Raw genomic sequence first — 68,979 nt, 5'->3', positions numbered from 1 at the left:
TGAAAACCTTAAAAATCATGTAATTAACACTTTCAGTACTTAGACAAATACTCTATAACATTTTGTGTTTCAGCTCTAACTATCACATGTGGAATCAACAACCAAACAGCTGCTTGCCAGAGACCAGCACCTCTTCCTGGCCTGTCTCCCTCCCTGATCACAGCTCACTGTGACCAGGGTCTCTCTGCACCAAGAGTGTCTCAGACACCAAGGTCATATTCCCTGCTCTTCCTTCCTGGACCCATCCACTCCGATCACACAGGCTTGAGGCTGCTTGCAGGGATCACCACCTGCTTCTGGCCCCTTTCCCCGAATTTCTCATCCCACTCCCACCAGGGACCCCCCCCCCGGGCCATCACATATGACCCAGAGTCCCAGAGCCCAGAGCCCTGTAAGCTGCCTGGCTGGGACCCTTCAGTTGTCCTATTGACCTTTAGACCAGCCCCACTCCTGGGAAAACTTGTTTCAAGCTGCTGAAGGCACCAGACTATAGCAGACAAGTTATAAAAGCTGTAAAGGATTGTCTGGGGATAGAGACTAGAGCCCCAAATAGAAGGGGAACTGACTGTGGGGAGGATGGTAGTGATGGAAGAGGGTAGTTATAATGATCAGGACAGAGAAGACACTGACTTTTCTAAAAGTATAGTGGCATACATGCAGGAAAATCTCATCATGAAGTTCATTAGCTTTGGAGTTTAAAATTAAGTAAAAAAGAAATCAGCAAATGAAAAAAAAAAAAGCACAATTGCATAATGTCCATGGTATTGATACAATAACATTCAACTATTTCTATTTCAATTTTCATTCAAGTTATCTATAGCCTATTGACACAAAATAAATTTCCATCATGTGGAGAAATGGTGAGAAAGAAACAGAGGGCTTTGGTTACAATGGGGATCAGTTGGGTAGAAAGTTGGGGGGAATAAAGTCTATTAAGACGTTGGGCTCGACCTAGGGAGACAGAGCACCATATCTCAATGGAACCCCAAGATGGCTGAAGGGCTGGTCACCAAATAAACCCTGAACTCTTTTGTCCCACATGGGGAATGTGAGTCAAAGAGTAACAGGAAAGGGTCCCATTTCAGTTATTCGTCCCCCACTTTCCTCCCACCAACTTCCTGATATCTGCTGAGCACCCATCACTTCTTCCCCCACTGGCACTAGCCTTTTCTGCAAGACTTAGTCTTCCTTCCCTCAGTCCTCAGTTTACTTTGTTCCCTTACAGAATTTTCTGCAACGTGGTGGGCACATCAGGTTTAGTACCGTGACAACCAGCTCCTACACAGGCTGTTTTGCATAGATTTAAACTACTTACTCCCCTGCTCCAGACTCACTCCTTAGTGGTCCTAGATGAAACCAGACAGTGGAGAGCAGGTGGAGAGTGGCACCAGTGTTCTCTTCCCCTCTTCGTAAGAACCTTGTGAGCATTTGACCATAGGATGCCCTGATATGATTCTGCTTCTTTCCCTGGACTGTGAGTTCCCAAGGGCAGTTGCTGATGAGGTCTGGGGGCCTTTAACTTAGGGAACAGGAGTATGGACTGAGTACGATTCAATTTTATAAAGGGACTGCTCTATGTCCCAGGCACACATCTCACATGCCCTCTCCGTAGGACCTTCTTCAGCTCAAGTAAGTGAGCAATTGCCTCTTGTATCCTGGGACTGTTGGGCCCTTCTCTTAGCCCATTCTGCTACTTACAGGATAAGAAGCACTATGAGGTCTGGGGTTGGCCATAGCCCTGCCACCAACTGGCCGGAAAGAAAAGAGGAACAGGATCCTGATAACCGCTATGGACAATCTGACCCAACAGCATAAGAAGCACACAGTTGTTTCTGTTCAGCCGGTGCCTATTGCAGTTATCCATCTCTGTTTCCTCATTCCCAGGACATTCCAGCACTCTCTCTAACTAGTCCAGAACTGGGCTTTAATATCTGCTCACAGTCTTATTCACTGGGAGCCTACACAATATTTCATGAAGAGCTTACAAAAAGGTGTCTTGTCCCTGGTAGAGGATGGTCAGTGAGCAGACGAACAAGAACATTATTCTGCTTCTGCAACTCTAACCTTGACTTTGAAGCTGAAAGAGATGGTTTTGATGCTCCCTAAAGAAGGGTCTACCAAATACTGGGTGTGGCTTGGTGCACTGTCATAAGGCTCAATCTTTTTTTTTTTTTGTATGTTAACCCCCCCTCCAGTTCTACCTGCTTCTGTATCCTGTTCATGGTCCCCCACTGCTAGACTTTGCAGGTAGGGTTTGGGATGAGAAGAGGGGCAGCAATGGAGAAGAAAAGGGGAGAAGGGACAAATAAATAAGGCTAATGATGTCTGCAGAGGCAATCAGCGCTTTCTGCCCTGCCTTAGTCTTCCTTCCCTCAGCCCTCAGACACCTAGCCATGTGAGAAGGGGAGGGAAACAGGGTCCTTATCTTTGTTCCCCTACAGACTTTTGAAAGCAAATATGAGCAGCGCTAAAGCTGAAAAGTCCATGACGGGAAGAATCAGCCCGGTTCATGAATACAGGGATAATGATGCCATGATCAACAAGCCAGGTGTGAAGTAAATGCTGCAAAGCTTCCTCAGCTTCCTCAATGGTGTGAATGAAGGTCTGACATTTCAGTATCAGTTGGGCTCTACACTGGCCTTCAGAGAAGTCTAGTGTAAGCCTGTGCTGAAAAGGCCAAAGATGTCATTCTAGGCGACAGAGCTCTCAGCTGTGATGGGCAGGGCTGGATTTCCAGGGCAAAGCCATAGAGAATCATATTCTTTCCTAAAAAATACATGCATATAATACTGTGTGTGTGTGTGTGTGTGTGTGTGTGTGTGTGTGTGTGTGTGTGTTTAAATGAAGGTATGCTATATGCCACTTTGGGGTGACAATGCCCCCCAAAAAGCAGGCATGAGAGAGCTCCTTATTAGTTGTTGGTCAGAGGAGTCCAAGAGACTCCCACAGCAATATAGGCTACTGCCACTCTTCCTGGTTGCCCACCAGAGTTAGAGGTAGGATTTTCCTCAGTTGTTTTTAACATGGACATCCAATAATTTAGTTTGTTCCCATTTTTCATTTTTTTCTCCATCTTCTCTTTTCTTGTACTTTCTATTTTATATTGAATTTTGAACATTTGTAGAGAAGTTTCACAGGATACAGACAAGTACACAAAGAGGGGGACAAAGAGAAATAGCAGAATATTGGAATGTGGGAGGTGAGCCCTAAGGATGACAAGGTGTGGATTATGGTCTGGAAAGATGGGGTTCCTGACACGGAGAGGGAGGTATGGCTTCTGAATAAAGAGCTAAAAGAACAGTATGAGTAAAGAGTGGATGTCCCCATGGACAAAGAATTCATTTTCATAATTTTTGAGGCAGTCTTTCTGTGCAAACCTTGCTGTCCTGAAACTCACTATGTAGACGAGAGTGGCCTTGAACTCACAGAGATCCACCTGCCTCTGTCTCATGCATGCTAAGACTGAAGGTGTGCACCACCTCATCCAGCTCACTTTTTATATTTCTTGAAGGGGAAATGTAAAGGGATTTAGTGAGCCTGTTTCCTAATTTTTCCAGGGAAAATGTTGACCTGATGTGTGCAGATCAATGTTTCACCACTGTGATAAAATACCCCCCCCCAAAAAAAAACAAACTTGAGGAAGGAAAGATTCATTTAGACTTATTGATTCATGGGTGTCAGTCTGTGGTAGGTATTGTGGACTGAATGAGAATGGCCTCCCTAGATTTGTTTTCGCTCAGAATTCTCACTCTTGCCCAGCTGTGGTGAAGAGCTTCTTTGAGTGCCATCACAATGGTGGAGACCCAGGAGGGGAATATTGCAGTAAGAAGACAGAGACCAGAGATGAGTCAGTCTTGCTTTGTTTTGCTTTTTAATAGCGGCCCACACTTCAGAGAGCCCATTCCACAAACCCTGCATTCAACCTTTCTGAGGGCAGCACTTCGATGACCGAATTACCTCAGCGTAGGCTCCCAGCACATCCAGCATTGCAACACCAGGAACTAAACTAACATGGATCCTTGAGGGACACTCAAACGATATCCCAACCACATGAGAGCCTTGTATGGCATGCCGCTCCTGTCCCCCTGCCATCTTCATCTATTCTCTACTGCTGGAACTCCTGGCTAACCCTCCGATTTGTTACTTTCGTGTTCTACTTCCTTTTTTCCCCCCCTTTGGCTTGTTTGCTTGGTTCTTTGTTCTATTTTTTACTCACCTTTATCCTCTAGCACTTTGTTAATGTCTTATTCCTACCAACATTGAGGGGAAATTCAGAAGGAAGTCTATTCTATAGCCTCCAAGATGTTTTTCTTTTTTATATTCTATTTTTACATTATATCCTCACTGCAGTTTTCCCTTCCTCCCTCCATTCCTCTCAGTTCCTACCCCTAAGCTCCCTTCTCATCCAGAGAGCAACTCCTCCCCTGTTTAAAAAAAAAAAAAAAAAAAAGCAGCCCCTCCTCTTCTCCCAGGGATATATCCACCAAGCAATAAGACTGTGCATAACGGCTGGACTTGGCAACCAGTAGGGGAGAAAAGGTTCCCAAGTGCAGACAGAAGAGTCAGAGACAGCCCCATTCCCACTGCTTGGAGTCCCACAAGAACACCAAGCTACACAACCATGGAACATGCAGAGGACGTAGCTCAGACCCATACATGGTCCGTGTTTGCCACTTCAGTCTCCGTGAAGCCCTATGAGCCCTGCTTAGTTGCTTCTGAGGGCCATGTTCTCACGGTATCCTGGCTCTCTCTGGCTTCTGCAACTCTTCCTCCCCCTCTTCTGCAGGGTTCCCTTGGCATCCCTAGTGTTTGGCTGCTCCCATTGGTAGTTGTATGACACGTTTCTGATGACAATTGGGCTGGGCACAGATCCAAGATCTTTTTTTTATCTCTGTTCCTTTTTAAACCTTGTTTCATAACTCTAAAAATATAAGAGTTTTCTTCTGGTGTCTCATGGACTCTATTTTTTTCCCAAGTTTTGTTTGTTTGTTTGTGAGAATCTTAGGCTTTCATTTTCTTTAAACCTCTGGTTTAAACCTATTTCTTTTAAGAATAACATGCTAAATGGGTGAAGAATGGCTCCGTTGGTAAAATATCTGTCTTACAATCATGAGGACCCCCTTGTAACACCCCTGGGCCCCTCACACACACTGGGTAGGGTAGGGACAGGCAGATCCCTAAAGCTAACTGAGCAGCCTAGCCAAATTCATGAACATCAGTGAAAGACCCTGTCTCAAAAAATAAAATGGTGGGGTCTAGAGAGACTCCAAACAGCTCACACTGTCTGTAACTCCAGTCCGAGGTAAGCCCTCTTCTGGCCTGCATAAATGTGGTTCACAGACATACAAGCAGGTATGTCTGTGAAAATAAAATAAAATGGTAAGTAAAACTTTAGAATAAATTAGTAAGTTGGGGAGGTCGCTCTTCCAGAGACCTATGTGATTCCCAGTACCCACATGGTGGCTTACAACTACCTGGAACTCCAGTTCCAGAGGACTCAGTGCCCTTTTCTGACTTCCTCATGCTTCTATACACACACACACACACACACACACACACATGCTGCATGTATAAACAATCTGGCACACACACACATACAATAAAATAAATATTTTGCTGGATGTGGTGGCACACACCTTTAATTCCAGCATTTGGGAGGCAGAAGCAGATGGATCTCCAGGTGTTCAAAGCCAGCCAAAGCTACATAGTGAGACCTTGACTCTGAAAACCAAATAAGACAAAAAAAAAAAAATAATAATGTATAAATAAATAAGTAAAAAGGTGGGAAAGGTTCAAGAAAAAAACACGCACACTAATAAATACATACTCCACTCACAATGAGAGAGCCAGAGGCAGAGGGCGATGGAGGGAGTAAGATGGAACACATACAGGTTTCTCTTTTCTTTCCCGGTATACATTTCTGTCCCTTAAAGCTGTTGGTGACCTGGCCTTCACAATCCCACTTCACTTGGTGGGTGCCATCTTCTGCAGCCACATGGCTCTCACTTCCAGCTCCTCCATCATGGGTCATGTTGCCTTCCCTTCCTCAGAAGCTTCCTGGATTATCAATACACCCAGAGCAACCTTCCGGCCCTCATTCTCTCTGACTGCCATGGGCTTAGGTATCTGTCAGGATCTTCCCTGAACCCTTAACCAGGATCGTGTGTGCCGTAGGACGGACTGCCGGGGGAACGCGGTGTTTGTGGCACCCAGCTGTGTCTCCAGCATCCAGCACAGAACTTGCCCAACAGCGAACTCAGAGTGGCTTTTCCCCTGAATTGACTGAGTCATTGCGTTACCAGCTGATACGTGGTGGCAATTAAGTGGCAGCCTGCTTAAAGCAGAGACCTGAGAAAGACACCAGATGGAGAAGGGCTCTGGGTGGAGGTTCTGAAGCGAGCAATGGATGGGCTGCTGTGCACCATCCTCAACGCTGTGGCACAGGAAGACACCAGAGAAACCACTGGGCTGAGCGTTCTCTCAAGGCCTGCTTGCCCAAGGAACTGGGAGTTTTCACAGCCCAGCTCTCAGTTACCTCTTGGCTTCCTGTCTTCCAGGTGTAGCCTTTCTGGAAAGTAGCTGGGAAGGATTCACACTTGATGTTGGCAAAGAAGCAAAGCAGCATTCTGTGTCCTTACAGTCTAAGCTCATTGTGTCCCCGTGTACTCCAGGTGCTGGCCTCTCCCTGTCCACACCCTGGCTCCCACCCAGGCCTTTTTCACCTCTGTTGCTGCCCTTCTCCCCATCCCAAACACTACCCCACCCACCACAGCTGAGGGCTCTGTGGCCTAGAATGACACTCCATCCCTGGCCTTCTTAGAACAGGCTCAGACTAGACCCTTTGGGGGGGGATCCTCCCCAGTTTTGTTCTCTCACCCTGGGTAGTCCTCAGGAGCAAACACCAGCCCCACCTGAGAGCTCAGCAAGGGCAGGACACTGCTTCCTGACTCAGGTCCCCAGGACTCCTGCCCTGATCTCTAACTCTGATCCTCTCCAGATCTCTAACCACAGGGGATTTCAAGAATTAGATGAAAGAGTGCAGAGCTCTCTCATCCTAGCTCCTAGAGATCAAAATCTGGGGATGACAGGTTCCCATGATGACACAGAAAAGGGAGATGAGGGCGGGCTATAAAATGCTGACAAGCCAAAACCTCAGAGTGGTGCCCGCTGCACTTCGGATGAGAGGTTGTTCTGGCGGTACCGACAGTGGCCACGGGCACCATGACGTTTGTCGTGGGTGTTCAGGACCACTGTGCCTTACAGCAAGGGTCATCCGGTCTTAACTTCCAGGCTGATAAGGGGAGCCGAACATGATCATTTAGCTTGGGTTCACTAGGTGCCTTGCATGCACTGCTTCCCACTACCCAAAGGCTCACAGGCTATTTCTGAATACTCTTCAGTGGTTCTTATGGGGACGAAACAAGCCATCTCCCCTGTTTTCCAGATGAAAGTCTGCCAAGTCCTGCCACTGAGCGCCATTCCCATCAGCACTTTGTCGCCAGCAGCCATTCAAAAGCTAATGGGGATGTGATCACACAGTCAGCAAACACTGGTGAGCTACTGAATGCCAGGTCTGACCCCACTAAGCCTGGGCCTCCTCCCCCAGCCCCACACTCATCCACTAAGCTGGTTTACATGCAGTCACGGGACATAGAGCCATAAATCTGACCACAGTGACAACCTGTAATGTAGAGTGCTGGAATTAAAGGTGTATGTCACTGCATCTGGAGGGATTTTTAAATTAAAAAAAAAAAAAAGAATTTATTTTTTCTCCAGATGCAGTGGCATACACCTTTAATTCCAGCACACTACGTTACAGGCTGAGGCACAAATTCCAGGCCAGCTTGAACTTACTAAAATACAGGGCTGGAGAGATGCCTCAGAGGTTAAGAGCATTGGCTGTTCTTCCAGAGGACCTGGGTTCAATTCCCAGCACCTACGTAGTAGCTCACAACCTGCTGTAGCTGTAGCTGGATGAGAACTCACGGTACTGAGAAGAAGTGGACACAGAGTCCCCACCCTAACCAAGAAGCTGCTTCCAACTTCTGGGGAAGGAAAAGTCGGTTTTCTTCAGTGGAGTGTCACTGGTTGTGTCGACCACTCTCCAAGGCCGGTCTCGCGCCCAGGAGCTGTTGGTCAACATAAAATCAGGCCTTTTCTTTAATCCTCCTCCCAAAGCGCCTTTCCTGCTTTGTACTCGGGCTCCCTCCCCTCTGTCTAGACATCCATATTTCCATCCCTCTTCTCCCTCACACTGAGGCCCTGACCTCCAGCCCCTACCTTACTGGAGCAAGGCTCCCAGCAACCCTCACAGAAATGTGGAAGCTCCCAGCAGGTGTGAGAGAACACACCTTCACCTCAGCACTTGAAAGGTGAAGGCAGGAGGAACAGGAGTCCAAGGCATCCTCAGCTAAATCACAAGTTCAAGACTTCAGACATTTGTCCCCTCCTGCTGCTCAGGGCAGCGTGCGTGCACACAGAAACACAAGGACAGAGCCGTGTTCTGGACCCTACCCTCTCCCAGGTCTTCATTTCCACACACTTTCAGAAGCACTTGGCCCACTCCAGAGAATTTTTTTTTTTCTCTTAAAGTAGAGAAAGATAAGAACAAGTCCCTCATCTGCAGATGCTCATCAAGTCCCGGAATCCAGCAAGCTTCCTGCCCAGGGCAGAAGGCTTAGCCCCAAGGACCTTCCTCCCTCTGTCCCTGGTGATTCTGGAAGGTAATCTTCCTTCTCCAAGAGCAAGCCAGCTGAGATCCAGTCCCTGAAGTCTTCAGGAACAATCTCTAAAGAAATCAGGAACATCTGGAGCCAGGCTGCAGGTGAGACCCGGGGGGGGGGGGGGGTAGGCTTTGAAGTCTTCCTTCTCTTCTTGCTTGGTGGGCTCCTGCAGCAGCTCTGGCTCTGCAGCACAAGGATGCTGGGATTCTTGGCCATGCTGGGGCTCCAGCCGAGTCTGGCTGGCTGAATGTGGGTATGCAAATACGGTGAAAAGGTAGTACCAATCAGGGAAGATTAGTCGAACCTGGGAAGAGAGGGGAAGCAACCTGAGCAGCCAAGAGTTGGCAAAAGTTCACAAGGATGTCTACAGGTCTTTGCCTCTGCAGAGGCAAGGACACTGGTCTGTTTCTGGTTGCTATGGTGACCCTGGCAGCCTGCCTGCTGCTCCACAGCTGCTGGGTTCACTGCGGTATTTCACTCAGCAGGTGTGTTTTGTTTCTTGGGCCTTTTGTTTCATTTTGAAGCTACTCTGGCTGTGACTGTACCTCTGAGGCCCTCCCAGCTTCAAAGAGCTCTGGGTGTGGGGCTGGAGCTCCTACCTAGCCCTTCTGCTAAGCCTGGTGAGGATCACTGTGCTATGGGTGGATGACACAAGTATGGGAACCAACCATCAGGATAACTAGTATCATTGTGGAAGCAAGGCCCACTACCCCAAACCTGGTGGACAGCATTAATGAAGCTGACCCTGGAGACATTCACTGGAATCCAAGGGCCACCATAACGCCAGGCTTGCTACTTGTCTTAGCTAGGGTTTCTGTTGTTGCAATGATACACCATGACCGAAGAGCAAGTTGAGAAGGGAAAGCTTACACTTCTACTTTGTTGAAGGAAGTCAGGACAGAAACTCAAATGCGTCGGGAGCCTGGAGGCAGAAGCTGATGCAGAGGCCATGAAGGAGTGCTGCTTACTGGCTTGCTCCTTGTAGCTTGCTCAGCCTGCTGACTTATAGAACCCAAGACCACAGCCCAGGGATGGCCCAGCCCGTCCTGGCACCCATTGATGGCCATCCCCCATTGTTCACTAACTGAGAAAGTGCCTTACAGCTGGGTCTCATGGAGGCATTTCCTCAGCAGAGGCTCCTTCCTCTTTGATGTGTCAAGTTGACACAAAACCAGCCATTGCACTGCTTCAAGAGGAAGAGGGTGAGAGACGTGAAACACCATATAACTTGCTTTCTGTGTACAAGAAGGAGCCTATCCATGCCCTGGTATGTTTTTGAATGAAAAAAGAATTTTAAAAATGTCTCTTCACAAAACCTGCATGAACACTCACGTTGAGAAAAGCATGGTTTGTAATGTTTTTTTTTTTAATGCAGAAATTACACAGGTGTTCATTAGCTGCTGTATATATAAAAAAACTGTGGTACATACAAATGATGGAGTGCTACTCATGAAAAGAACTGAGTACTGCAGCAGAGATGAACTGCAAACAAGTGAAGCAGTCATTCGAGGCTGCTGAGTGGTTTCATTTACGCGCAATACCCAGAGTAGACAAATGCATAGAGAAGGAAGTGTGGCAGTAATTGTCAGACGCCAGGGGGAAGGTCTGCCAGTGGGCACCAGGTTGCTGAATTATTAGACTAAGATTATCTGAAATCAAATCACGGTAAAGGTTAAGGCATGCTGGGCTTATTAAACCCTCTAAACTGGAGCTGGAGACGTGACTCATCAGGTAAGAGCTCTTTCTGAGGACTCAGGTTTCCTCCACAGCACCAACACAGTAGCTCACAGATATACATACAGGCAAAACACCAAAACACATTTAAAAAAAACAAAAATTGGGGCCGGGCATGGTGACACATGCCTCTAGCACTTGGAAGGCAGAGGAAGGTGGATCTCTGTGAGTTCAAGGCCAGCCTGTTCTAAAAGAGAGTCCTGAACAATCAGAGCTACACAGAGAAACCCTATCTCAAAAAAGCAACATAAAATTAAAATTAAAAATCAAAAAGTTTAGACCACCGAATTGAACCTTTTGGGAGTCTGTGGATTCAGGTGGGTGCTTTTTGAGGCAGGGTCTCGATATATATTCCTGCCTAGCCTGAAACTCACTATGTAGCCTAGGCTGGCCTCTAGTGTGTGGTGGTCCTCATGCTTCTGCCTCGAAAGCGCCAGGATTACAGATGTAAGTCATCACACATTCAATCACGGAACACTTTTAAAGGGTCGATTCTGTCACCTGTGAATTATACCTCAGTGAGGCTGTTTTTACAAAAACAGAAGAGGAAAACTAGGCTGTTTTTCTCTCAGGAAGAAAATGGGGAAAGTGCTTATTGGCCACTTGGTGCGCGCTGTCAAGGCCCACAGAAGGTGTTCCAGTTTTGCTTCCTTTAAAAGAAGAGGGCCAAAGAGAGGGTTCTGTGAGGAAAGCTGTGTGCAGGCAGGCTTGGTAATCCAAGTTCAGTTCTAGAACCCACATGGCCAAAGGAAACAATTGTCAGAACTCTCCCTCTCTTTCTCTCTCCCTCTTCTGTCTCTCTCCCCTGTGGGTGTGTGTCTCACTCTGTGTCACTCTGTCTCTGTCTCTCACACACACAAACACATGCACGCATAACACAAAATACGTATGTGGTAGAAAAATTATGGTGGGTATGTGACAATAATGCATCTTGGCTTGTTAATTCTTTCCTCTGGAGAAAAGAACCCAGACAGGTAAGTGCTTGGGGCAGGTGGAAGTCACAGCGAACCTTCTGCTAGAGCATTTGTTCTCAACCTTCCCAACTCTGCGGCCTTGAATTCAGTTCCTCGTGTTGCAGTGACCTCCAGCTATAAAGCTATTTAATCGCAACTTCGTAACTGTGAATTTGCTACTGTCGTTAATCATAACGTAGATATCTGATATTGAGCATATTGGATGTGTGACCCCAAAGGGGTCTAGACCCACAGGTTAAGAAGCGCTGCTCTAATAGTTCATGAGGAAATCAGAACCAGCCTTCACACAGAGAGAATGGAAATCAGTGAGCTGATCATCCTCCATGCTGGCATGAGCCTTCATTCTAAGGCACCAATCGACTAGGATATCCTTTTGTAAGGAGTGAGGTAGAGTGACCCAAGGAAGGAACATGAAGAACTTCAGGCTTAAAGATGGAGGAGAGCTATCACTGTGAGGAAGTGTCATGTGAGACCCTCCCCACCTGAAAGTCCTAAATGAGCCTGCATGCAGGAGGGGTCCCACTGATTGGTGGTTCCTTTTTTCCTCTGGAGGAAGGGTAGAAGCAGGAGCCTACAGTCTCCCACTCCTCCTTCTGGATACAGAAATTTGACTAGACTTCCCTGAGTCTGAAAAGACACTGCCATGGTGTGGGCACTCGGGGAGCTCCCCGGACATAGCCCCACAATGGCCAGTGGCTCCAAGGTTCCTCTTTACTCCTAGTTCACCTACCACACCTTCAGGAAAGGCTCCACAGCAAGTTTCTGCCCTGCCCCCTCCCCCAACTCTGCTCCCCATGTCCTGTCCGCTCCCCCAGCTCTGCTGTGAGGGTTGGGAGCACCTGGATTTGGAATGGGGATTTTAGATATGTATCCGACTGCCTTGAGCTCACTGTATAACCCAGAATGACCTCATACTTGAAGGAGTCCTCTGCCTCCCCCTCCTGGCTGCTGGGACTACAGTAATGTACCAACTCACCAGACTCCAGAAGCTTTTTAAATAAGTGTATATTACTTTGAGAAGCGCCACAATTCACCTAGCCATTTGCTAACTCCCTTTCCTGCTTAATTTTTTTTTTTTCACCAAAGCAGTTGATAATCCACTGAAGTATTTATAGATTTCCATCTTTAAAGAATGATGCTCTTATTTCGATGATGCGGATCCCAGCAGTGAAGCTGCTGGGTGCCAGGCACATGTATATTTAATTCAAGCAGCCCTTGTTATATTACTCTCCAAAACAGTAATAACAGTTCACACTTCCATTAGCAGTCAGTGAGAACAGCTTCCTTTAAAAAGCTTGAGCTGCTCGTGGGCAATTATGGAGATTGAAAGCCCATTTCCAGGCTGAGGGTGAGGAATAGCCTGGGGCTGGGGTGCTTTCAGAAGTTATGAGCTTGAAGCCCTGGACAGTAAGATTATCTGGAGCTTGAGGAGGGTAGACTGAGGCAAGAGCTGCCAGCTTCTGGGAAGATACTACCTAACCTGGGTGGAGTGGGGGTCGAGGGGAGGACAGACAGACACACACACACACGCACACACACACACACATACACACACACAAAGGTGAAGGGAAGCTTGGCTGGACATGGGCCGAAAGGGTGGTGTCTTGGCTGGAAACTAGGATGGTAGGGCCTGGCTCCGGGGAGGACAGAAGACTAGCAGTGATGGTGGCATTCCTGGAGATTCTACCAGTGTCCTTTGACCTTGGGCTTTTTCTGCAGACCTACTACAGGTTGTGCTCAGGGACAGTCTTGGTGGAGCCAAATATATTAATAAGTAAATAAATATTTTAAACCACAAAATTCCTACTTTAGGTGTGTGGTGCCCAGTGGTAGAATGTTTGCCTATCACGCAACCCACAGGGAGAAAATGCAGACCCTAATGGGATGCCTTCTTGTCATTAGAGATATATACTTAAGGGGGGGCTGAGGCCACAGCCCCTTTCTCCTCTTTCACATCTCAGCCATAAGGCAAATGGCTTCACCACATGTGTCGATTAGAGTTCACTCACTGCCTTGTCACAGGCCCAAAAGCAATAGGGTCAACCTACCACGGACTTAAGTCTTCAAAACTGTGAACCAAAATAACCTTTCTTCTTCAGTTGGTTGTCTCCTGTCTTTGTTACAGTAACAGAAAGCAAATACAAGTACTTGCAGGTTAGATATAATACCATGTCACTCGGAGACACTGAAATATCCTTTAAAATGAAGAAATAAGCCAGGCATGCTGGGGCACACCTTTAATTCCAGCACTTGGGAGGCAGAAGCAGACAGATCTCTAAGTTTGGGGCTAGCCTAGTCTATAGAACTAGTTCCAGAAGTTCCAGGTCTACACAGAGAAACTCTGTCTCAAACAAACACAAAAGAGATAAATCATGTTCATGAGTTCAAAGACAAGTTCTCAACAAGTGTCTCTATAGAATCAATGCAATGCCAATCAAATTCCAAAAAGCTGTGTTGTTGGATTTAAACATCTCACACTGAAGAATAATTTTTTTTATATTTATTTACCAAGGGGGTGCTTGTTTTGGTTTTGGTTTATTTTGTTTTGAGACAGGGTCTGCCTAAGTAACCTTGGCTAGACTGGAACTCATAGGGATCTGCCTGCCTCTACCGCCTGAGCGCTAAGATTAAAGGCTGATGCCACCATCCCTGATTTATGCATTTTTATATTATGCATATTGGTATTTTGTTTGCATGTATGTAAGTGCACCACATGCATGCCATGCCCACGGAGGAGGCCAGAAGATGTTGTCAGCTCCTTCTGGAACTGAAGTTAGTACCATGAGAGTGCAGGGAATATAACCCAGGTCCAGTGTAAGAGCAGCAGGTGCTCTTAAACATAAGCCACTCTCCAGTCCCCTAAAGTGTGTGTCTTAAGAAGCCAATGATAATAAAAAATATCCTCCGAAAGAACAACATTTGGGAGATTTGCGTTAGTAGATTCAAACGTTTTTATAAGATGTGCCAGGATGCATAGTACTGGAATTGAAACAGGTCAGTTGACAAAAAGAGAAAAGAGACTCAGCAACAGACCTACTGTGATATTGTGGAGTATATGGATGGTCTTCCTCTCATTCCAGACACATGGATTCTGAAACCCCTGGAATCCACGGGGTGAGAGGAAAGAGTTGTGTGTGTGTGCAGACAAGTTTCATGTCAGTTTGATACAAGCTAGAGTCATCTGAGAGAAGAGAAGAGAACTTCAATTGAGAGGATGCTCTCATAAGATTAGGCTGTAGGGAAGGCTGCAGGGCGTTTTCTTAATTAGTGATTGACGTGGAAGGGCTCAGCCTCTTGTGGATGCTGTCATCCCCAGGCTGGGTTCTGTAAGGCTGAGAAGCCATGAAGAGCAAGCCAGTGAGTAGCACCCCTCCATGGCCTCTGCATCAGCTCCTGCCTCCAGGTTCCTGCCCTGTCTGAGTTCCTGCCCCGACTTCCGTCAGTGGTGAACTGCTGTGTGGAAGTGCAAGCTGAATAAACCTTTTCCTCCACAACTTGCTCTTGGTTATGGTGTATCATCACAGCAGCGGTAACCCTGACTAGGATGGTATGCTAATGAGATGCCCAACGGCTGGAAATAAGGTGGAGTTGGTCACCAGAGAGACCCCAGTGTTAGAGGACTGGCACCTTCATCCCCACCTGCCAATCTCCAGGGCTGAAAGCAAACTCGGGTCCGTGGCCAGGGATGCAATCAATCATGCTTCCTAATAAAGCTTCCATGAATAACCTGAGAGGATCAGGCTTGGCCAGGTGTGTTGATGTGCACCTGTAATCCTAGCACTCAGAAGGGAGAGGAAGGGGGATCAGGAACTCAAAACCCGCCTCAACTAAATAGCAAGGTCAATGCCTTCTGGAACTATATGAGACTCCGTCTAAATAAAATAAATAAGAGGGCTCAGATGGCTGATTTTAGAGCGGTTCCCTGAGTGTGGAGTGCCCAGAGAGGCCAGGAGAGTGCTTCACTCCTCCCAGGCCTTGCCTGGGGCATCTTTTCCATCTGCGTGTCCATCTGCTTCCTTTACTAGATCCTTAATGAGCCAGTGCACAAATGTTGTGTCTCTGGCTCTTTGAGACACTCTAGAAAATTAATCAAACTCTATACCTGTTACAGTGTTTTTCTCTTTTAAAGATTTGAGTTCATTTTAAATAAGATGTATGTGTATGTATTGGGAGAAAATAAAATGGGCATATGCCTGGAGTGGCCAGAAGAGGGCATCACATCCCTTGGATCTAGAGTTCAGGACATTTTGAGCTGCCCCATGCGGCTGCTGTGAACCCAGTTCCAGTCCTCTGCTGAGTATTGTCCCAATCCTGTTTCTTTTTTTATTATATCGTATTTCTTATTTCACACACGTACCACAGCATGTATGTGGAGGTCAGAGGCAACTTACAGGGGTCATTTCTCTCCTCCTACCATGTGGGCCCTGGGGATTAACTGCATGTCAGCAGGCCTGACAACCAATGCCTTTACCCACTGAGCCATCTCAGCCAAATGTTTGGGTTGGTTTTGTTGGTGGTGGTGGTTTTGGGTTTTGGTGGTTTTTCGGTTGTTGTTGGCGGTGATGGTGGTTGTAATTAAGTTTTGGTTTCTTTATAAACTCAGTTATGTTGTGTAAACATGGTTTTGTTTTAATCCCAAATTAGAATTTTAGTTTGGGCTTTAGTTTGTCCATAGATAACTGCCTCCTGTGGAGTGTGGCCTTTGCTAGCTAGTCACAACCTGCCTCATGCAGCACAGAGTGGGGTGTGGGCTAGGGCTCTGAGGAAGACAAATAGGAGAGCTCAGAGGGTGGTGACAGGCAGTGGTGGCATGTGGCCTGTGCCAGTGACAGCTTGGAGAGGTCAGAGGCATGGCGATTTGGAGCAAACAGATAGAGAGAGATGCTTTGTGGCAAAGCGGCTCTGAGGAGACTTTTTGCTGCAATGGAGATTGGTATAGCTCCCAAAGAACCCAGCAACCCTAAACAGCCTGGAGAAGTAAAGGAGTCTGAGCCCCCTCTCCCCACTAACCTTCTCTCTCCTACCTAGGGTTGGGGGGGTTAGAAGGGAGAAGCTTTAAGGAACCCCAAATAAAAAAGAATTTTAAAACGAGCATCTCCAGGTGATGGTTTTAGTTTTTATTTGTTTGCTTGCTTGCTTGTTCGCTTGCTTGCTTGCTTGCTTGGTTTGGTTTCTGGTTTTTTGAGACAAGGGTCCTTTGTGTAGCCATGGCTGTTCTGGAACTCACTCTGTGGACCAGGCTGGCCCCAAACTCAGGGATTCACCTGCCTCTGCCTCCCAAGTCTGGAATTAAAGGTGTGTGCCATCACTGCCCAGTTTCTTAAACTGGGATTTTTATGTTGTAATTTTTATATTTTAGCTGTAGTCTATAGGCCATTTGTATATTCTTGACATTCAATTAAAACATTTAAGAGAAAGGGATGAAGGAGAAATGGTGAAATTAACTCCTGAAACAGCAGAAGGAAGCGCTGAGGAGTTGGCTGGGATCAGAAGAGTTCAGTCCCTCTAAGAACTTCTACTGTGCACCCTGGTGGGTGGCTCTGCTCTCCAGTAATGCACATTAACATAACTCTCCTGGGGCTGAGGCCACAGTAGGGATAGTAGCACCTTGTGCAAATAAAAATGCCGTGGGACACTGGCACCGAAGGCGCTGCTGGTCTCGGCAGCTTCAGACATGCCTGGCAGAGGATAGGGGATACAGCCCCAGTCTCACCCCAACCCAGGGGACTTCCAGGTGATGAAAACCGTTGCTGCTGTTCCAGCTTCATGTGTGCAAGGGTGGGATTACTGCCACTTCTGCAGGGGAAGGAAAGAATAGAACCTGGACTACAGCAAGAGGCGGAGCAGGGCCATTCCCCCCCCCCCCCCCAGCCTTCCGGTGTATAGTCCTGGGCCATCTGCAGGGAAAGAATCTGCTGCGAAGTCCCCAGCTCCCACCCCTTTCTGGGAACTAGACCATGCTCAAGAGCCAACTTGAAATCTTTGAACTAATGAAAATAGTCTGCACCTGGCCGCACCCAGTTCCGCCCCCTTGCCTGCTGCACCCAACAAAATTTCCAGTGTAAATGCCGATTCGCCTTTCAATTTTAAACTATATCCTTAACACAGACCAAAGTTTTGCTACTTGCTTTATTTCTCTTTATTTTGTTTTGTTCTTTTTCAAAAGCCCACTGGGTCTCCCAGGGCAGCCCTGACTGGCCTGCAGTCCTCTTGGTAGACCACGCTAGCCCCAAACTCAACAGCGATCCATCTGTCTCTGCCTCCTGGCCTTAAAGATGTGCACCATCACACCCAGTGAGGTGAAGCTTTATTTAGCAGATGGCCTCTGCACCTTCTGCTCCTCTCTAGCCTTGGGGCTCAGCTGGCCTCCTGAGAGAACAAACATCTTCTTCCACCACCAGCCTCTGAACCCCGAAAAAAACTGCCCCTCGACCTCCAATCATCTACCTGTCTTGATCTTCTAACCCTGGAAAGAGAGGGTGGAAAGGGGATTGAATTCTGTTTGTCTCTTCAGAAACCTTCCTTCCTTCACTAGCTTATAACAGATGTGCCTTTAACGAAGTCGAGTTGATTGCTGGGAACTAAATGAGGATGTCACCCTGACATTCCCTGAATAGCTAACTCTGGCCCCCACTTGAACAACTCAGACCCCCTAAGCTTTGGCTCCCATCCCGGTGCGGGGCCGTTGCTCCTTCCTCGAGGCTCAGAAAACCAGCTCTTCCTAGGCAAGCTTCTCACCACACCACCACCTCCTCCCAACCCCAACTTCCCTACCCGTAACCTGCTCTCTGTCCACAAGAGGGCGATCACTCCACACCCCAAAGTCTCAACCACTGGGTGTGGCCGAGCACGTAAGGCGTACTTTTCCATAGCCACTGAATAGAGCCAATGCTGAACAGCATAGCCAGAGCTTAGCCCGAGGGCCCTCTCGCCGTTCAGCAGTGTGGGAAGACCAGCACTCTGCTAGAAAAGAAAGGTTTTTAAGAGATGCGGCAGCTGCTGCTGTTTACCAGCCTTTACCCAGACCGAGGGAAGACGACTTAACGCCTTGAGGTTGACTGGAGAAGGTGGGGAGGCAAGAAGAGAAAACAGCTGTGTTCTCCACATGAAGTCAAGGTCTTTTCCCCTCAGGTCTGGGCCAGGATGTTGCCCAATGTGGGTTAGGCCTTCCAGGAAGGACTATCAGTAAATGCTGACACTCCAGACACACCACGGCTTTCCCCACCCCTGTGATTTAAGTGTTAATGTACACAGTAGACAGTTCTCAGTTGGCCATCTGATCTGATGAGGACTGAGGGCTCAGCTGGGTTCCAGGGGAGTAGCCCTATGAGTCATTCTTCAGGGACAGGCTGGGTCAATATTGACAGAAAGGCCTGAAGCCACATTTGGCATGTCCAAGGACCCCAACCCTGCCCTGTTTGTGATACCTCATGAGTCACGCATTCATGGAGCTGCCAGCTCCTTGGGTCACAACCGGACAGAAAAAGGACCCCATACATGAACCTAGGGACAGACTCCTCAAGCGTGCCCTACCTCCAACCAGAACACAGGCAGCTGCAGAAAACTCAGTCATTCCTTCTCCTCAGTCCCCTCAGGCTCCTTGCCCCTCCCTCATAAAACACACAAGCACACAGTGAAAGGGTGGACTGCCCATGTCAGGGTCCATGCACTCCCCTTCCACCACACCCAGACCAGAGCACAACTCCCAGGAGACGGCTTGGACCGCTGCAGACCTGGAGGCCCCTAACTCTATCACACAGCAGACCCTCTCTCCTGGAGATCACTTGAGCCCTTGTTTAAGCTGGCTTTGCCTAGAGGGAGCACCTTTTCGATGCCCATAAAGAGTCCTAGCAGACCTTGTCCAGGTGGGTCAATGAATGCCAGAGATTAACTGCGGCTGAGACCACCCAATGGTGAGTTCATCAGCAAGCCAGGAAGCAACTGGAAATCAGTGGGAAGCCAGAACGCATGAGTAGATGTACCAAAAACAAAATATTTATTGTACAATTACCCACCACTGGATTGGACTGTGATCTGCCCCCGGAGGGAGCTCCACCTTCCCATTTTATTTGAGAGCTTCATTGTAGATCATAGCCAAGGCCCCCAGGAAGGTGATGTACTCCTGGAAATTTACTTCCTGATCCTTGTTGCGGTCCAGATCATCCATCAGCCTTGCGATTTCAGCATCCTCCAGCTTCTAATACGTTAGAACAAGTCCACACTCAGGGGAGGCCAGCACCCTAGATCCCTTTCCCTTCCCTGGAAGCCTCTCTCATCTAAGTGGCTCTGCTCATCAGGACCATTGTGACCTTCAGCTTGCGTGTGCCTTGATTTCTTGTCCTCAGCCCCCGCTCCTCCCTCAGGGACAGCAGGCTGGGAGCATGCAGGCTTCCCTCCAAGGGAAGTCAGATCAGGAACTAGGAAGGACAAGGGGGAGGGGGAGCCCGGCTACTCACAGAGCCAATGGTGAGCTCCTTCTGGATCAGCTCCTTCAGCTCCCTCTTGCTCAGGGTGTGCTTGTCACCCTCCTTGCCAGAGTACTTGTGGAAGATGGCCACCAGAAGACCAATGGCCTGATCCAGGGGGCATGCCATGGCTGACCACTGGGCTAGAAGAAGCTGTTTGACAGAGGGGCTAATCAGTGCTGCTGGTAGCAGAGACCTCTCACCACCCCCCCAAGCCGGTGACAACCTGCCTGAAGCGGCTAGCCCCAAGCCAGCACAGGTGGCGGCCAGGGAAACTGGGGCGAGGGGTGAAAGGACGGAACCAGCTTTCAGGTGTCTGAGCTCTGTCCTCCGTGGCAGGAAAACTGGGACATGTGACTGAGCAAGGGAGGAGATGGAGGCTGCCCCTGGACACCTCCAGACAGGGCCACACACCGCGACGGCGTTGACACACCCAGGGCAAACCCTCCCGCACCCCAGGAAGGCAGACTTGGGGAGCCGCCCCATAGGGATGCCTTAGCCTCGGGTCTTGTCTGGCACAGCCCCGCTGATCACGGCTATCCCTGCCTCCCGGGGTTCTCGGAAGACGGGGATCCCGATGCAGACCACCCGCGGAGCCCGCAGAGCTGGCTGGGGCAGGAAGCGGCTTGACACCCCGCCCAGGAGCGGACCGACCGTAGAGGAAGCAGGGGCTGCCCCAGCGAGAGCTCACCGCACCGGAAGACTGGAAGACTAAGAAGCGCCAAAGGAGTGGTCGAGGGGTGGACTGTGTCGCAGTCCGGCTGGCCTTATAGCGGGCCAGCACGGGTGAGGCCCGCCCAGGGAGTGCCGGCCCGCCCCAGCCCCACCCAGCGCCTGAGGCTAGCCACACACACACACCAGCCCCCTAAACTTTCCTAGCCTCTGTAGCGGGCCCGTCCGGGTTGGAAGCGGGATGAGGAAGCCTAGCGGACCCTGACGGGCCCAGAGGAGACCAGTACAGGCAGGAGGCACCGCGTCTTCGCTAATTCTGTAGTTTAATTTGCCCTCTGGCACTCGTGACTTAGGCTTGTGTGCTGGACCTCCTGTCAGCCTGAGCGCAATGTGTCCTTCAAGTCAGCACCAGTGTGAGAGGAAGTGGGAGCCTCACCGATGGCGTTGCCCTTCAAGTGAGGGAGGGGAAGCAACCAAAAGTCTACCACGTTGTCTGAGATAGTTCTCAGCCTTCCTAGTGCTGCGACCCTTTAGTACAGTTCCTCTGTGGTGACCCCAAACACAAAATTATTTTTGTTGCTGCTTCATAACTGCGATTTAGCTACTGTTATGAATCACACTGTGAATACCTGTGTTTTCCGATGGTCTTAGGCGACCCCTGTGAAAGGCTGAGAACCGCTGGTCTAATACTCGGGGCTATGTCGATCCCAGAAGGCAGATTTTTGAGCCAAACTGAGCTATATAAGATTCTGTCTCAAAAAAGGGGGTGGGGCACAGTCTAACATATTTCAAACACGATCCCCCACGAACAATAAATTTCTAACACCATCACTTGACTCCTCCCGCTCACTGCCTAGAACTTCATCCTTAGAACAGTGTGTGTATTAATGTGCCACCGTGGAGCCAAGCCTAGCGAGCATCCTTGGGTTACTCATCGTAAGTGAAAAGTTTTGAACATTTTCTTTTGAAGAAGTCTTGAGAAGAGGAAGTTGGTGGGGGAGGGGGAAGGAGCAGCCTGCTGAAGTCACCCTTCTCTGAGAAGTGGGAAGGCTGCTCCAGGCCGGGTGGACAGGACGGCAGCGGCTAGGGCTCCCTTTTTCACTGGGCTAACTCTGAGTCAGACCTGCTGGGCCGTCACTGCACTGGTAAGCCATAGCCCCTGCCGCTCTGACCTTCTCACTCCCAGAGTGCTTTTCCTCATTGTTTTCCCTGCATCTCTGCTGTCTGGGCAGCTTTGTTATTTTACGGGAGTGCAGAACAAAGCCAGGACAAGTTCAACAATGCCCAGGGCAGAGGACAGCCAGCGTTGTGCAGTGAGAGCCCAGCCTCTGTGCCCACAGACCACCTGTGTGTGGCCTGACACGGAGCCATGCAAACGTCTGTTCTCCCCTGCTTCAGACAAGGGAGACAAACCACCTCAACACCAGTGCAACGGAAAGGGCTTTATTTCCCTGCTGGAATAATCCATCTTGGAGACAGAGAAAGGGACCACAGAAGGGGGCAGTTAAAGAAGCTGCGGAGGTCGGAGGTCGGGATGAGGAGCTGCCGCTGAGGGTAGAGAGGACCTGTCATTTGTTGTCCTCCAGGAAGAAGTCATTGTAGGCCATACACAGTGTGGTCAGGAACTTGCTATACTCCTTGAAGTCAATCTCCTGGTCGCTGTTTTTGTCCAGGCTCTTCATCAGGTTATCAATGCTGCTCTCCTTCATCTTCTGCAAGGGCCCAAGGGGAGGAGAGTGCTCAGTAGCTCAGCCCAAACTCACCTTTACCACAGGACCTGACACCAAATCAGGGTCAATGACCTGAGAGCTGATTCCAAATAAATTACAGTAGGAAGGCTAGTGTACCCTCTTCTCCTGGGACATCCTCCCATGCAGAGACATAATAATCTATAATGTACACCAATACCCACTTAGAACAGCTTGAGGCCTGGAGCATCATCCAAGCCCCATACCTAGCCTGCCCGGATTGTAAGCCAAGCTGAGAAACCGCCCAGACATCACAACTTCCTCTAAGATCACTGGATCTGAGAGGCCAGCATGCCCTCTCCCCCCAGGACAACCTGGCACCAGATGTCCTCCCATTTGGTCCCTGCACCCTCGGTCCACTAGGATGTTGAAGACAGAGCCTTAGGGTAGAACAAGAAAACACAAACAGGCAGACCCTGCTTGCCCTCTGTCGCCTCCCTTGGAGGCAGGAGGTTGATACCCATGATGCTGGAAGCTGCTTCTCTGTAACATGCTCCTGGTCCCCAGAATGGGCTCCTCCCCCTGGGCTTTGTTCCCCAGTAATTAGTACCAATGGGCCAGCAGCCCTTGCCTCTACCCTCCAGGAAAACAGAGTGATTTCTGGCATTGAATGTGTATATGTCAGGCCAGATGTGGTGGCACTGGGGAAGCAGAGGCAGGGGGAGTGAGTCAGAGGCCAGCCTGGTAAGGAACTACTGAGGGAGTTCCAGGACAACCGAGGCTACATAAAGAACCTCTGTCTCAAAAAGAAGAAAAAAAATGTATATTCAATGTTAAACTTCAAATGCCTTGAGGAAGCCACAAACAGGCCTAGGAACTGTGACACCTGTTTCATGCCTGTCCATGGACATACTCCAAGAACCTTCTCTCCAAGTGGGACACTGAGATTCAGGACTTTATTGTAAAGATCAATAAGAGGTTGGTGCAGAGGCCTAGAATCCCAACTCAACCCAATAGACAAGGTCTTTGATGTTTTTGAGGCTCAGTTGTTCTATCTCATAGACCTTCACGTCAGCCAGTGACCTCTCCTATCATGTCCATCTGATCAGAATCAGTGCTCTCTCCTTCCTACCCCATGCTCACAATTAGCATGTTAATTTACTTGTCAACGTCATTTAGGACCTTGGCTGTGCCAGGCACAGAGGAGAATCAAGAAGGAGCTCTGTCACTGAGTTGTACACAGCCAAACCTGGCATCCCCCATCCCTCAAACCCTCAAGATCCCTAACACGGGCTATGCGACCTCTCAGCAAAGACTCTTTTGCCTGATTCTATGGCCTCCCACAGGCAGGAGTCTACCTAGACTCCTTTCCAGCGCAACCGGCTCTCCTCCAGCGCAGAGATATAGTGGCCTGGCAGTCAGAGATGTCCACCTATCCTCTGTCTCTGGCCCTGCAGACATCCTGACCCTTGCTTAGACTAGAATACCCTGAAAGTAGGTGGGTATCCCCCAGAAGGAGTGCTCAGAAGGAGGAGCCTATTCTGGGGACCAGGAGCATGTTACAGAGAAGCAGCTTCCAGCATCATGGGTATCAACCTCCTGCCTCCAAGGGAGGCGACAGAGGGCAAGCAGGGTCTGCCTGTTTGTGTTTTCTTGTTCTACCCTAAGGCTCTGTCTTCAACATCCTAGTGGACCGAGGGTGCAGGGACCAAATGGTGCCAGGACATCTGGTGCCAGGTTGTCCTGGGGGTAGAGGGCATGCTGGCCTCTCAGATCCAGTGAGCTTAGAGAAAGTTGTGATGTCTGGGCGGCTTCTCAGCTTGGCTTACAATCCGGGCAGGCTAGGTATGGGGCTTGGATGATGCTCCAGGCCTCAAGCTGTTCTAAGTGGGTATTGGTGTACATTATAGAACGTGTGCTGGGATGAGAGAATGGTCACCTACCTCTGCAAGGCTCAACTCTGTCTTGATCAGCTCCTTCAGTTCTCTCCTACTGAGGGTCAGCTTGCTACCCTCTCTCCCCGAATATTTATAGAAAGTGCTGACCATGGTAGTCAGGGCCTTCTCAAGAGGAGTCTCCATCACGATGTGTACTCTGGAGTAGGAGAGGAGACAATCACAGCGCTGGAGAAGCTGAACTTGCTCCTTACCAGTCATACATACCCAAGGGCCTTTTGCAAACCATCATCGACAGGAGCCCACAATGAGACCAAACTCCACCCAGGAGATCTGTGTGTGTGTGTGTTCCAGCACGTGTGTGGTCTTCCAGACACAGTTTCCACCTAGTCACCCTCCTTTCTCTAGCCTGAGTTACCCAATATGGAGTGTCTCACTGTAAAGGGGAGAGGGCAAAAAAAAAAAAAAGTCCAGTGGCAGAGGGGACTGTGGCTGAAACTGGCAGATAAGGTCTCAGCAGGAAGCAGGAGAAAGGTGACTGGACTTGCTCAGCGACCTCCAGTCTGGTGCCCAGAGAGCTGTACCCACAGCCTGGCAGGGGCAGGGAGGGGAGGGGAGGGGCTTTTGGCATGGCCAGGATCTTCTGAGACCTGGTTTTAGATGTTAGATTTGAATTCTGTCAGTACAGCCACTCCAGCAAAAGAGCAAACAACTGAAGCCTGTGGGACTCACATTAAAAAAAAAAAACACTTCCCCTTAGAGAGAAAGGAAACGATGCCCACAGAACCGGAGGCCTCTGCAGATCCTGTGCAGAACCCTGGGCTGGGTGGGAAGGTGATGAGAAACTGATGACTTCTACCTCCAACTCAAGAATTTCTTGAAGGGGACTGGACCCATCATTCATCTCCTGCCACTCAGACTGTCAGCCTCTCCTCACAGAGGTTCAGCCAGGACCACAGCTCAGAGAAGGAAGAAACTCTGAGCATCTGGCTGGGTCTTCTCTCTCTCTCCCTCCCTCTCCCTCCCTTTCTTTGTCCTCCGTCCCTTCTCTCTCTCTCTCCCAAGACAGTGTCTCACATGTATCCAAAGATGGCTGCCTTCAAATTTATGATCCTCCTGACTCAGCTTTTCTGCTGCTAGGGTTGGATTCTCGGGAAACCCTTACAGTCCTAATTCCAAGTACTTTGCCCTCTCCTCCCTGAGCACCCTCCCACGGGCATTCCTTGTGGAGGTTTCACATCTTATCACACTCTTCCTCACCTAGGCTGGCCCAGCAGAAATACAGGAGGTCTTCCAGAGGAAGAAGTCACCAAGGAAGAAGTGAGTCTGGAGAATCTAGGCTGTAGCCACAGCCTCCCTGCCAGTGCTCACTGCTTTTATTCTCTTGTCCCCAGTGCCCAGGAGACCCAGGATGCTTGGAGCCAATGAGAAGGGGTCAGGGATATGAGGACTTCTAGACAAGGGTTGAAGGAACCCTCTCTGGAAATTGTGACTTGCTGTTTACAAACAGGGCTGGAGGTGTGACATGGAGTTACCCATGACAGGCATTTTCAGGAGCAGAAACCGTTCTTCCTACTAAGCCTCCCCATCTGCTGAAGTAATAGGCAGGAAAAAAAAAACATAGAAGGTGTGGACCAAACACAGGGTATCCTTCCATATCCTCCACTCTGAAACCCTCCATCCTCAAATATACTCCAAACACAGAAAGCAGCCTCGTGGCATGGGATCCATGAAGGAAGATATTTCCTGCCGAGGATATGACTACAGTCACTAGCTACCGTGAAGTATTAGATGGAAAATAACTGTTGGAGACTCCTGGTTTGGAGGAATAGGAATCCAGGGTTGGGGAAGGGGTTCAAAGAGACTCAGAAGAGATTGAGACTGTGGACAGGAGGAGGCTAGGCTCAAGGCCAGTTGCCTGTGCTCTGGGCACACTCGCACTGAGTCTAAGAACAGTACAGGGCAGAGTACCCATGTTGTCTGAAGTCCCACTGCAGCCTGCCCAGTTCCTCTGCACGGCTCCCTTTGTCACCCCGCCACAGCAGCGATGACACCAGTGATTCAGCTGGGACTTGTCTCTAAGCAACAGGAGTTTCCAAACAAAGAGAGTGATGCAGGAGGAGGCTCAGGGGAGCACGATGGGAGGACGATGGGAGGATTGACTGGGAGTGCAAAATAGACAAGGAGGCTTAGCCTGGACCTCAGTCTCTGCAGTCAGACTCCAAGGGAACGTGTGAGTCACCTGCCCCACTCCCCTGAGGCTGGAGAGAGAGGCACAATGTGACAAGAAGGGAGGCTAACGTCCAAGAGAGCCCCCCTGCCAGGGTTTGGACAGCTTCCGTGCACCTTAGCATCCCCAGATCATCCAGGCTCGACCTCTAATCCCAGGCCCGTCCTCTACACTCTGCACACCGGCCCTAAGTCTACCCTAAGGGGGAGCACCGCCATGCCCCATGTTCTGTGAGTGAGAGAGTGAGGGGATGGGCTCTCGATCTTATTTATCAGATCACATCTCTAAAACTCCGCTCACCTCCTGTCATCTCCTTCACTCCCACTCAGCCACTATCTGTGGATCTCGTCCCTTTACCTTTTGGGGACAAAGATGGTATGTGAGGAGAATGACTACTTCCATCAGCCATGGTGGCACTGAGGAGTCTGGCAGAAAGGATCAGAAGTTCAAGGCTAGCTTTGGCTACAGAAACGAGACCTCTTTCAAGGTGGGGGAAATGAACAGCTCTTTCTTCTGCTACCACAAATGACCTCCCTCTGTGTTGCTCTTCTTCATTCAACCAGGGACAGGAATAGATCAGTCCACTGTTTGAAGCCAATGAGCTGGAACGTGTAACAGGGCAGAATCTGACTATAAATGTCAGGGCTGAGGGCCAGTCCTCCTCCCCATCCCTTGCTGGCTTCAGGGCTCCGTCCTCATGACTCAGGCCTGTTGTCTTCCCTCCAGACCCCAACCACCAGCAGATGTGACCTTCATTCCATCCCAACTTCAGTTTGAGCCCAGAGGCAGTGCTAGAGAGGAGGGAGGGCAGTGGGCTGGCCAACATCCCACATCTGGAGCCTTTCAGGCCAAGCCTCTGGTGGTTTCTGCCTTCAGTGATCCCAGAGTTCACTTTGTTGCATATACTCAAGTGTGTGCGCATGCGCTCTCAAAATCAGTCACCCACCATCTTTAACCTTTTCTAGTTTGGTGCCTCCAGCTCAGCTCACAGCGATCCCCACCACTACCCTGAGACATACCCTCTCTCAGCCCCCAACCCACAATCTCCAGCCTCTCTGACAACAGCTCATCGTTTCAAAACTCCTTGTTGAACTTGCTCAGCATTCTGCACATGTATGAAGAAGATCACAGCCAACAGGGAAGACCTTCACATGCACACTGGCAGACCAAACCCCAGCACTTCCTCTGTGGAGTCTTCACTTCTTCCGGGGACATTTATCTGGGCAGCCTTCAGAGAATTCACTGCACGTCGTGGCGATGCAGGGCAGGAAGGTGCAGTACCCCTGGAGGTCTGCTCCGTTGTCCCTGTTGCTGTCCAGGTTGCTCATCAGCTTCTGGAATGCAGCTCCGTCTGTCCTTTTCTGGAGGTGGAAGAGTCACAGTTAGAAGCTAGCCCCAGGTGGGTGTCTGCCTCCAGCCAGGAGCTCAGGAGCCTCCAGACACTCCTCTCTGGCCTCCAGGGCTAAGGTGTGGGACGAGCGGGGGACAGCTGGGAAAGGACGGGACCATGTCTTCTCTGTGCCTGTTTTAATTATCTCACCAGGTAACAGTCATGAGAGGGATTTGTTAGCTAAGGTAAGGTGTGATTGAGGGGAGGGTGTGCAGATATTTTTGTGCCTACACAATCCTGTCTTCACAAATGGAAAATCTAGACTGCAGTTTCAGACACTGACTAACTAATGAGGTTGTTTTGGTTTTCCTGTCTCTCTTCAGTTATGCTTGTTTTATGCCTTATCTCAGCTGAGGGCAGAGGTAGATGGCTCACTGTGCTTCTAGTCCAAGTGCCTAGAGCAAGCCCTCTGGCCATGTCTCCTTACCCTAGGGATATATGCCAGCTGCAGCTAGGCATTGTGTTAGGGCTAGTGCCTACCAGAGGCCCCGCCTCCTCCCGGGGATGCACCCCACATGCAAAACACAGGCAGGAGCCACTCAGCCCAGAAGCTAGGCAGCTCCTGGTCACTACTCCCTGAGCTCTGACCTGTTGAGCTTGAACTTAGGGCAGACACCACCACCACCACCAGGGCCTCCTCCAAGGAGCATGCCATGATGACAGTTGAGATCTAGGGACAGAGACACAAAGGTAGCCTCATACAACCCATGCCAACAGTGTGTCGAGACCTGGCTACGTGTCTCTGAGCATCATCCAAGTCATAGACTCATTCTGCCCCCCCCACAAGTGGTCCATTCCAACCTACCCTCTAGGAGCACATTAGGAGACTGTCCTCACTCCCAGGGAGATCAGAGGAGAGGGACCAGCTGACAGCAGGAGGGTCATGTATGCTTTCAGCTCTGAAACCTGCAGAGCCTGCCACCTGGGCTCTGGAGAGTTGTGTCAGCAGCCTTCTGTGCCTCCTCAGGCCAGGCCTCAGCAACAGCAGCTTTCCATCCCTCACTCAGCTTATTCGCTCCCACAAGCCAGGGGTCTCCAGTGTGGGGGGAAGCTGCCTAGTGACCAGCTTAGGAGGAGTTAGAGGAGGTGGCAGAGGTGGGGGAAGGGGAGGGTGGGGAAGCCAGGCTCTCTTGGCCTGGGATGCTGTATGCTCACAGGACTGTGAACTACCGTGAACACAGAAGCCTTCAGGTGCGTGCTGGAGAGTTGGCTCACTGGGCAGAGTGCTTGCCACCAAGCTCAGTGGCCTGAGTTCGATCCCCAGAGTCTACACAGAAGGAGCAGCTTGGCTCCCACAAGTTGTCCTTAGACTCCTCACCGCAACACACGTGCACACACACTCACCACACATGCACATGTGTGCACACGAATAACTGTATTTTAAATATTGAAAAATAAAAATGCCTACAGGCACCTCCTGCACCCACGTGTGCACACACTGGGTTGTCTGACCCGGCAAACACAAGTCAGGGTATCTATCCATGAAGGTGGCTCCCAAGCACCAAGTACACAGTAGCAACAACACATACAAGCCTCGGCATCTCGGAAACGCCGAGAGCTCAAATGCAGCCCTTCGTAGACTGTTTTGGTTTTCATTCTAGTGCATCACACACAGGGTCTCATCTGAATCTACTGAAGGCATCTGTCCCCAGCCGCCGTCCTTTCTCCTGCCCTAGCCTCAGCGTCTAACACCGAGAACAGTGCTATCAGGCCAAGAGGAAGTGCTGAACAGAGAGGTTCGGGGAGAGCTCCAGTCGTCTGACCTACTGATACCCTGCCAGGCCCTGCCCATGCCAGGGTCGGGGGAGCATGGAGACTGTGTTCCTGCTGTTGGTCGATGCGGTAAGTGTCACAGCCCCCTCACCAGCCCAGCCTAGGAACCAGGCCTCCTGCTCCCCAGCAGCACGATGCAGCAGAGTGAGCTCCCGTGGGCACAGCAGAGAACTGAAGGGGGTGGACACCACCCGGTAGCCACAGCTCAGCCTTGAGAAGGGGTAACCTGGGCATGGGGTGTGAGCCACAGGAAAGGAAATGGAGGGGTGATGGGCAAGAGATGGGAGACTGCCCTGGGAAGGTGTGGCCCAGGAAGGGGGTGACCCCAGCCAGTGGGACAATGGCAGCCCTTCTCTCCAGCCCAAACAGCTTCTTGTCACAATTAGTAAGACCCAGGGTGGAGGCTGGCAAGTCAGAAGGGGCCTTGGGACCATCCAAGGGGAATTATAAGTGGGAAGTTTATCTAGGAGGATGAATTAGTGGTAGTGAGGCCTGGAGGTTCATAAACAGATGGAAGTTCCAGTGAGGGTATCAGGGCAACAGGGCATTCAAGGTTAGACACTCAGCTTGGAGAAGAGAGTTAGAGGGAAAAAATAGATAAAATGGGAGTCAGAATTAATCTCTAAGGGATTGCGTGAGGGTCAGAAATGGGGGGGTGGTTGCGCCCTCAGAGGTGGGAATTGACTCAAAGTACCCCCTCTCCCCTCCAATATACAGCCTTCCTCCCTGGCCGAGAGCGAATGCTTCAGAAGCCCTGATCTTATCCCCGTTGCTCTCTGGGGGCCACGGCCACACCCTCCTTGGAGCATCCAGTCCCAAGTTCTTCCCAAGGAGACCATCATCCTTTTAGAAAGCCCAAGACAGGGGCTTCCAGCTCAAGTCAGGGGCACAGAGACACCGAGACACGGAGACCCTCCAGCCTTCCCTGACGGGACCTTGTGTTGGCCCCTCCCACTGGGCGCTGAGACTGGTGCTTTCTACAGGGCTTGACACTGCCTTCAGCCTCTTTCCTCCAATGGTACAGAGTGTAGAGGAGCGAAGATCGCAAGGCCCAAGAGAACCACACCAAGCCAAGCTGACACTTCTTTATTGGGAGGTGACTAGGCCGCTGCCACAGCAGCCTCAACCGTGTGCGCATGGCTGCGTGTCCAAGGTCAGAGCAGAGATGGTCTTCCCTTCCAGGAAGAGAAGCAGCAAAGGCTGGCTACTGCCCCACCCCTCACCAGCTAGACATCCCTAGGAAAGCCTCTAAAACCCGTGGGTAGCTGGGATTAGCACATCAGGGGGACCTGGCAATCCAGAGTGGAAGGGATGCCACAGAGAGAGGAGGAGCAAAGACGGAGTGCTGGAGCAGACCCTGCCCTTCCGGGGCAGCTGTCCTCTGGGTCAGAGGCTACTGCGGACAGGGGGGCTCCGGGGGGCACTCCTTGAAGTACTCGTGGCAGTAGAGACAGAGGCTGGCGAGCGAGCGCACATACTCCTCGAAGTCCACCTCGCAGTCCTTGTTGGTGTCCAGCAGACTCATGAACTTGTTGTAGTCGCACTCTCGGAACTCACTCTGCCGAGGGGATGCAAAGGGGTTCGGGAAAGCAGGATGAGCCGCCTGAGCAGCTTCCCACACCACGCGCCCCACCCCATGGGTGGGCGGTCCCCATTCCCACCCACACACCCTCCCGCTAACCTCACCCCCCTCCCCGCCCTGCTTTTCGGCTCATTTGCTGAGCACTTAATCCTTGCTTTAGAGAGCCCACCATGAGTTAGGCGTTATTCACAGGCCAGTAGGGTGACTGCTACCCCGTGTACATGCTATTTGATTAAGGCTCATGCAGCTGCCTCTGCTCACTTCCTCATGTCCCCGTCCCCACAGTCCAGCTCCTCCCTCTTGCCCGATGCTGGTGTTTGGCCCTAGGCTGCTCTTTGCAGAGTCCAAGCAGTTCTTCCCACTAGCGGGCAGAGGTGTGAGGGTGCGCACCGGCGCCCAGGTGGGCAGCTCCTTCTGCAGCAGCTCCTTGAGCTCCGACTGGCAGATCTTGTACTTGTCCCCACAGCGCCCTGCATACTCCTGGAAGGTGCACACGATGGCAGCCACTGCCTGCTCCAGGGGCCGGGTCATCCTCACTGTCAGAAACAAAGGTATGACTCACAGGACAGCCAGGCTATCGCTCTTCCTCAGTGTGTCCCAGGAGCTAATTCCAGATCAGACAGGCTCCAGCCGAAGCGCCCTTTCCTCTGAGCAGACACACACACACACACACACACACACACACACCGATTCACTTCCCCATTGTGCCTGTTGTAACTTTTCTAGACATAAGTTTCATTCCCCCAACATCGCCATAAATTCCTTGGGAACAGAATAACCTTCACCCCCAGCTGGGGGCCTCCCTAAGGACTCTGATTCCCTCCCATCATATCCCAACACCTGAGAACGCTCAGTCTCCCACTGGGCACAATTCCATGTGCTGCAGCCACGGTCCTAGGTCTGCCCCCTGGGGACCTGGAGCTTACACAGGGAACCCTGCCCAGATCTTGGTGAAGCTCCTGCCAGTAGCGACGGTGAGGCCTGGGGGACTCCCATCACCTCACTACATCTCCTGCCCTGAACTCAAAGAAGCCGCCATTGGGACCCTCATCTGTTGCTCGCCCTGGGTGAACTGTTCCTCTCTGGGTCTCAGTTGTCTAGTCAGAACCATGGACCAGGTGGTCTCTGCAGAGTCCACCAGTTCATAGATCTACCCATCTACCACCTGCCCCATCCTATACCCAACCTCCCTCCCCCAGGGAGAGCCTTAAGACAGAAGGGGTGGGAGGGAAGCACTAGAACCCCCTCCCTCGCCCTATTTCCATTGTCCCTGCCATCTTCCATGCAGCCTGGGCAAACCCTGGACCGGCGGGAAGGCAATAGAGTTGTTTCCACGTGAGCCCAATGACTCATTGCTGACTCCCTCAGGGGACTGCAGTCCTGAACACAGGGCAGCCAGAGCCAGGACTCCTCCTGGTGAGTTCCCGTGAATGAGAGCAAATGGCCATCGAGACTGAGGGGAGGACGGACAGGAATGAGAGCTGAAGGGCAAGCGCTGCCGGGGTCCAGTTCTCTGTGACAGCCCAGGGCTGGAGCAAGCTTCCACATTCCCAGGAGAGGAAAGTGTCTTGCTCCTTGGAGAGGAAAGTGCAGCGATCCCAGGAGCTCCGCACCTCAGAGCCCTTGCAGTTCCTCTCAGCCTGCCTGGCGCCACTTGGGTTGCTATTTCAGAAGCTCAGGGCTTGAAGACTTATAGGAATTCTCTCTCCCCATGCAGCCCTGGCCTGTCCCAACTTGTCCCCAGGAATGAAGCAAAGAGACAGGGAGAAGAAGCAAGGAGCTCACTAAGGACCGCACAGAACCACTGTCCCCACATGGGTACCAGACCTTGGCCAGGCACATTCCCCAGACCAAACTTCCTTCAGCCTCTCAGTGTAAGAGAGAACCTCAAAATTCACCAGATCTGATTTCCCAACCCCTCGCCTGCTAAACGTCACCTTTCTCCTCCCATACCCAGACCCTGTATCCAGGAGCAGGCCAGCTGTTGAGGGGGTTCTGAGCTGCCCCAACGCCCAACACAAGGCAGTTCCCAAGCAGCCACACTCACCACTGCTGCTGGCGGTTCAGCTGTAGGAGCCTAACACCTGGGTGTCTCTATTTGTAGCCTCTCAAGAGATGAAGGGAGCAATTATGAGGACCCAAGTAGGTCAACGCTGAGGCTGCCCCCAGGGTCCCAGCCCTCTTCCCTCAGTAGCCACTATTACAGGCCCACCACCCACCTACCAACGCACACTTCAAAGACCCGCGGTCTGCGTCTCAGACACCCATCCCCACCCATCCCCCCTCTGCCCTTCCCCAAGCTGGGGACTGCTAACAGCCTCCTGCTTGCATCTTGCTTCTCCTGACCTCTTTACAGTGAAGAGACCAAGAACACAAAGTGGGAACACACGCGGACTCTCTTACTTGTACCTCCAGAGAGCCACTGTGCAGGGTTGACCCAGGAGCATCCGGCTAAGGCCCCTGTTTACGGTGAGAAGTCTGAGGCCAGGGGATGTGTTGTGGCCTTTGGCTATGAATCGCTTCTTTCACTGGAGGAAATTGTCACAAGGTATTTTTGAGACCTAAAAGGAAGGGTGTTCTTTCCAGGGAGCCTCCAGCTGTAAGGAGGCTTGAGCGTTTTTTGTCTCTCTGCTCCAAGTGATATGGATGAATTGGGCCACAGATCCATGAGAGAGCTAGCATGTCCCTGAGCTCCTGGGGAAGCTGGGTTCTGGTCTACTGTTCTGTTCAGTGCTTGGGCAACAGCTCCAGGCAATCCTGGGGACTTAACTGGATTACCCCTTAATCTGAATCGCATCTCTTCTTGTGCCCCCTCCTCTGTGAGCCCTGGGTTTCAGCTTGTGTCTTTCTCACCCCCCAAATCATGAAACCCAAATTCCAGCTTGGGCTTGGCTAGAGTCCTCAGGGCACCCTGCTCAACCTCACAGATTCTGCCATCACTTAAGTTTTTTTAGGAAGATTTTGTTTGTTTGTTGTTTTAAAGATTTTATTTTACTTTTACAGGTTTTACTTTCTTTTTCCTTGTGTGTGTGAGTGTTGTGCCCACTTGTGCAGGTGCCCACAAAGGCCACAGGCTGGGTCCCCATAGAGCTGGGGTTACAAGTGGCTGCGAGCCAGCTAATGTGGATGCTGGCAGCCAAACTCTGGTCCTCCACAAAAGCAGTGTGCACTCAACTGCTGAGCCATCTCTCCAGCCCACACTCAAGACTCTGACGAGGTTTCTTCCATTCTTTCTTTCTCGGAAACTTTTTTAAATGTATTTATTTTTATTATGTGTATGTGTGAGTGCCTGCATGTCTGTATAACACATGCCTTCTCCCGAGAAGCTTAGAAGAGGGTGTTGGCTCCCCTAGAACTGGAATAACAGGTGGTTGTGAACCACAGTGTGAGTGATGGGAACCAAATCTGGGTCCTCTGCAAGAACAGCAAGTGCTCTTAACCTCTGGGCCACCTCTCCCACCACAATGGAGCTTGTTTTGTTTTGTTGGGAACTTACTATGTAGACCAGGCAGGCTTTAGACTAACAGAGATCTGCCTACCTGTGCCATCCAAGAACAACACCTTGTTGTTCTTTGATGTTTGAAAAAGATCGTTTTAATTCTTCCTGGCATTCTCCCCCGCACCATCGCCATTCTTAGCTGGCTTAGATGGAGACCACCACTTTCCAGAAGAGGAAATCCCTCCTGCTGCTTCCCTGTTTATCCCACCCCTAAGCTTCCTTGTTTTGCAGAAATAAAATCCACCACCCAGAAAAGCACGGGAAGGAGAAGAGGAGCTTGGCTTTCCATCCAGTGACAAAACCTCATGCCTGAAAGCCCTTGACATCATCGGGGGCTAGGTACCCAGCTTTGCCTGAGACACCTTCTCCTCCAAGGTTGCCAGCCTGTGGGTGAGGGGGGTGAGCAATGGAGACAGAAGGGAGGAAGAGCTGTGATTAACCCTGTTTTATTGGCAAGAAGTTATGAGCAGTCCGGGACAGAGGACAGAGATGGTCACTGGGCAGCAGAAGGAGAGGCCAGAGTAGACCACAATTAATTTGCTTCTAGGTCAGTGACGTATCCCCGCGTGTGTTAACCCTCTGCTTCCAGCTACTTTAGGCATGTCACCTGTGCTCTTGCGACCTGATCTTCCTCACTGACAGAAATAAAAACAGTAACCATCTCATAAAGTTGTTGTGGAGTTTGACTTAGCGCAAGCAAGGCTCATAGAACAAATGTTGCTAAAAATTACAGTAAGGGCTTGGTAAACGTTAACCCAGAGACAGTGACTTGCCCAAAGTTATAGAACTAGAGAAGAGCAGGCTTGCTCTTCACTGCCCATATACATAATCGGGGCACTGATACTAGGTATCAGGGATAAAGCATAAACAGAACAGACACAGTTCCTCTCAAGAGAGAGACAGTCTAGTGGGAGAGACAGACAATAACAAACAAATGTTTAATAGGCGGAAGCACCCAGCAACCTCGCTCTTGAGCCTGCTTTCTATCCAACAGCCCTTCATGTTTCATGGCACAGCCACAGCCCCTGGGAACACAGCTTCTTTGTCCGAGGGGAGAAGGCTGGGAGAGGCTAAGAGACATGTCTCGGTAGAGACGTGGGTTGGAAGACGCACATGGAAAGAACGCTTAATTGGACCTACACTCAAAACCCCACCCCACCTCACCACCTGACTTCAACATGTTCTGGCCATTATCTCATTAGAGACTTCATTCCCTTACCTCCAGAATGGGTTTGGAGGATTCCTACCCTGAGAATCCAACGTGTTGCCTGGTGGAACATGTGTTTCATGCCAGCACCTGAAAGGCAGAGGCAAGTGGACCTTGGTGAGTTCAAGCCCAGCCATACTACCTAGCAAATGTCAGGCCAGTCAGAGCTACATAGTGAGATCTTGTCTCAAAAAATAAAGAAAAAGTTCAAAGTGCTGTGTATTGCTGGTAACTGTGGCAATGCTCTGGCCCCCAAGTCTAATTCAACAGAAACACAGAGTTCCCTGGATGGGAGGTAGGCGGGGGATGCCCTAGGCAGAGCCAGCCCTGCCTCACCAGGTCATTTTGTCTAGCTTCTGTCACCACAAAGATGGAAGTCAGAACTCTAGACCCTCTTGCCTTCCCCCCAAAACAAACAAACAAACAAACAAACAAAAACAAAAACAAAACAAAAAAACCTTGGAAGTGCCTGGAACCTTCCTGCCCCACTAGAAGTTTTCCTGAACTCTTCCTCTGCAGTAGACCCCCAGTGCTCAGCAGTGGGCCCCAATCCCAAGGCCTGGCCTACAGCTGTCTCCACCTTTCTTGGTTGCTCCTGTCCACAGGCTCTATCCCCACCCTCAGGTGGAGCCTCATGCTGCGGCTTCTTGCCTTGTATATCTCCCTGCAGACAGATGAGCTGACCGCTGAGAAATCTGTCACTTCTTCAGACTGAGGACCTTCTGACTCTTCAAGCTACAAGCTACAAGTCTGACTCTTCCCCAGCTCTGTCTCCTCACTATTACCACCATCACCTAAGATCCCTGAAAAATACATCACATCACCCTTCTAAAGGGCAGTGTCTGGTCCTGTACCTCAGGAGAAAAATAAGACAGAGTGTCCCAAGAATCTGGACATTCTATTTATTTCTGGCAAAAGGTCCTGAGCCCTACGGTCAGAGTGACCACCCAAATCCAATAGCCCTGTGAGGCTAAATGAACTTGACTGAATCAATAGACCACATTTCTGGTCTTCTGAGCCAAGTATGGAAACATTTGGGAAGGGGTACAGTTTACTGGGACCAGCACTGGGGCCAGGGAGGGAGCTGGACCCAGAGCTGAGGCTACAGAACAACCAGGAAGGAGGTGGAGAGAGAATGTGAACTGAGACCGAGAAGAGCCTGCAGAGCTTAGGTCCCTTTGAGAACCAAGCCAATGGCTGGTCGTGCCCACCGCACAGATGAGAACAGTGAGTTGGTGGAGAGATCAGGTGACCCACATTGGAGCTGTGGCGTGGGCACCAGTTCACTCCATTGTCCCAGAACCTATAACTGAGTGTCGTGTGGGTTATGAGAACCTAACTCAATTCCTCTGCATAAATGGTGCGTGCTCTGAGGGCAGAGCCATCTACTTCCAGCTCTTAGTTGACTGTGGAAATCAGAAGGTTTGGAGGTGACGAGCTGAGCGAGCCTTGTGCTTAGTTCAACTGACACCTCTTCTGTTTGGCTTAAAGTGATAAAAGCTATGCGGGGTACTTTGCAAGGGTTTACTTGAAAGTCACTTTCCTGTAAGCAGTGACCCTCTGGCCCACAAGCAGCCACCCTCTGGTGAACAAGGTGAGACAGAGCCTGGCACTGCATGCCTGTACTCTTAGAGCTAAGAATGCTGAGGCGGGGTGATTGCTGAGTGGCTGAGCACAAACCAGGTTTCATAGAAGTGCCTTGTCTCAAATAAATAACTAAGGTGAAAATGCTGGGCACTTCCACCTTTTGTGCTTGTCTCCTTTACTGCCTTAAACCTTCGGGTCACATTTTGCTCAACTCGGCACATAGACATGTTAGTCATTTAATGAATGCTTGTCAGGGACTCCTCAGGCAAGACAGACTCACCCTACTCTCTCTCCTCCCCCTTCAAGGCTAAAGGCACCAAGATAAGAGTACCTTAGATGGTCTCGAGATTCATTGTCACATCACTATCTCGTGAGCACACGTGTATAAACCACATTTCTCATTGTCCTATTCCAGACCACGATAAAGGCACAGACAAGCCTCAATCCATCCCTTGTCTAAAATCCAGGTCTTTCCCCCTTGTTTAAGGATGAAAGGATCTCTTGAGTGCTGGATTAAGGTAACATTTCTAAGCCAGGCACAGTGGCACATGCCTGCCTCCTCTGGGAGGCAGAGGCAGGTGGATCTCTGTGTGTCCAGCCTGGTTTACAAAGCAAGCCCAGGATAGCCAAGGCTACACAGAGAAATCCTGTCTCAAAAAAAACAGAAGAAGAAGAAGAAGAAGAAGAAGAAGAAGAAGAAGAAGAAGAGGAGGAGGAGGAGGAGGAGGAGGAGGAGGAGGAGGAGGAGGAGGAGGAAGAGGAAGAAGAAGAAGAGGAAAAGGAGGAGGAGGAGGAAGAGGAGGAGGAGGAGGAAGAAGAAAGAAAGAAAGAAAGAAAGAAAGAAAGAAAGAAAGAAAGAAAGAAAGAAGAAGAAGAAGAAGAAGAGGAGGAGGAGGAAGAGGAGGAGGAGGAAGAAAGAAAGAAAGAAAGAAAGAAAGAAAGAAAGAAAGAAAAAGAAGAAGAAGAAGAAGAAGAAGAAGAAGAAAAAGAAAAAGAAGAAATTTCTATCCTAACTGTCTTCCCAATTTGCTGGATTTCTGAACTAGGTCTTTTTATTTGTTCACTGGGTTCCTTTCTGAGTGGCTTGGATTTGGCATCTTACTCACCTTGGCCTTCAGTCTCCGTTTCCATGGAACACTGGAGACCTGTCCGGGGCTGAGCCACACAGTAAAATGGTGATGTGATGGGAGGTGAGGTTGCTGTGATTCTCTTCCCAGCAGCAGTTGCAGGAGAAATGGGGCAGATCTGGACACAGGTCCTTGACAAGCAGGGTGATGCCCAAACCCTCCTCTGCCTCAGTACAGAGAAGAGGGAAGCTTGTAAGCTTGTCAGTCTGGATTCTACAGTCTGTTGTCAGTTAGTCTGTTAAATACCGAAGGGAATGATTAGCCACTTTGGAACCTCTCCACGTGAGGGAAACCTCAGAGGAGGCAAGGGAAGTCTGGTCTTGCTAGTCCACTGACTGCACAGATCCAAAGCTGAGAAGTGGCAGAAGTCACAGTGCATAGAGCGGGCCACCTCGAGCTGGTCCCGCCTCCCCATGGTTCAAAGTGATGAGCCAGCTATACCTGAACCCTGTCCAGTCAGGTCCCCCCTGGGTCACACAAAGCCTCAAGTTCTGGAGATGGTTTCAGAAAGAGGGAAGAGGCCCAGTCTACTAGCCAGGGTCTCACTGGGATGAGGAGCTTCCTTATAGATGTAGGTCAAGCCTTGACACTAGTGCTTATTCGGTGTCTCCCTCTGCTTCCTCATCTGCAACAGGTACAAGTACAGTGAGGATTAAATGGCTGGTGCTTGAGTAGAGCCAGCACGTGGTTGCCAGAAACAGGGCTCCACAAATGGCGGAAGCTTCCCCTCTCAGGTTTCCCATCTGTAAAATGTTTAATGATAGCCCCTTGAGGGTTGCCTGAGGCTGAAATGACAGTGTGCTTAGCTTTGAAAACTGCCCCAGGATGTTAATTACTGGCATCATGACTCCCTGACCTATACTTACAGGTCCCTCTCCAACAGGGTGTCAAGAAGATGGGCTCCTCTCTTCTCATTACCATGAAAACAGACCATTTGTCCCAGAGGACCTGCTTGGCCTGCCAGCCCTACACATGCGGTGAGGACAGAGCACTGAGCAACTGGCTGTCACATGGCCTCTCACCTGGCTCCCTGCTCCTCCACAGAGCTCTGTGTGATCTGCTCTGCAGGTGGCCACACACTCATCAGAGCCTCCTGGGGAAGAAAGCTCGTACTTCTGGTCTTCCCACAAAGCTGGAGCTTCTCAGAGCACTCCTCACATAGCTTACAGTGACCACCACAAGAAGCTAGGTTGAAAGCCGAAAGGCTCTTAAGATGTATTTCAGAACTCCCAGGGCATCATTTCTGCTGCATTTCATCCATCACACAAATCATCAAGGTTGGCTCAGAATCGGGGAGAAGCCACGTTAAAGGAGTGGCCGTCTGATCTCCGCAAGAACATCACAGCATATACTCGAGTGCACCCACCAGCAAAGAGCGTCAGATTCTTTACTAGCCTGGAGTTTACTAGTCCGGCAGGAAATTGTGGAAAGCTTGGCTGACGGTGGCTTTCGTCATTTCACAGGGTCAGGAGTACATCTGAAATCCAGCATCCTTTGACTGTTTTGTTCGGTAAGCTTACAGTTACCGTCCACTGCACTCTGTCAATTCCTGACCACTGTCTGCTGGGTCTCCAGGTCTCATGTCCATGCTCCAGGTGGAAGGCAGAGTGAAGATGAGACAGGAGAAGCTTTTTCCTCAGGAGCCTTGGCCTTGTTGGAGGGGCAGAAGTAACCTCTCCATGCAGGGTTTCACTTGTATCTTCTGGGGCTTAGCTATGGCTTATGGCTACTTCTAGCTGGATATGTTGGCACCTTGAAAGAAAAGGTTGGATTTTTTTTTTTTTTTTTTTTTTTTTAGTAAAAGAGGGGATGGATAATAATAACAACAACAACACAAGTAAAGGCAGTGCTTTTCTGATTTTTTTTTCTTCCCCTGGAAGCTCTGACTTGTGTGTGTGTGTGTGTGTGTGTGTGTGTGTGTGTGGCCACCTTTAGAGCAGATCAGGCAGAGCTCTGTGGAGGAGCAAGGAGCCAGGTGAGAGGCCATGTGACAGCCAGTTGCTCAGTGCTCTGTCCTCACCACATGTGTAGGGCCTGGAGACACGGCCAGGCAGGCCCTCTGGGACAAATGGTCTGTTTTCATGGTAGTAAGAAGAGAGGAGCCCGTTTTCTTGATACCCTGTTGGAGAGGGGCCTGTAAGCTGATTGTCTTAGCTAGGGTTTCTATTGCTGCAACGGAACACCATGACCATAAAGCAAAATGGGGAAAAAGGGTTTGTCGGGCGTACACTTCCGTATTGTAAAGCATCAGTGAAGGAAGCTGGGCCAGGAACCCAGGCACGGCAGGAACCTGGAGGCAGGAGCTGATGCAGAGGCCATGGAGGGGTGCTGCTTTCTGGCTTGCTCCACATAGCTTGCTCAGCCTGCTTTTACTAAAACCTGAGACCACCAGCCCAGAGGAGGTTCCACCCACGATGGGCAGGGCCCTACCCCATCAATCTCGAATTAAGAAAGTGCCCTGCAGGCTTGCCCACAGCCTGATGTTGGGAAGGCTGTTTCTCAGCGGAGGCTCCCTCCACCAATGGTTGCAGTTTATGTCACGTTGACATAAATCTAGCCCACGCTGATGGTTTCTTCTGAGCTCCAGGCGAACAACCATCACCAAGGGAAATCACGATGAGAGAGCACCCTCAGGTGCCTGTAACCCCCACTCCCATCTACAACTGCCTGAGACACACCAAGTGAGACCCTATAACTATTTCCAATTTACCATGAGAGCTATAAATGTATGTTTTCAGCCACCATATCTTGGAGTGATTGATTGATTATACAGCAACAGGTTTGAACTGCCCACCAAAACATCTAATCACACGGACATTTAAATGGCTCAGCGGTTAAGAGCACTGTCTGCTTTCCCAGAGGTCCTGAGTTCAATCCCCAGCAACCACATAGTGGCTTACAACCATCTGTAAAACAGGATCTGATTCCCTCTTCTGCCATGTAGACTTAAAGGCAAATAGTGTTCATATGTATAAATAGATAAATGTTTTTTTAAATCCATCAAGAATAATAACTTAAAAGATTAAATAGAATGGAGGTAAGAAAGAGTGAAATATAGGGCCTAGAGTTTATATGATGGAAAGCTGGTGACCCTTGTCATGGCCCAGCAAGCCAGGTGTTCAAAATGTGCCTTAGGATGCAGAATAGATGGCGATTTAAGTTTCAGTTTTAGGGAAAATGGTAGAAGACAAGAATCTTTGGCTTGACCTGGCTTCTAAGAAGTTTTAACTGAGATCAATAGGGAGGGAGTGAACTCAAAACTGAGCTAGCAAACTTGAAAGCAGACAGAAAAGGAGGTTTTCCTAAAAGCAAGTACAATACCGAGGATCTATGATCTAACAAGGAATTCTGGTAAAGCTGCAGGGCAGGTTAGGCCCAGCCCTGGCCTCCTGGGCAGCTCTTGGGACCACTCGCCCGTCAGTCTTGAGTGCTGAGGTCTGTGCTGAGTTCTGAGATTGCACCCTCCCTTCTCTGTGGAGTTAAAGTTGAGGGTGGGGGTGAAATTATTGTAATTGTAGGCTGTGTTTGTCTTGTCTTTTTGTGTGTGTTTGGTTGGTTTTTGTTGGTGGTGGGTTGGCTTTTGTTTTGGGGGATGTTTTAGAGAGAGAGGGGGAGAGAGAGAAAGAGAGAGACTTACTATGTAGGCCAGGCTGACCTCCCTCAAACTCCTAGAGATCTGCTGCTTCTAGCCCCGCCCCTCCCCCTGCCCTCACCCTCTCCCCCTTTCCTCACCCTGTCTCTAGCCCAGGCCCAGGCCTCTACCTCCTCACCCCTCATCCCTGCCCCTGCCCCTGCCTCCTGAGTACTGGATGGATGCACAACTGTGCCCCAATTTTGCTTGTTGTTTTTTTGTTTTGTTTTGGTTTTTGGTTTTTGTTTTGTTTTGGTTTGGTTTGGAGTTTTGGTTTTTTGTCTTTTGTTTTTTGGAGACAGCTCTGGCTGTCCTGGAATTTACTCTGTAGACCAGGCTCATCTCAAACTCACAGAGACCCGCTTGCCTCTGCCACCCAAATGCTGGGATCACAGGAGTGTGCCGCTGCACCTGGCTCCCAACCTTTCGTTTTAAAATACCTTTCCTAAGAAAATAAAATGTTACCAGGCTGCCTCAATCCCAAATTTTCCTTTGTGTGAAATCCCGAAGAGTAGAGCCTTCGGCCTCAGGAGAGTCAGGCTGCAGAAGGTATTGGGAACCAGGGAACCTTCTGTTCTCAGCCTTTAACTGTTCCAGTCAAAGTAAAAGCATCGCCAAGCAGTTACACTATTATCCACGAGCAAACAAAAAGTTTATTTAGTACAAAATTTGAAAAGATAGGGAGCTTGTATTGGCCCAAGAGCTTCGTGGGAGGGAGCGGTGCGCACAGCATCAGGGCCGGTCTGGGTACCCCTGGAAGAAGTCATTGCACATGATGGTGACGAGGGCCAGAAACACAGCGTACTCCTGGAAGTCCACCTCCTGGTCACTGTTCTCATCCAGGTTACCCATCAGCTTCTTCAGGCCCTCCTCATCTACCTTGTCCTGAAGGCGACAGGGACTGGAGTTATCACCAAGCCGGCCCCTGCCCAACCCACCTCCAAAACCTTTCCCTTACATTGGCATCCAGCTTTCCCTCCCCACGGGGTTCAGCATGGACTGGAAACTCTGGTAAGGTGCCAAGAAGGCCCCGTGAGGAAGGACAGACAGACTTATGATGTAAAAGTCTCCAGCATGCCTGCTGGAGTGCGGGATGCTAGGTGTTCCTCAGAGTTCGTATAAACTCTAATCTCTGCTAGAGCACAGCTTCATCTCGATGATGAAAAACCTCAAAGCTTTACACCCTATATCAGCAGAATGCATTCAGAAAAGGCAAACTTGCTTGCTTGTTTGCTTGTTTGTTTGTTTTTCGAGACAGGGTTTCTCTGTGTAGCCCTGGCTGTCCTGGACTCTATTTACAGACCAAGCTGGCCTCAAACTCACAGAGATCCACCTGTCTCTGCCTCCTTGAGTGCTGAGATTAAAGGCACTTGCCACCACATCGGCCAGAAAGGGCAAACTTTTAAATACCAGCCCAAACAATGAGAAGGAATTAACCAAAATGAAGAAAAAAAAATTTAAAAAGGCAAGACCTGCCTTCTATATTAAGTTCTGACACCTGACTCTAGGATTACCCTTTAGTCTGTACAGGGCAGGGGGCAAACTGAGAGCTAACAGCCCCTCTCCGCCAAATGCCCCAGGGTATATGCCTTGGCTGGAATCCATTCTCTCTGCATACTTTCTTGACTTGGCATACAAATGTGTAAAATGAAAGGCAACATTAATGCCACCTAACAATGTCCTTGGGTGACCCATGGCCAGCTGCTACCCTTCTCTGAGGTGGGGACTGTTCAACTAGCCAATAACAGGATTAACAGAGGGACTCTGGAGCCCCCAACAGCAATGTGCTCACGAATGCTGAAGGGAACCACCATTAAAAGCCCATTCACACATAAATCTAACCAGCACCCCAGGGACGGTAAAGCAAAAACTGATGAGGAAATCCTCAGCCCCACCCTGGTGCTGGCACCGGCAGGCACCTTGAGAATGAAAGCAGGCTCCATGCTCCCCACCTGGCCTGCTGCACTTACCCCCACAAAGCTCGGCAGCTCCTTATGCAAAAGCTCCTTCATCTCCCCCTTGCTGAGTTTGAACTTGTCACCCTCTTGACCGGAGTACTTGTGGAAGGTGGTGACCATCACAGCAAGAGCCTGTTCCAGGGGACTAGACATCTTGGATCTAGAGATTCCAAAGAACACCACCAAGGTACCTGAGACTTCAAGTCTGGTCTACAAGGCCTCCTTCTGCTCCACCAGGCCCCTCTGGGAAGGGCAAGCCAGTGCCTGCCGCTCTGCCCCGGAAGTGTGGCCCCTGAGCATCAGAATTCACCCTGCCACTTTACACCGCAGTCAATGTCAAACCTCTCCTGTGGTCTGGGAGTCACCTAGAGCAGAACCTTGTGTCCTAAGGACGCATGTCTGAGGGTAGTGCCTCTGTTTGAGTGTCTATGGGAGGAAAGGGGGTGGGCGAGGAGGGTTGCAGGGTGTCTAGAGTCTCAGTTTGACTCCCTTCTGTGCCAGGAATGCAGAGCACACATGTGTCTGTGGGCTCCGAGAATCGCCTGGCAGTTAGTCATGGGAACAGCCTAGGAGTATGAGGCCCCATAAAGGGGCCAAACCTTTCCCCAACTCCAGTCTAGGAAGTCAAAGTGTGTGCCACCTAACGGGAAGCTCTCTCAGGCAGGAATGCTTCCTCCTTCATACCAGGGACTCTCAAAGGGTGCCAGGCATGTCTCCCGCCAGGCTGACGGCTTTGAGGGCGCTAGTTCTCTGTAGATAGGGCGTGAGCAGGATGTAGGCAACTGAACACCCTCCCCAACAGGAAGGGTTCTGTTGGGGTTAGAGCTAAAGAAATTAAGTGGCCTGTTTCTTGGGATCAGGCTAGAAGCTGAAGAGATGAGGTCAGAGTTCAGAGGTCACCTTTTCCAAATTCCTCTAAGAATATTGGGTGGGTTCCAGGGTAAAGCCTGAGGAACCAGTGCTGGGGGCAGGAAAAGCCTCAGGCCTGCCTGCCAGCCCTGCCCTGCCAGCCCCACCCCCATCAACTTAGAAAAGCACAGGAGGTACCCTTGGGCAGGGCTCTGCCACTCTAAGGACCAGGGACCACAGCAGGGCTAAGCACTGAGGTCCTGTCTCTGGCTTCTAAGTCCTGAAAGAATCCTAAAAAACCTTGCAAAAGCAAGAACAGTGACAATATCTCACTGTACAGCCCTGTCAGACCTGGACCTCCTGGCTTTCCTGCCTCAGTCTCCTGAGTATGAGATTACAGACAGCCTGTTGCATGTAGTTCAAACTAGGGCTTCTTATAAAAGTACTCCTCGAATATCCGTGGCCTATTCCTAGGGCCCCTTAATGGACATATATAAAGTGAGAGACACAGAGATCTCAGCCCCAGAGACCTGAGAACAAGCCACAGAGTAAACCCCTAAGTCCTCGCAGGGAAATCTAGGAAAGGCCCTTCACAGAGAGGGACCCTTCAAATGGGAGATCTCACCAGGAAGTCAGAGAAAACTACAAGATCAAGGATCAAGATAGCAGGGACAAAGGTAAAAACCTCTTCAGGACAGAGGTACTCACCAGATCAGGTATCAGAGCGACCCAGGAGGAAGTAAAGAGGCCAAGACACCCAGGGTAGGAATTTATATGCCAGCCCTACTGGCCTCCAACTTGTCATTTTTGGGAAACAGAACCTGTTCTAACTTGACTTTGATAAAATCTGGCCTCCTGCCACCCCAGTCAGTGCTGGCCTGGGTACCAGCTGGAGGAGCCTCCAGGCCCAGCCAAGGGCACCCCAAGCTCATCCAGGCCTCAGCAAGGAGACACGGGTGTTGGGGGTGAGGGGTGCCTGGTGAGGGACAAGGGGGACAGCTCTTCTTCTGTGGCCTGGAGACTTATTCCAAGCCTGCTTCTCATGCTGTAACTGTGAGTCACAGCTCCCTCCTGTGTCAGAGAATGCAGGGACACAGTGTGGGTGGGACTTTCACAGCCTGAGCTTTATGTGTGTGCCCGTGTGTAAGAGACAGAACTGTTTTGTTTTAAACGCCTGGCACAAGAATACTTCTTAAAGAGGTAGGAGTGTGAGTGGGTGTGGTGAAACTACTTGAAAAGGAGCAATGGAGCTCGCTCTGCACCAGACACAGTTGCAGTGAGCAGCACCGGGTAGAATGTAAGAGGAAAAAAGGGAGACAAGAACCCCTCTTCATTTTACACGGAGCTGAAAACAGGGGCCTGGACGCAGCCGTGGCCCTCCCTCAGGCCTTCACCAGTCCCCAGGGTGTGCTGTCGACGGAGAAACACAAACACTGTGCCCTTCAACTGGGCCCAAGGGAGGGGTCTTCAGGGAAGACTTCAGACTCCACGCTGCCCCTTTTGCTCTTTACCCCACCCCCCGTTGGGCACCACCCTTCCTGTGGGCCCAGCTCTCTACCCCCTACAGACTGCAAGCTGCTTCTCAGCCACCCCGGTTCAGGGTGACTCACCACGGTTCCAGGCCCAAATGCCCAGGTGGTGACTCAGCGGCACACCCCACTCCCCAGGGCCAGAGCAGCAGCCGGAAACTCCAACCCAAACACCAGCACGGAGCCCAGCCCCGAGCCCCGCACCAGGCAGCACCTGGGAGATGAGGGTGAGGAGAGCTGGTAGGAGCAGGCCCTGCTCTAGCTGTCCCTGTGGTAAGCAGCCTGCACTGCACCAAGCGGGGCTTGGGTCCTCCGGGGTCCTCTTCTAGGCCTTTGCGAAGCCACTCTGTCCCCCTCCTCCCCACCGTGCTTCTCCGGTCACATCTCTCCACCCTGAGGAGGGGCCCTCGGCTGCAGAGCCTTTCCACTCAGGGCTCCTCTCGCTCAGAAGCCGCACTGTGTCTCCTGTGGAGCGCCCAGTGAAGTCCTCCACGCTGACACCCACTGCTTTCCAGCCTCGCTGCCGGGCCTCGCTGTGTGAACAAGGACACACACAGCCATGATGCAAGCAAGGCCCTCGGCTTCTCGGATCGCCCCGGTCAGAATGTGCCACACCCCAACATGGCACCTCCCTGTGCTGAGATCCCAAAAGCCCTCTGGAAGGCAGCTAGAGTCGGTTTCTCTCTGTTCTGGCACAGACAGGGCAGGTGCCCTCCCTTCTCTCCTCAGTGAGTCCCTGTGCCGGCAGATTCCCGTGCTCTCGCCCTCACGGTGAGCTCACCGGCGAAGAGTCTTACTCATTTCTGCGTGAGCACAGTTCTCTCGCCCACGCCAGGTGCCTACCGGCATTTATGACTGCTGACTGGCAACAGGGGTCACTGAGGCCAGGGGGCAGGTAGGGGCCAAGGGGTCCCCCTTCTCACTGCCTGAAAGCACACCACTGATTACACGACTAAATAATATCTTCTCTGAGTCCCAGGAGGGGCAATGAGACAGGCTAGGAAAACAGAGCTCCCGAGAGCTACAAAGCCCTGAGGAGTGGCCACAGGAAACAACCTGCCACAGGAACCCAGAAAAGGAGCAAAGTCCCCAGGGGGCAGGGGTAGAGACTAGAGGCTGACAGAGAAGGACAGAGAGGCAGGCAGGGTGAAGAAGGGATTGGGGGAATGGCTCAAAGAGAGGACATGCTGGACAGAGGGACCAGGGAGAGAGCAACAGGATGAGATGGAAGGCTCCTGGGAGTCAGCAGCACCCGGACACCGGGGTCTCGTCTCGGACAGAGCCCAGGTCTCCTGAGGCTTCGAGAAGCGGGCTGACTCGCCACCCACTTTCTGTGTGACCTTAGGCGTCTGCATTTGTACAGTCTGGACAGAGAACATTGGGTGGATGAGCCCCACCCCCACCTCGCCCTCTAACACTCTGCTCTAACGTTCTCCGGCAGAGAACCCGGGACCAAGGCAGCCGGTGGGGGGCGCTGACTGCCCAGCTGGGTCCTCACATTCCAGGCACTCACCACCACCACACCACCCTCCCCATCCTCACCCCCCACCCCGCCCATGAGAGCCAGAAGTTCTACAGCAGCGGCTGGCTCGGTTTGGCCTAGCCGCCTTCTGCCCCCTGGTGGTTGAGTTGTGTTATTGTCCTGCAGTTGTCTCCTCTCCCTCCAGTCCACCGCTCCCTGTTCCCAAGCCCTAACCATGATTCACCGAGGAGGAGGCAGTGGTGAGTCATGTCCAAGGAGCCTTCCCACACCCACACCTGCTTCGCACAGAAGGGGTTTCCTGGACAGTCCCTGCTGAGACGCCTGGATGAACTGAACTGGAAGCCAGGCACCGGGACCTGTTCCAAATGCCTAGGCTTGGCTGGGGGCCGCAGGAGCTGGGTGTCATAAGCGAGTCTGACCACTGCCCAGGTCGCCTCACTCACCGGTTTTCTGAGGTAGTTCAGCGGAAAGAGAAATGGTCTCACCATCAGCACCCCAGAGGAAAGCCTGGGTGCTGTCTCTGACTCACTCTGCAATGCTGGGAGGGAGGCATCATACCTCGCAGCCCAAACCTTTGGCCACGAGGATCACTTTCAGTTCCCCCTGTGCCCTAAACTAAGCTTCCAAGTTCTTTTTCTTATCAAGTGGCGTTAAGTCATCCATGACTCTTCTGCTGGCAGCATGGCCAGTGTAAGGGAACTCACCGCTTAACATTCTTTTTTGGTTTGGTTTTGGTTTTGTTTCGAAACAGGGCTTCTCTGTGTAGCCCTGGCTGTTCTGGACTCCTTTTTTACACCAGGCTGGCCTCGAACTCACAGAGGTCCGCCTGCCTCTGCCTTCCCGAATGCTGGGATTTAAGGCTTGTGCCACCACGCCGGCTCCATGCCTTATACTCTTGAGCTGTTTCTGAGGAATGTGTGCATCCGTGTGCCAAGGACTTCCCGTAGATCATCCCGCCTAGTTCACTGGACAGCCCAAGGAAGGTGGACAGTCTCAGCTCGCTGGATAGAAGAGAAAATCGGGGCTCAAGGAAACACTCCCACCCAACCAAGGGAGAAGATTTAGAGATGGGGGTTTAGCGGTGTTCATCCGTGTCCTCCAGCTGCCAGCCATCCCAGGAGGCCTGAAGGATAGCCACTGCTGAGACCCGCCTCCATCTGCCCAGCAAATTAGGCTCGAGTCTCAGCCATACTGGGGCCCAGGAGCCTGTCTCCTCAGCATCTGTTTCTGGCACCTTTTCCTGTTGCCTTCAAATGTACTGTGGCCTAGACTTGAAACAGATTAAAAAAGAGGCCTTTGTCAGCTCCCCCACCTTCCAGGAGAGATGAGGTCCTATTCTGCATAAGCACAGACTCTCACTTGTGCCAGGTGCCTACCAATGTGTTTGTGGCTGCTGAGTGACAACAGATCATTGAGGGTAGAAGCCGGAGAGTCAGAGGTCCCGCCCTTTTCTGGGTGTCTGAAAGCATGCCTCTGATTACACTAACAAATAAAAACTTCTCTTTGAGTCCCAGCAATAAGGCTTGGAAAACAGAGCCTGGGAGAGCTACAGATCCCGAGAGTGACCACAGGAAACATCTTACCACGAGGACCCAGAAATACAAGCTGAGCGAAGTCCCCAGAGGGCAAAGATGGAGACTGGAGACGGATAGATGGAAGAAGCAGGCTTCCTCCGTGCCACAAAGAATGCTACCCAATGGCCCAAACCAGACACTTGGCTTCCACCCAGCCTCCTGCTTCCTCATCTGCTAAGCAGATGTCTGGTCAGTCTGCTTATTGTTTCTAAGCATGGCTGGTTTCTTCCAGATCATCTGGCCCTGCTGCAGACACACCCAGATCCCCCCTCCCCCGCTCTTGGGCTTCACTCTAAACCCTCTTTCAGCTTTGCCACAGGGCAACTATTCCAAAACCTCAGATCTCTCCACATTGGAGGACTTAGTGCGTTAGGAGAATAGGCACAGCATACTCTTCTAGGCACACTGCCTTTGCCGAGGTATAGATCATACTCTTTCCTGCCCCAAAACCTTTGCCCATGCCGTACACTCTCACGGAAAAGCCCTTCCTCACTGGAGCCACCCACCCGTCTCTTTTATCTCTTTTAACTTACTTTTGGAGATTTTATTTGTTATTTTATGTGTATGAGTATATGTGTGTGTGAGCGTATATGTATTTTATCCGAATGTATGTCTGTGCACAATATTCATACAGTACCCGAGAAAACCAGAAAATGCTGTCAGATCCCCAGGGAATGGAGTTGAAAACTGCAAGCCATGGACCCTGGGTCCCCTGGAAGAGCAGCCAGTGCTCTTAACCGCTGAGCCATCTCTCCAGCCCCGCCACCAGCCTCTTCATCACCCTCTGGCTCAGCTCAAAGGTCCTTCCCTTGGGTACTGTCCCTGAATCTATCCCCCAGGTCTCCTGCATGTTTGAGCAGACACGCTCATTTGTACAACTAGATGCTCCGATGTGCTTCTGAAGCTGTCAGCCATGGCTCTGTAACAGCATTCCTTAATTCTGACTTTATATATGTCTCCCGATAGAAGTAGCTTCCTGAAGCCCCCATCTCCAAGAGCCTGGCACAAAACAAATGTTTGATGGATGGTGGGCCGAGACTAGGAACTATCACTCACAGCCAATATCTTCTCTTCTTCCTGCAATATCCCCTCTCCAGACATACTCAGTCCTCCACCTCACCCTCGAATCTTCTGAAAACTGACTGGTTACCATTCTATGGAATTAGCTGTCCCCCATGCCACCAGGAACCCCGTTCTTGCCATGAAGAGGGAGCAGTTTAATATCCCCCTCCTCAGGGGATTTCTTCAGAGAAAACGATTCACTCCACACCCCCCTCCACCACTCTGAAAGGACTGTTCCCTCCGTCCTCCCTTCACCACGATGCTGTCCCTAGCCTCGAGAGGAGGGCGCCCTTCTGAGTTCTCTTCCTCTGCTAGTGGCCCCCAGCCCCTGGCCTGTTGTTGGGCACCTTCTGTCCATGGTGAGGTGGGATAGTTTACATGTGTGACTTGTCCTGGGGTGACATGAGCAAATGTCTACAGGGAAATGGTTACCCATGGGAGCATGGATGAGTCAAAGGCAGCGGCATCACCAAAAAGCACACCCTAAAACAGAAACAACCTGTGAAAGTGCTTCGTGGGCTTACCTTGCCCTGCTTGCGGGCAGCCCAGCCAATCAACAAGCCTGCCTTCCTCCGAAAGCCTTTTCTGCTTCTGCACCTTCAGGAAAGCACCTTGTGAGCCTTGTTTTAGGGGCTTCCTGAGTCATGAAAGTTTTGTTTACTGCCTGAGCTTGGAGAGATGTTTAAATTCTGAGGAAGTAGCTACACAACTCTCCATGAATGAAGATGGATAGATAGATAGATAGATCCATCTTGGGGCTGGAAAGATGGTTCAGCACAGGTGCTCTTCCAGAGGACCCGGGTTTGAGATTCTAGAACCCACGTGGCAGCTGTAATTTTCCAGGGATCCAATGCCCCTTCCGGCCTCCTTGAAAAGAACTGCATGCACAGAAGGCAGAGACATACATACAGGCAAAACACCCCCACATAAAACACAAAGATCTTATTGGCCCACACTAGTTACTCTTCCCATCACTGTGAAGAAAACACCTAAAAGAAGAAACTTAAGAGAAGAAGAGTTTATTTTGTGCTCGTTGTTCAAGATGATACTGTCCATCTTGACGAGGAAAGCACGGAGGTAGGAGCATCTCCGTTTGGGGGTAGAAAGACTATTGGGCACTGGTTACATCATGTTTTCAGCCAGAAAGCAAGGAGGTCGGCCAGAAGCTGGGCAGGGCTGTAGCTCCTTAAGGTCCTCCTCCCACTGACCCACTTCCTACAGCGAGGTCCTAGCTTCTGAAGGTTTCTTACTTCCCTGAAATAGCAGTATCTGCTGTGGATCAAGTTTATAAACACATGAGACTGTGGAGCAGGACAGCCCCCATCCAAGCCATACATAACATTCTGGCCTAGCTGCATGGTTCCATGGTCATCCCATAATGCAGGATGCATTCGCACATTCAGGACAATTTGAAAGGTCACCAGGGTTGCTGGGGGAATGTCTCAGTCCATAAAGTGATTGCTTCTCAAACATGAAAACCTGAGTTTGGATTGCCAGCACTCATGTAAATACCTGGGCATGGCGGCACTGAAACCCAGTGCTGGGAGTCCCTTGGGGCTTGCTGGACAGCTAGTCTAGCCCATTGATAAGCTCTAAGTTCAGTGAGAGATCCTGCCTCAGACAGTAAGTTAGACAGTGATTCAGGAAAACCTTCAGTGTTGGCCTCTGGCCTCCAAATAACAGGTACATATGTATACATCGCACAGAAACAAAAATGAAAAGTAGATAAAAATGTTAAAGTCCTTGCACTCTTAAGAGTTCCAACACTGTTCAGAAGTCCAAAGTCTCTTCTGAAGCTCAAAACATACCCTTAGCTAAGAGCCCCCGGAAAAATAAAAGCAAATTACACACTTCCAGTGTACAATTGTATAAACATACCCCTTCCAAAATGAAGAAATGGAAAACATCAAAAGAACAGCAGACTGAAGAAAGACCAGAATTAAACACACAGACACCAGATCTTGCAACAACTCCATGACCAGCATCTGGGGCTCATGACAGCGTCTTCTGGGCTCCAACAGGTTTGGACAATCCTGCCCCTCCAGCCTTGTGACCTGTGGCAGATGTGTGTTCTCTTGGCCTGGCTCTTCTCAGTGCTTGCAGAAGTCCAAAGCATGCCATCTCAAGCACCCCGAGGTCGCCACTGAAACGGGGGCTTCAGCTTTCCGCACAGCCCACTCCAGGGTCCCGTGCAGAGAATTAACACTGCTCCATAGTGCCTGACCTCTTTGTGGAACCGTAGAGCAAACCTCCACTGGCCCGTGAGTCTTGAGTTCTGTTGCCGGCCAAACCAGTACTACGTGAAAAATAGCACCAAGTTTTTTTCTGCCAGCTTGGAATGTAGCCTGACGAACTTTAACAACTGCTGCAGTAGCTGAGTGCCTATGTGACTTAATCAGGGAAATTCTTCCCTAGGCGGGCATTTTCAAGCAAGAAACACGTGTCGGGCTGCTGTCCTGTGCAGACCCTCTCCTTTCAGGAGGCTGCTTTCAAACAGGTTTTCCGTTTCACGTCCTGAAGCCTTCAGTGAATTGGGTCTTGCCTGTAACACACCATTCCTATTGTCTCAAAGCAAGGTGCATAGTTTGTCCTTAACTGTGCACCTGCTTTTATCATTGTAGCTACTTTGTCTGCAAAAACCTTGCCTGCGCTTTCCCCAACTTTACTTTGGCTCATACTCCTGTGCACGTGAAAACTGTTCGTTTCCACATTTTTTCGCTCCACTGTCAGCTCAAAATTTTCACTGGAAGCAAAGCTAACCGTGGGACAACCTGAAGGCTGTGCGGTCTGGCAATGTCCTCTAGCAAACAAATCAGTTTATGGCTTCTGAATTCAACTTCGCTCAAATTCTTAGGCCAGAACACACAACAACCCCTTTACCTGAACGTAACATAAAATGGCTTCCAGCCCAGTGTCTATTACACTCCTTGCTTTGCTTTTAGGTGTATTTTAATGCGGTGTGCTTTTCTTTTCTTTGTTGTTTTGTCTCTTTTGAGATTGTTCATTATGTAGTCCAAGCTGGCCTCAAACTTGCTATGCAGCCAGGGATGATCTTGGACTTCCAACCCTGGTGCTTCCACCCTCCGAGGGCTCAGGTCATAGGCATGCACTGCTGCTCCTAGCAGCGTCTTCCCCTCGAATCCTCCGGATCTAAATAGCATCCATATCTTTCTGTCAATGGTATGGTATCCTGAGCACTTACCAAAGTGGCCCAGTAAGCTCTGACTGCTGAATGTTAGGGCCTCTTTAGCCCACAATTCTAAACTCTTCCACATTCCTCCCACAAACCACATCCAAAGACCAAAGAAACCATATGGTCGGTTTTAGAACAGTAACAACTTTCTGCAGTGGAAGGTTTGGTTTCTTTAAAAACTTAGTTACGTTATGTAAACAGGGTTTTGTTTTAATTCCAAGTGTGAGATATGGAGCTGCTTTTAGTTTGTCCAGAGCTGATAACTGCCTCATGCAGGACTGGAGAGGTGCATGATCTTTGCCAGCTGTAGAGACTTGGAATGTTGTTCTCCTGCCTGGGGGCTGCCTGGCAGCAGCCCACGACGTCATGAAGTCACGAGGGACTAGAGACCAGAAGTGTGCCTGGAATGACCAGCAAGAACCTACAGGGATCACACATCCCTTCCCGCCCCAACGCCTGAAACAGCTGATGGCTTGTTCAACTTTACTTCCAGAGAACAAAGGCTACACCCCTAGGGGAGTAGGTGAGGGGCTCTAAGAATAGCTGTATATAATTGGTTGAAACTAGGCACTTCTAGGATGCTTGATTTGCATTTTACAGCACTCTGCAATCATAAGACTAGAGTGTCTGTACCTAATTAACATATAGGTGCAGGGAGGGGAGAGCTAACAGGGAGCTGCGTCAGTGGCCACGTATCAGGGGTGGCTAGGGAAACTATCTCTAAAGGCGCTCTCCAAACGCAGTCAGACAGAGAGCAAGGGACCCCTTGTAGAAGGGAGGGAGTTCAGCCTTCAGCGCTGAGCTCTGAGATAGCAATGGCTATCTGGGCCAGGCGAGAACAGCAACCTCAACCAGCAGGGGACCTCTGACATCAGAGATGGTATAAATATGAGAGCTCCAAAGGAGAAGGAACGAGGGCTTCCGAGGAGATGGATGGAAGAAAAAGAAGGCTGCTTGTTCAGCTTGCTGCATTTGCCTTTTGCTGGACGGCTAGCTATCCTGACAACTGAGATGGGTATTTTCCCAAAGAATCCAATGACTCTAACCAGCCGAAACTAAGTCTAAAGAGGTCTACATCTCCCCTCCCATCTAACCTTCTTTCTCTTCTACCTAGGTATTGGAGGGGAGGTCAAGGCTTAAGGAACCCCAAATAAAGTAGAGTTTTAAAAACAGCACCTACAACTTTCCGTATTAGTTACTTCCTCATCACTCTAACCAACGGCTGACAACGTGAAGGAGGAAGGTGCTTAGTATTTTGGAACACAACCAGCTCCTGTGATGTCATCATGTGTCGCCAGCCAGGTGGCCACACCTGGAAGGCATGGTTACCTTGCCCCTTAAAGGGCTAACCCCGACACGTGGTCTCTCTCTTACTTTCTCTTTTTCTCTCTCTTACTCTCTCTTACTTCTCTCTCTTACTCTCTCTCTCTCTCTCTCTCTCTCTCTCTCTTTCTCGGCACCCCATCCCCTTTCCCTTTTCTCTCTCTCTCTCCCCATGTCCTGCTCCCCCTTCCCGCCTAATAAATCTCTCACAGAGAATATTGGTTGACTCCTGCTTCTTCTTGATTTTTAACATTGGTGCATTGGTTAGGATTGGGATCCCCTAGCTTTGCTAGGAACCCTTTCGGACTCCAGACAGGACAGTTACAACCGATTTTCTCTGCTCTATGCCCAAAAACCGAGCCCCAGCATAAAGCATCAGCTTGCTCGGGTGCAGGGACCCCTGGGGCCATGGCCGAGCAGCTGCGCTGCTCTCTTCTCTGATTTCTCCTCTCTGATTTCCCGGGCTGCTTCCGCTCTCCCCAGGCTTGGGTCCCTGTCCTGCGGTGGGTGCCCATGCTCCAATCCAGCATGTGGCAAGGGCTGAGAGTCTCGGCTCTGCAGTTCAGCTCCTGCCGCAGTGGCTATGGCGAAGGCCAGCCCCGGCTTGGATGTCTGTGCTGTCTGCAGCAGCAAGGTTTGCTAACAGGGTAGGCGCTCTATCCGGGTCCCCTGGGGGGAGGCGAGCCAAAAGGGACCATGTGTGTTTGCTATTCTGGTGCCGAGCCTGGGACATTCACACCACACTAAAATCAACCTTAAAAGCTTGGCGCGCTGCTCTGGGTAGGACAGTTCTAAAAAACCAGTACAGTCGGGAAAGTTTTAAATTTCCCGAGGGATTCCCCACAGGCGCCATGTTGGTTTTGGGAGGAAGTGGGCTAACCACTTAACAACGTGGCACAGCGCCATCTTAGGTTTGGGCAAAGAGGCCCCACCTCCCATGTGCCCTGCCAGCGTCTCTCCAGCGCTCCGGCTCTCCCAGCCCCTCCCCTACCAAGCTGCATCCCACTCCCACTCCTGCGGCTGCCTGCTCTGTTGTGCTAAGCACTTACCCCCTCCCCGCAAGATGCTTTCCTTTTGCTTCTAGCTCTGTTTCGCTTCTAACCCTGTGCTTTCTTCTAAGAGGCTTTTCCCAAGCTTTAACAAAAAAATAAAATCTTTTCTTCCTAATTTCTGTACACTTTACTCTTTACTCCGATATTTTAAATTCCTTATCTAATGCTTTATATAATTTTCTCATTGGGTTTGCATTTTTAGTCTTAATCATAATTAGCTGTTTATCTTATCTTTTAGACTAGGCCACAGCAACAAGCCTCATTTCAAGTTGGTATGGATTTTTATAAAAATTCAAAGTTGCATTTTACTATCTTATGATTCAACCCTGCTTCAAATAAATTTTATATAATAAAAAATTTCAAAGTTATAAATATCTATTCAAATTAAGTTGGTTTATGTGTTGCTCAAATATAATTTTAAAATTGATTTATACTGTTCTGCTCAGGGGTTCATTGTTACATACAAATTGTTTACCAATATTCTAAATTAAGATTATATTAATTTTAGAGGTATTTATTTATGTTAAAACTGAGTCAATTTGCTACATCTCTACTATCAAAAGGTTAAAATATACGTGGTTAATTTTAAATTTGGTTTATGCTGTTCTGCTAAATTGTTGATTTTAAACTTATAGCTCAAGGGTTCATTATTATGCACAAGTTGTTTATCAATATTCTAAATTAAGCTCTATTAATTTTTTAAAATACATTTATATTAAAACTGAGTCAATTTACTGTATCTCTGCAATCAAAAGGTTAATATGCAACTGTTGTATTGACTGTCCAGAGTTTTGACCTTTATTAATAGGGCTCTAATTTATTAACCTAACTCTGATACAAAAACAGTCCACTCTACCACGTACTATTGTGGTTCTAAGCTCAAGATTGTAAGCCTCCATAATGTGTATGCTTATACTAAAAGTTAAGATCAAGTGAGTTTCCCTTTTACTTCATAAAACGCTTTTGCCTTTCTGGAGTTCACCTTAAAAAATACTTATGCTATTAACACAAATATGTATGTCTACTGCTTTTTCTACAATGCATATTTCAATGCAGAGTACAATTGTGATACTAACATGTCTAAAGTTTTAGCTCCTTCTTAAAACTTAAAAGTAATTCTTGTAAGCTGCAGAAAGTCCACCTAAATCCACCTCTCAGGTCAATTGGACTCCAGATAAGTACTGCACTTATTGCCTATCTCAAAAGGTGGGACTCCTCCCCTTTCCCTGGTTTTGGGACTTCCTTTCCTGGCTATCAGACTGCTATTTACTGCATGCAACCAGTGGCTGGATTGGTGAGTTCTCCTTATTGACCAGCCACTAGATTGGTGAGTTCACTCCATTTTCTCAGCATAAACGCCTCTCTTGGTAGGGGAAGTTTGACCGCAGAGCTCCAGCAACTTCGTACCATCTTTTGAGATGGAGGGGCACCCCCCCAGCCGTAGCCTTAACTGTCTTAAGTTTGACCCTCTATGCTGACCTCCATTTTAGGGCCTCACTCTCCCTTGGGCGGTACGTCTCCTCTCTCACGCAATTCCTTCTCCCGCTCGCTCGCTCATGGGAAGGTCCTCACTCACACATGGTTCCTTCTCCCCCTCTCTTGCTCACTCATGTGCCCCCTCTCTCACTCGCTCATGGGAAGACCTAGCATTAGGCGAACCGTCATGCTCCAGCCGTGCCTCACTGGGCACCGCGCCCCGGTCCCTGGCCAAAAGCTGATGAGCTACTGGACCAGGTAGCACCCCTCTGGCTCTGAGTCACACCTTCCCATTGGGACACCTCTGGAAGGTCGTTGACTTCTCTACCCCCAATGGGAGATGCCCAGATGCCTGTCCCTCCAGACAGGATGTCCTCTGGAGAATTTCAGGTTTCTACACCTAGTGCCAGCTGGCTCCAGGGCCTCTGAGTTTACACGCTTCTGTAACCAAACCTCACCTCAATGACAGATCAAAAACAAAGCCTTCTTTAAATATTGCCAGTGATTGGGTAAATAAAGGTCCCCCAGGTAGACAGAGGTTCCCATGCACAAGCCTCATCAATCCAAACCTTCTACTTCTGTTTGCTCTCCCAAAAGTTTTCAATGTATACCTTCAGGATTCTCTCCTACTCAACTTTATCTTTTGCCTATATATGTGTTTCAGTGTCCTGCCAGACACAGATCTATCCTATAGCCACAACAGCACCAAAGCACCTACAGGTTTTCAACTCTGACCTCACAGACTTCCAACAAGCTGGACCTGCACCTTCCCTCCCAGCCATGGATGTTCTTGCAGACCCTGGAAAGCATCAAAGCAGCCTATTCTTCCTGGACTTGGCCAACATTTCAGCCTTTTGACCTCCCTACAGTGCCCCCAGTGTCAGCAGGAAGTAGCCAGAAGAGAATCTACGCCCATTATTCACTTGTTAACAAAAGGCTGAAATGGTGTGCTTTAGTACCAGGACAGGTGGTTCCAGGTTCTTCCAGCATTCCCCAGTCCCTACCTGCTGTCTTGCATGGCTGGCAACTCTCTCTATTGACAACCCTCTACCCTAAATTTTTCAGGGCAGAGGCTTCCCTTACTCTTGACCTTGCAATCTGACCATTTTGTTGCTATAATTCTTCTCTCTCTCAAACCCTTGCATGACAACCAAGAGCTGCTTCCAATGAGACTAAATTTGTATATTTTAACTTACCTTATAAAAAGCAGCCCAAGCTCTCCATTTTTAATTATAGAAAAAAGGGGGGGAATGTTAGTATTTTGGAACACAACCGGCTCCTGTGATGTCATCATGTGTCGCCAGCCAGGTGGCCACACCTTAAAGGTGTGGTTACCTTGCCTCTTAAAGGGCTAATCCCGACACATGGTCTCTCTCTTACTTTCTCTTTTTCTCTCTCTTACTCTCTCTTACTCCTCTCTCTTACCCTCTTACTCTTTCTCTCTCTCTCTCTGTCTCTCTTTCTCTCTCTTGGAGCACCCCATCCCCTTTCCCTTTTCTCTCTCTCTCTCCCCATGTCCTGCTCCCCCTTCCCTCCTAATAAATCTCTCGCAGAGAATATCGGTTGACTCCTGCTTCTTCTTAATTTTTAACAGAGGGATTCATTCTGGTTGATGATGTGGTGGATATAAGCCGTTGTGGAGGAAGGCGTGACTGGATGGCTTCAGAGGAGGAGGCAATTGATTGCTACAGGGTGCCCTCCAGGAAGCAGAGAATTCATGCTAACTGAGGATGAGCAATAACTCTTAACTCACAACTCCTGTAGCCTCAATTAGTCCCCGTGTCCAAAAGGTCTCACAATCTCCCAAAACAGTGCCACCTCTGGGAACCAACTATTCAAACATATCAGCCCTTGGAAAGAGGATTACCCCTGGAGCCACAGCACAGCTCAGCTTCACGTGGGCTGTGGCTGCGATCGGGGTCTTCTCTGAACTTGAAAGGGGAGACGTGGAAATAATTAGCACCCAACCCCGATCTTTACCTTCTCAGCCTCTCTGCAGCCATTTATCCCATTCACCAGGGTCATTCAGGGAGATGTGGTCAGGAAAAGACAAACACTCATTGTTTCCCCAGCCTCTAACCACAAAAACCGCCACCGCACCCCGGTGAACGCCGGCTAGAAGGATCACAATGAAGGGCAGTCTGTGGAAGACGCGAGTGTGGCACACTCAGAGGGCTGGTGGAAGTTCTGAGCCCCCACTCCCCGCACTTGGCCCTATGCATCTCTTCGTGTGCCACCTTTCCCAAAAACAAGCACACTACGACAAAAGATCATTAGGGACGTAAATAACGGTGAAAATACAAAAGAATGAGGTAGCAAGAGTTCACTGGTAGAGCACTTGCCTAGAAAGAGCAAGGATCTAGGTTCTACCCCTCCCCCAAAAGGAGAGATTTCAAACTCTGCTCTGATACCCAATGCCTTCTTAGTAATCAACAAAGAAACCCTACCTAGTTAATGAAACTAAGATGGTTGGTATCAAATGCTTTCTTTTCACTGGACAACAGAGATAGGTATATTCATTATATAAAATCATGGAGAAGTGGGGCTTAGCAGGTCAAGGTGCTCACCCTCAACCTGAGGGTCCCCCGCAGTGAAAGAAGGGGAAGTTAATTCCCACAGCTGTCCTCTGATCCCTGCACAGGCACCATGGCACACACGTGTGTACACACACAAATGGGTAAGTAAACAGATAAAGAGAAGAGAGACTGCGCTTAGCCATGAGAGGTAACACTGAAGAGAAGGAGAAGCTGCCGGGATCCAGCTTTTTCTAGGACAGCCACAGGCTGGAAGTGTTACTTAGAATAGCGTTTCTGTTGGGATCAGTAAGCAGGCATCTCTATAGCCAGCCCCAAGGGACCTGACAAACCAGTTATCAGGCATTTGTAAAGCCACCAGACCACCTGCTGATCACCTGGAACTACCTGTGCATGCCCTGGGTCACCGTATAAGAGAACTCCTGGAGCCCCCCTCTTCTGCCTCTTTCTCTCTCTGCAACCCCTTTTCCCTTCCCCTAATAAACCTCCCAAGTTGAACCGGTCTCGTGGTGTGATTTGTGAACCCATCGTGTAACCTTCACAGACCCATGTTTCCTAATAGTTTCCTTTTTTTGGTTTGGTTTTTTTGTTTTTGTTTTTGTTTTTCTTGGGGGGTTGGTGTTTTGGTTTTTCAAAACAGGGTTTTTCTGTGTAGCCTTGGCTATCCCAGACTTGCCTTGTAGACCAGGCTGGTCTTGAACTTACAGAGATCTGCCTGCCTCTGCCTCCCCAGTGCTGGGACTACAGGCTTGCACCATCACCTTTAGCTTAGAAAATTGTTTCTGAAGTTGAAGAAAATGTTGCTGTCCTATTACACAATTATTCTGTTCTGGTTATTGTTTGTTTTACTTTCCTTTTCTTTCTTTCTTCTTTCCTTTCTTCCTGTCTTTCTTCCTGTCTTCCTTCCTTACTTCCTTTTTCCTTGCTGACAGGACCTCACCATGCAACCTAGGGTAGCCTCCAATGCAAGATCCTTCTGCCTCAGGCTCCCAACTGATGAGGTTGCCAGCACATGTCACCACATGTAGCTGCCATTAAAACACTTAAGAGCCATCACTCATATGCAGATCCGGTTAATCAGTGTAGCATCTAGAAATGTGATATTTCTCAGAGGATTGGGCTTCCATATTGTCCTCTCACTGAAGCTCATGTCAGAGACTTCATCAGAAAAACATATCCAAAAACAACAACAACAAAACCTCACCTTTTTTCTGGCAACAGCTCTTCTTCTCCTTAACTTGCTAAGAAAAACATCCTGCAAGGAAATGGGCTTATAGACTGCTGTGAATTTGAGGGACTCAAACTCCTGCTGAGCCATCCAAAGAACTTTTGAAGCATTGATTTTTTTTTTCTAGAATAACTGGAATATTTGCAGAGAAATGGTGATTATGAGTAATGTCAATATACAAACCAGATTAGAGGGAGGGGAAACCAGAGACTCTGACTCTTGCTCAAAGAACTAATTGGTCTCTCCCCGATGAGGACATTCTTAAGTGAATTTCATAACACTAGTTGGAAAAGCAACATATTAATGCACTTTTTCTAAAAGGCTCCCCAGAAAGAAAAGTACATTTATTTTCTAATACAAATGAGTCAATAAAACATATATTAAATGGCTGTCTCATTAGACTCTTCAAATAAAATAGGTTTAGCAAATGCTTTCACAGATGAATTATTCAAACTTCATTCTCTCCTCCTCCCTCTCTCTCTTTCCCCCAATTGCATATTCTAGGCAAGCACTCTACCACTGACCTGCCATTTACCGACAAATACCACTGACCAAATAACAATACATTTTTAATTGTATACAGCAAATTAAATAACTTGTATGATTATTTCATAAGTTGCCATCATAATGCAAGAAGAGCCTGCTTTCTCCACAGCTATGACTAAACTTCCAACTGTCCTCATTCAGTTTGTAATGGCAAGACAGACTACAATGTTAACCTGGTGGATGCTCTTCCTTTCTTTCTTTCTTTGGTTTTGTGGTATAGGTCATGGAACCCAGGGTCTCACACATGCTGGGTAAATGCTCTACCACTGAGCCACACCCCTAGCCTGCATTTTCATTTAAGAATGAATTTGGTGGTTTGCCAGGGCCCACCAGCAGAGTCAAACGGTTCTTGAGTTGGGAGTGAGGATTAAAATTAATAAACTAACACACAACACACATGGGACTTTTTTAAGACGGTCCAGACTCGACCAGCCAACAGCAGCCTGACTTTATTACAGAGAGCCTTTAAGCCAGAGTAAAAACAGCTCAGAACAATGGGTTAAATTTACAAGGAGGTGAAGCAAGAGGTGTGATCTTGACAAGCTATCCCACCTGCTGTCACAAACAAAAGGAGATGGACTTGCAAATTCTTTCCTGACTTCAGTGAAGGCCTGGTAAAAGCAGTCTTTCCGCTGAGATTTAAATATCAAAGCAGCTGCCAGATCAACGGCTCCTGACAGTGGTTTAGTATATTAGTTACAGTAATCCATCTACTCACGTAGATGCAGTTCTAGAACTTTACATATTTTTCAAGTCTTTTTCCAAGAATCCCAGTTCATCTCCTCTCTATTTTATTTTCCTTTAGAGAGTCTGTTTGTTCTTGGGTAATATTCGTGATTACTCATCCCCTAGTCACCACTCATGATCCATAGCTATGCCTAAACCTTCAAGTGTCCTTATTTGTCAGTTGGTAATGTCAAGAAAGCCTCTACTATTAATCTGGGTGGAGCATCTAAAAATGTACTCCCTCTCAGCTAGGATCACGGTGCCACGTCACTAGCTAATAAACATTCTTTATGTGTGCCCCATAAAGTGTGGTTGTCTACGTCATATATCAGAGTCAACCTGTGTACACATGAAAGGACGGTTTATTACATTGTGGTGTCACACGAGGGAACTTTTGTAGTTTGAACTAGAACTTGTCAGACTTCTTTGTCCTACTATTGCTTTAAGTGTCCTGCCTGTGGGGGGTGGGGGCAGCAGCACCTCAGTCTGGACATCATCCCTCAGCACTGTAGCTATCAGGACTTGGGGGCAAGCTCCTGACAGCCAGGATAAAGAAGTCCTGTAGTTCCAGCGTTCTGACACCGGATGCCTGAATCAAGAGCTCAGAGCATCTGTGCCCTGGCTGCCAACTCCTGTGGCCTCCCCTAGCCAGAGGACGGCTGCTGGCCTGCAAGTACATATGCCTCAGCATAGACAGACCCGAGGCTGAAGCCAAGCCAACTCGGACAGTGTTATTTGGTGGAACTGGTGCCGAGAGGAACCCACATAAAGGAAAGTGGTTCACAATCCTCTCAGAAGCGTTCAACTCCAGAGCTGTGTCCTGCTATGTTCGGTTGGACGCAGGAAGTTCATCATTCCAGAAAGGGATGGTTTCAGGAAGGAAACAGGTGACTCAGTGGGAGCAGTGTTTGTTTTTATTTTAAACCTAGGGTGTTGCTCATGAGAAAGTGGTTTCAGAGATCAGTCATGGCAAAGAGTTAAGACCGGATCAGGACTTGAATCTTGACCCAGTAATTAACATTAATTCTATTAATTAAGGTCTTTCAGGGGCTGACAAGGTGGTTCTGTGGTTCAGAGTTTCTTGCTGCTCTTGCAGCAGACTAGAGTTCAGCTCCCTGCACCCCCACCCTGTGGCTCACAGCTGCTTATCTCTCCAGCTTTAGGCGGCCAGAAGCCCTTTTCTGGCAGGTACTCACATTCATTTGCACACTTTGTTAGGCCCAGCAAGAGCCTAAATATAAGAAGGTATGAAGAGAACTCAGGAAACTAATCATCCATCGATGCAAAAACGCAAGAGACTCTATTTGACCATTGCGCAATGGGGTCACCCCTGCTGGTCAGCTAGGAGTGGCCCCAGGAGACAAAGACCTTAGGTTTTTAAAAGACACAAGGCGGGAATCTCCTGGGGTTGCCTTCTTGGCCATTTAGGATTGGATAAAGTGTCTAACTTCTAAAATAATTGGTTAGTTCTGGTCACCCTTAGGTCCAGTCAGTCCTGTCATAAATATCTGATCTTCAAGTCAGTTTGGAATTTCCTGCCATTCACAGTTAAATGTGGGAGGGTGATTAACTCATCCCATGTCTGTTCTGAGGAGTGGGGGTTACAGGCTTTGGATCAAAGGTCAGGAGAAGGATTGGGGCCATTTGGCCCAGTTTCCAAACAAAGCCCATCTCACCAGCACCAGCCGGTGATTTTTTTCTCCATTTAGTAGAGATCTCTGCTTGTTCTCCTCCTTATCTCTGCCCTCACAGATGGCTAATGTCAGGAACTTTTACATTCCTCGGTTCTCTGGAGAAGCACTAAGAGGCTTTAATTAACATGGGCCTAAAGCTTGCAAATATAAGTTATAAGGCAATTAAAAGAAACATAGGTTACACGGTTAGTCTGATTCTTTCAACCCAAACACACAGAAATAAGAATCGTTATTATATTTTTTATATTTCAAGTTTTTACTCTTCTTTTTGTTTGTTTATGGAGACAAAGTCTTTCTGCGTGCCCTTAGCTGAGCAGCTACTCACCATGTTGGCCAACCTGACTTTAATCCCGCAGAGATCCGCCTGCCTCTGCCTCCCAGATGCTGGGATTGAAGGTTGATATCAGCCTCATGCTTTTTTAATAATAACATTACAATGAGTAAGCTTGATAAGGGTGTATGTCTCTTCTTGCAGGGAATAGAATTGATTTATTCTTAATTTTTTAAAGTTTGATTTATGTCAAACTTTCACATCCAGCCATAATTCCTTAGAATCTTTCAGGAGCTGCAGAGGTGACTTATTAAGACTTATTAAGAGCCCACACTGTGCTTGTTGAGGACCAGAGTTCAATTCCCAGCCTCCATGTTGGGCATCTTACAACTATCAGTGCCAGGGGAGTCCATGCTGCCCTCTTCTGACTACCACAAGCGTGCGTGTGTGTACACACACAGCTGCATATGCACGCTTACATACAACCTGCATAGACACACACAATTTAAAATTAAATTAATATCGTTTTAAATCTTTCGGCAAGGGTCTGATCTAGCAACTCAAGAGGCTGCAGTGGGAAGATCCCAGATTCCAAGACAATTCAGCAAAACCCTGCCTCAGACTTAAGAAAGAGAAGAAAAAAAAAAAAAAAGCCGAGGCTCTGGCTCTGTGGCTAAGTGCCTGCCCAGCGAGCACAAGGCCTGGTTTAATCCTCAAGAGTTGGGGAAAATGTCTGCACTGACACCAGGCTGGTTGCCCTGTTTTGGGAAACTGTACAGGTTTTCAGAAATGCGGCCTAATGAAGGGAGCGGGGCAGGCCTTGAGAGCGAGAGCCTCGCCCTGCGTGCCATTTGCTCCTCTGCTTCGGGCCTCGCCGACCGAGTGTAAGCATGCTGCTGGTTTAGTGCAGCTCCCTCTTCTTTAAGCTACAAGCGGAGACACTGGGTTGCATTCAGCAAGTCAGCTGAGAGGCGCAGGATCACGACAGGTGTTAACAAAAAATCCTGGGTTTAATCTCTGGCATCCCATAAATTGGTGCCACGGTATACTCCTTACACGGGGAAAGGGGAGACAGGAGGATGGAGACTTCAAGATAATCCTCAGCTACATAGTAAATTTGAAGCCAGGCTGCGATACCTAAACCCCTATCTCAAAACAAATGAATTAACGCGGAAAGCCATTGGAGCGATTCACAGGATCAGTGATGCAGCCTCACCGGCCTCAAGGAATTAAACATCATCCATCCATCCACTGGCCAGGTCTTCCAGCCTTGTGAACCTAAGGCAGGGGAAGCCCTGATTGGCCCTGCTTGGTTCACGTAGTCTGTCATTGGCCAATCCCTGTTGCCAGGGTGACTAAGCGGTATGACTGGCCAGGGTAAGGTCAGCTGCTTAGCCCTGTTTTCTGAGTCCCTTACTAAAACAAGCAGGTTGTCACAGTAGCCACATTCACTGTGTGCTCACCGTTCCACTATCCGTCCACAGATCTAACAGTGTAACACATGCGGCATACGCAAGGATCCAATGCATGTCATTAGAAGCAGGAATGAAAAGACAGGACGGCGCTGCAGAGAGGCTCAGCGGTTAAGAGCACTGGCTGTTCTTGCAAAGGACCTGGGCTTAATTTCCAGCACTCACATGGTAGCTCACGTGGGGACTGACTGTCCCCAGTTCTCAGGATGCAGTGCCCTTTACTGACCTCCGCAGGCACCAGGCACACAAGTACATACAAGAAAGCCCTCATACACGTAAGAGTTTAAGACATAAATCAAACTTTAAAAAAATAAGAATAAATCAATTCTATTCCCTGCAAGAAGAGACATACACCCTTATCAAGCTTACTCATTGTAATGTTATTATTAAAAAAGCATGAGGCTGATATCAACCGATATTCTCTGCAAGAAGTTTATTAGGAGGGTGGGGGGAGCAGGACATGGGGAGAGAGAGAGAGAAAAGGGAAGGGGCACAGAGAGAGAGAGAAAGAGGGAGAGAGAGGGAGAAAGAGAGAAAGAGAGTGTAAGAGTGTAAGAGAGAGAAAGAAAGAGTGTAAGACAGAGACCACATGTCGAGGTTAACCCTTTAAGGGGCAAGGTAACCACGCCTTCCAGGTGTGGCCTCCTGGCTAGCGACACATGATGACATCATAAGTTGCTGGGCAACCCAGGTGCAGGTTGTGTTCCAAAATACTAACATTCCTCCCTTTTTTCTATAATTAAAAATGGAGAGCTTGGGCTGCTTTTTATAAGGTAAGTTAAAGTATATAAATTTAGGCTCGTTGGAAGCAGCTCTTGGTTGTCATGCAAGGGTTTGAGAGAGAGAAGAATTATAGCAACAAAATGGTCAGATTGCAAGGTCAAGAGTAAGGGAAGCCTCTGCCCTGAAAAATTTAGGGTAGAGGGTTGTCAATAGAGAGTTGCCAGCCATGCAAGGCAGCAGGTAGGGGCTGGGGAATGCTGAGAGAACCTGGAGCCGCCTGTCCTGGTCCTGAAGCACACTTTTGTTAACATCAAGTGAATAACGGGTGTAGATTCTCTTCTGGCTACTTCCTGCTGACACTGGGGGCGCTGTAGGGAGGTCAAAAGGCTGAAATGTTGGCCAAGTCCAGGAAGAATTGGCTGCTTTGATGCTTTCCAGGGACTGCAAGAACATCCATGGCTGGGAGGGAAGGTGCAGGTCCAGCTTGTTGGAAGTCTGTGAGGTTAGAGCTGAACACCTGTAGGTGCTTTGGTGCTGTTGTGGCTATAGGAAACATCTGTGTCTGGCAGGACACTGAAACACATATATAGGCAGAAGATAGAGTTGAGTAGGAGAGAATCCTGAAGGTATACATTGAAAACTTTTGGGAGAGCAAACAGAAGTAGAAGGTTTGGATCGATGAGGCTTGTGCATGGGAACCTCTGTCTACCTGGGGGACCTTTATTTACCCAATCACTGGCAATATTTAAAGAAGGCTTTGTTTTTGATCTGTCATTGAGGTAAGGTTTGGTTACAGAAGCGTGTAAACTCAGAGGCCCTGGAGCCAGCTGGCACTAGGTGTAGAAACCTGAAATTCTCCAGAGGACATCCTGTCTGGAGGAACAGGCGTCTGGGCGTCTCCCATTGGGGGCAGAGAAGTCAATGACCTTCCAGAGGTGTCCCTATGGGAAGGTGTGACTCTGAGCAAGAGGGGTGCTACCTGGTCCAATAGCTCATCAGCTTTTGGCCAGGGACTGGGGTGTGGTGCCCAGTGAGGCACGGCTGGAGCACGATGGTTCACCTAATGCTAGGTCTTCCCACAAGCAAGCGAGAGAGGGGAAGAAGGAACCCTGTGCGAGTGAGGACCTTCCCATGAGCGAGCGAGCGAGCAAGGGGGAGAAGGAACTATATGTGTGTACCGCCCAAGGGAGAGTGAGGCCCTAAAATGGAGGTCAGCATAGAGGGTCAAACCTAGACAGTTAAGGCTACGGCTTGGAGGGGTTCCTTCCATCTCAAAAGATGGTACGAAGTTGCTGGAGCTCTGTGGTCAAGCTTCCCCTACCAAGAGAGGTGTTTATGCTGAGAAAATGGAGTGAACTCACCAATCTAGTGGCTGGTCAATAAGGAGAACTCACCAATCCAGCCACTGGTTGCATGCAGTAAATAGCAGTCTGGTAGCCAGGAAAGGGGAGTCCCAAAACCAGGGAAAGGGGAGGAGTCCCACCTTTTGAGATAGGCAATAAATGCAGTACTTATCTGGAGTCCAATTGACCTGAGAGGTGGATTTAGGTGACTTTCTGCAGCTTACAAGAAAGTTTTAAGAAGATAAAATTTTAGACATGCTAGTATTACAATTGTACTGTGCATTGTAGAAAAAGCAGTAGACATACATATTTGTGTTAACAGCATAAGTATTTTTTAAGGTGAGCTCTGAAAAGGCAAAAGCGTTTTATGAAGTAAAAGGGAAACTCACTTGATCTTAACTTTTAGTATAAGTATACACATTATGGAGACTTACAATCTTGAGCTTAGAGCCATAATAGTATGTGGTATAGTGGAATGTTTTTTGTATCAGAGTCAGATTAATAGATTAGAGCCCTATTGATAAAGGTTAGAACTCTGGACAGTCAATACAACAGTAGCATAACAACAGGAGGAAATATTAAGCCATTTTACCTATTTAAGATACCTTAAATCACCTTAGACCTTGTAACCTTTATAACTTGCATTTACCAACCTTAAAACATTTTAGGAGGGTGGGGGGAGCAGGACATGGGGAGAGAGAGAGAAAAGGGAAGGGGCGCCGAGAGAGAGTAAGAGTGTAAGAGAGAGAAAGAGAGAGTATGTAAG

General features: G+C 49.4%; 4 protein-coding genes across 10 annotated transcripts; all 4 read right to left on the bottom strand.

Annotated features, from left to right (window-relative positions):
* Positions 1-19,404: 19,404 nt before the first annotated feature.
* LOC110566685 (protein S100-A6) lies at positions 19,405-20,747 on the bottom strand. 5 transcript variants are annotated; one of them, XM_021664568.2, is made up of 3 exons: positions 20,593-20,747; positions 19,888-20,049; positions 19,405-19,628 (listed from the first exon to the last, which is right to left on the bottom strand). In XM_021664568.2, exons 2-3 carry the CDS (start codon positions 20,023-20,025, stop codon positions 19,497-19,499), a joined length of 270 nt encoding a protein of 89 aa, XP_021520243.1. In that variant the 5' UTR covers positions 20,026-20,049; positions 20,593-20,747; the 3' UTR covers positions 19,405-19,496. The 5 variants fall into 5 exon arrangements, with proteins under 5 accessions (XP_021520243.1, XP_021520242.1, XP_060223798.1 ...); XM_021664567.2 differs by having other exon boundaries at positions 20,588-20,741; XM_060367815.1 differs by lacking the exon at positions 20,593-20,747 and adding an exon at positions 20,551-20,571.
* A 1,248-nt stretch (positions 20,748-21,995) lies between these two features.
* On the bottom strand, positions 21,996-25,489 carry S100a5 (S100 calcium binding protein A5). The gene is made up of 3 exons (XM_021664562.2): positions 25,412-25,489; positions 24,200-24,350; positions 21,996-22,280 (listed from the first exon to the last, which is right to left on the bottom strand). The coding sequence occupies exons 2-3, from the start codon at positions 24,335-24,337 to the stop codon at positions 22,137-22,139; spliced, it is 282 nt and encodes a 93-aa protein (XP_021520237.1). The 5' UTR covers positions 24,338-24,350; positions 25,412-25,489; the 3' UTR covers positions 21,996-22,136.
* A 2,088-nt stretch (positions 25,490-27,577) lies between these two features.
* On the bottom strand, positions 27,578-31,864 carry LOC110566678 (protein S100-A3). Of its 2 annotated transcripts, none has more exons than XM_021664560.2 (2): positions 31,517-31,864; positions 27,578-27,742 (listed from the first exon to the last, which is right to left on the bottom strand). In XM_021664560.2, exons 1-2 carry the CDS (start codon positions 31,655-31,657, stop codon positions 27,578-27,580), a joined length of 306 nt encoding a protein of 101 aa, XP_021520235.1. In that variant the 5' UTR covers positions 31,658-31,864. The 2 variants fall into 2 exon arrangements, with proteins under 2 accessions (XP_021520235.1, XP_021520234.1); XM_021664559.2 differs by lacking the exon at positions 27,578-27,742 and adding an exon at positions 30,642-31,102 and having other exon boundaries at positions 31,517-31,799.
* Positions 31,865-42,807: 10,943 nt separating this feature from the next.
* On the bottom strand, positions 42,808-48,540 carry S100a2 (S100 calcium binding protein A2). 2 transcript variants are annotated; one of them, XM_060367814.1, is made up of 3 exons: positions 48,440-48,540; positions 44,148-44,295; positions 42,808-43,062 (listed from the first exon to the last, which is right to left on the bottom strand). In XM_060367814.1, the coding sequence occupies exons 2-3, from the start codon at positions 44,286-44,288 to the stop codon at positions 42,910-42,912; spliced, it is 294 nt and encodes a 97-aa protein (XP_060223797.1). In that variant the 5' UTR covers positions 44,289-44,295; positions 48,440-48,540; the 3' UTR covers positions 42,808-42,909. The 2 variants fall into 2 exon arrangements, with proteins under 2 accessions (XP_060223797.1, XP_021520238.1); XM_021664563.2 differs by lacking the exon at positions 48,440-48,540 and adding an exon at positions 45,693-45,839.
* Between the last annotated feature and the right edge of the window lie 20,439 nt (positions 48,541-68,979).

This window comes from Meriones unguiculatus, chromosome 1 (assembly GCF_030254825.1).
Source record: "Meriones unguiculatus strain TT.TT164.6M chromosome 1, Bangor_MerUng_6.1, whole genome shotgun sequence".
NCBI lineage: Eukaryota > Metazoa > Chordata > Mammalia > Rodentia > Muridae > Meriones > Meriones unguiculatus.
The sequence above is the reverse complement of the archived record's forward strand: the minus strand, read 5'-3'. Positions and strand labels throughout refer to the sequence as shown.

Coding starts and splice junctions, on each gene's coding strand:
- LOC110566685 (XM_021664568.2), bottom strand. CDS start 20,025: ATGGCATGCCCCCTGGATCAGGCCATTGGTCTTCTGGTGGCCATCTTC. Junction 19,629..19,887: donor AGGAGCTCACCATTGGCTCT/GTGAGTAGCCGG, acceptor CTAACGTATTAG/AAGCTGGAGGATGCTGAAAT.
- S100a5 (XM_021664562.2), bottom strand. CDS start 24,337: ATGGAGACTCCTCTTGAGAAGGCCCTGACTACCATGGTCAGCACTTTC. Junction 22,281..24,199: donor CAGAGTTGAGCCTTGCAGAG/GTAGGTGACCAT, acceptor GGGCCCTTGCAG/AAGATGAAGGAGAGCAGCAT.
- LOC110566678 (XM_021664560.2), bottom strand. CDS start 31,657: ATGACCCGGCCCCTGGAGCAGGCAGTGGCTGCCATCGTGTGCACCTTC. Junction 27,743..31,516: donor AGCTGCCCACCTGGGCGCCG/GTGCGCACCCTC, acceptor TTCCACCTCCAG/AAAAGGACAGACGGAGCTGC.
- S100a2 (XM_060367814.1), bottom strand. CDS start 44,288: ATGTCTAGTCCCCTGGAACAGGCTCTTGCTGTGATGGTCACCACCTTC. Junction 43,063..44,147: donor AGCTGCCGAGCTTTGTGGGG/GTAAGTGCAGCA, acceptor TGTCGCCTTCAG/GACAAGGTAGATGAGGAGGG.